Below are 72089 nucleotides of genomic sequence, written 5' to 3'. Positions count from 1 at the left end.
TTTGGAGCATGTTGTGTGATATAATTGTGATCTCTGGCCAGTAGATGTGTGTTGGTTTGGACTTCCACTGGAGATATCCTTTGGGGATTCAGGTCGGGTTTTGCCGTGGAACCGACTCTGGGAGCAGTACCAGGATAATCCAAACGTGGGACTTCCGCTGGATAGGGCTCATGAGGAGTTCCAGTTGGGTTTTTCCATGGGGTCGTCTCAACCATGGGAGAGGCACCAGGAAGATTCCGGGAGTTATATGATGGGGTCCTTTAAGGGAATCCTGATGTGGATGTCCTTGGATTTGTGCCCAGTTATTGTTGTGTGATATTTGTATGTTATGCATTTTATATGATGATCATTGTATGCACATTGAGTGAGCCATGAGGTGGAGTGATCCTCTGGTACCCTTGGTTTACTGAGCATGGTAGATCTCCGGGCAAGAGGCCCGCTTAGTGGAGGAGTAGAGCGTGAGGTGCATTTGGAGAGCATGACATATTGAAGGATTCCATTTGATGTACATAGCATAGTATTTAATATTTTGGACTTAGGTCATGAACTTGTTGCATGTGGATATTGCCATGCTCTTGTATATTTATGACTATATGTTAAGTCCTTTAAAATTTATGTATAGTTATGCCTCTTGTCATTTTGTATTTTGAGTGAGCATGGGACTTGTCCATGGCCACATATTTGTATTTTGAGGCATTGGAAGACTTGAGTTGTAAATAGACCATTGGTTGTGTAAAATGGCTATGATATTGCAAATGGTTGTAATGATGCATTAATTAATGTATATGCATGATGGAAGGGCTTAGAGCCTACATTAGGACATGTGAAAAGTGTATATGTAGTAGCAATGTGTTAAGAGTAGGTTAGACCACTCATTTTGGGTCTTAAAAGCTGTCATCTGTCATTTTTGCTGCATAGTAATCGATTACTTTTCACTGGTAATCGATTACCTACAACAGGGAACAAAAAATTGAGCTTCTGTCTTCAAAGTAATCGATTACCAGAGCATTGGTAATCGATTACCTAGTTCAGTAATCGATTACCAATATCTGGTAATCGATTACCAGAAAACAGGGGAGCCCAATTTGAGGTTCTGACTTCTATAGTAACCTTGGGTAATCGATTACCTCAAGCATGGTAATCGATTACCACGGTGTTAAATTTTAAAAATGTGTTTTCTAAAAGCTAAAATGAATGGTATTGCTTAGAGAGTTGATGTTGAGTATAATTTATGGTTCCGCGAGTTTTGCATTTACAATTATGGCATTGTTTTAATTGATTACGGAAATGGTTAAGGTTTAAAGAAAGGAATGTAATAAAAGAAAAAGTTTACTCGTAATTTAATTAACTCAATTACTATGATTGTAACTGCGCTTAATACCATATGCAATGATAACATTACCGGTACGTAACGGGCTGTTACAGCTACCAGCTCCTTTTACTTCAGATACTTTGGCCTTCTTGGCCTTACTGACCACTCAAACGTCTTCTATATCACGGCACTATTGAACCAATGTGTTAAAGTCTCGGGATGCTGCTCCAGCTATCTTGTCTGCAATCTCCTCACTAAGTTTCCTGCGAAACTTAGATACCAAGAATGCCGGTGTAGGCATCGCAATCCTAAAGTGTGCAAATTTGACCAGTTCATTGAACTTGGCCAAGTACTCGTCAACAGACATCGAGCCCTGTACCAACTGCTCGAACTCCCCCTGTTTTCTCTCCTGCGCATCATAAGGAAAGTACTTCCCTAGAAAACACTCCTCAAAGAATGGCCACGTGATCACATGGCCCTGCATCTCATAGACTTGAGAAGTGTTCATCCACCATTCATGAGCATCTCCCTCCAGCATATACGTAACAAAAATCAATTTCTGGGGGTCGGTACATTGCATCACCCTGAATATCTTGTCCAGGGCCTGGAGCCATCTAGCAGCAACAATGAGGTTATAGGATCCGTTGAAAGAAGGTGGCTTATGCTTATGGAAAGCATTCAGCCAACGGTCAATGGTCTCTCTATCCTCAGCGGGCTCAAAGTAGGGCTGCATCAATTCTGTGAGGTGACTCACGCCCTCCATACGATTTTGAGTATCGCCCTCAAGAGCATGTGCCCCACCTCCTCCATGCCCATCTTGGTGACTGGGTGGAGGCGGCGGTGGTGGTGGTGTTGGTGCCGGAGGTGGTGGCGGAGGATGTTGGCCACCAATATGACCAGTCCTCATCTCCTCCAACATGACCCTCATCATGGTCATGTTCGCCAGCCGATTCGCCTCGAGCACATCCTCTGTAGCTTTTCGATTCGCCTCTCTAACGGCATCCAGCATCGCCTGATTGACCACTCTAATGGCCTTCTGGTCGGCTTGTCTAGCCGCCTGCATCTCTGCTAATGCAGCCAGGACCGGGTCAGGCTGACCCTGATTAATCTCTCGAGTTCTCCGAGGTAGTACCATGACTCTGCACATGTTACACAAAGAATGAGTTGATCCGGCCCACACAATGTGGTCACGTATGCATTATCACAGCAAAACCCAAAAGAAACACAATAGACAATTCACACAACAAGGCATCCTAAGTTATTGCAATACATACAGGATTTTTCCCTAGAAAGTGCTCTGATACCATAAAATGTAACACCCCGTGTGCACCCGGTGTATTTAACATACATATGGTAATAGCGCAGCTAATTAAATGCGGAAGCTAACTTTTCTTTTTAACAATTATGACATCATTAATCATTAACCAAGTTGATTACTTATCCTTTTTCAAAATATCGCCTGTATGTACATTGCAATAAATAACTAACTGAATAACCTCATCTCATAAATAGTATCAAGTCACAGAACTACAAGACGTAGACCAGACCATATCTAGATACAATTATACAACTTAACAGAAATCAATGTGGCATGGACAACTCTCATGCTCACCAAATAACACAACATAATTATGTCTCAATACAATAGCCATAAAATGTAAATCAGGCATAATCATGCAGTACAGATAAACCACTAAGTATGCATAAGTCAGCTCAACTCTGGCCTCCTGCCGCTAGAGGTATCTACCTCGAGGTACCTGTACCTGAAAATGTGCCCCAACACGGGATGAGATCTCTAAAAAGAAATATCAGTAAGACAAGGGGTCCTCAAGGATCTCTCCACCCCAAGCTCACTTACATGTGCAATATAAGTTCAAAAGCATAATATCATCATCATTTCAAAATCTGTGCAATGCAGCATATATCCATGTCATGTGTGTATGCATCCTACTTGCCAGAGAATAAAAATAAGAATTGCATACATCTATGACCTACAGTACAAGGAACACCGCTTGCACCTCACCCACGAAGTTACCATCTTGTATGACGCCACATACTTAGGGCTTACCGTCTAGGTGGTACACCACATACATATCATATGGCACTTGCACTCAATAAACCAGCTCAATAACATGTCAAGAATCATCATTTATTTTCATTAAAACACATCATTCATAACTATCCCTCTAGGAGGTAAGGTGGAACCAACAACGGGCAAAACCGAGGACACGAAAACTTACCTCGCAAGCTAACAATCCAATCAAGAGTTCACCCCAGCCCAAGGTCACCAAACAGCACACTCACAGTTTGTTTATAACAAGAATATAGTCAATATTCATAGCCCCAAAGTTTCACTACGTGTTTATGACTTTCTTTCTTGTTTTAAGTGATTTTAGGCTAATTCTGCAGGAGGTATTCGAATACTCCTCGATGAGTATTCGAATACTCCATGTCTCCAGAAAGTATCTGAATACTTTCAATAAAAGTATTTGAATAACACAAAGTATCCGAATATTTTCCTCACAGTATCCGAATACCACAAGGTATCTGAATACTTTCACCACAGTATTCGAATACCACCAAGTATTCAAATACATTTACTAAGGTATCCGAATACTTTTCTTCCTAGAAAAGTATCCCAATACTTCTTCATGAGTATTCGACTACCTGCTGATAAGTATTCGAATACTCCACGAAAAGTATTCGAATACTTATCAGACAGAATGCAGAAACTCGTGCAGTTTTTGCATAATCTACATTTTAAAGGTCCTCTCACGATTTGGAGTCCAATAACTCCACAAACAGAAGTTCATTAATACATTTTAGGCATAGTTTATCATCCTGTAACTTGAGTGATCAAAGTTTCACTCTTTAATGGCTCAAACAAGCTCAAACCATGGAATTTCAAAGAGAGTGATACCTCAAGGCTCAAGAACTCAGAAAAGGGACTGACTTGGAGCTTCCCACACAACATTAGGGTTCAACCACTTCAAAACCACGAAAATGCACTACAAGCTTGGTCATTTCTCTATCAAAATGGCTTCTTGAAGCTACAAATGCCAAAGAAATGACCTCAACACCACTAACCAATGGAGTCATCCCTCCACCCCTCACCACACTCAGAAATGTGCAGCAACGCTCTCACACAAGGCTAGCTCTTACTCATAAATGTCATTTTGGAGAAGGAAGATTGAAGAAAGGTGGTAACTTGGGGCATCAATGGAGGGGGAAGGTGGAGCAAGGTGGCTGCACCCAAAGAGCCTCAAAAATTTCACGTAGAAGGGAGCAAAACTGACCTAGGGTTTTGTGCCCCCTTGTATTTACACACTTAAGTTTAATCCGTCGGTATTAGCATTAATAGCTCTGCTAATCATTTTAATCTCAAACTTTAGATTCTGAACCTAGCCATTTTTCTAGGATTTTTCGTATTTGTATTATAATTTTCGCAGCACTTTGCCGGTACGCATTTTTTTAACGTAGCCGGTATAAGTTCTGACGTCAGTTCTCATTATTTTGACTCCAAACTTGACATATCAGTCCTAAATATTATTCTAAGAATATATACTTACTCTTTGTAATTTTTCGGGATACTTCATCGATACTCACTTATACCGTGAAACAGAACCGATATCTTCACTTTTCGTAAGAAAAGCGACTTTCAACATGATTAAGCACTTACTATAATTATTTACGCCCTCTCGTAATCATTCAAAGTCAATTATTGAATTATTCTTTAATTTCATAATTAAGTTATTTAAATTCCTAAATTAACGGTGCAGGTTCTTACAGTAGCTAATGGTGCTGAGGCATCACACGGTAGGAGGTCGGGAAATGGATATTACTTGTCATGACATTCATGATTTTGACTGTCATTTTTATATGTACATGACATGTTTTATAAGTTTTACTATCTTTTGAGATATATATGTCATGTCATTCTTTTGGCGAGCATAAGGGATGTCTATGCCATGATAATAGTTTATCTATTTTATTAGTGATGTATGCTTAGGTCTATGTTACTTATTTAATTACATCTCTTTAGTTTATTTGATGTAATCATATAAGTAACATTATGGACATTATTTTGAAATCTAATAGTTATGAGATAGCCTAAGCCATGGTTGGCTAGGCAATATGTTTTACGCATATATGGTTATATGAGTTAATTGTGGGAGTTGCTATATATAAGGAAAAAGAAAAAGTTAATCATGTTTTTATGCTAGACTTGAAAGTGATTTTCTAAGAGAGCTTTCGCGTTTAATTAATTAAACATGATGCGATTAATATCATATATATGTAAATACACCGTATGCATATGGGGTGTTACAAATTGCTTACTTGGGAAGGCTTATATTTAGAATGTGATTTGATTTCTTTTCCTAATATTTTAATTGTTAGGTGTATTTGATTTTAATTATTTTCTTATTTTAGTATGTTTAATGTTGTTTGATTTGTAATAAGCTATACATAAAGTTTCCATTTTTTTAGCATAATCTAAATTCACTTTGGGGTTATTTGACACCTTATTAAAGGGTGTTAGGACTCCATTTGTAGGTTGTTAAATTTTGAATATTGATTGCTTTTACAAGGGTTTTCTTTTATCAATTCCCAAATTCTTTTGTTTAACCTATTTTCCATACGTTTTAGCATTAAAACTTGTATATGATTAAGATTAGATTACATTTTCATCATATCACTATTAAATTATAAATACTTATTTGAATATTTTATACAAAATACAACTTCGATATTGATCAATAACATTATTCTCTCTGTTTGTTCTTTATCCCTTATGCTATTTATAATTATTACTTCTATAACTTATTTTATTTATATAGTTCTAATTTTTTGTTGTTTGGTATATGATTACAAATATTAAAAAAATAATATTGTCACCATATATATAATTGGTTGGTTTGGTTAGTGTTAGAATTATATTGTAATTAAGGTTTCCTTATTTCATTAGGCTTTTTGTATTAGGTCTAATTATATTAGGTTTGGGCTTAGCCCATTAGTTTGTCTATATATTGTACATCTCTCACCAGATTAATACACACAGATTATTTCAATGTTCCTCTCTTTTCTTGTTATTTAACACGGTATCAACAACCTAACGAACTTTGAAATTTTTTTTCTAGTGAACCTACTGTTCATCGTCTTTTAAATTTTTTTCTGGAACTGTCTCGATGTCAGTTTCCGGTACGCTTTTTCTTCCGCTTTCACGTTCAGGCTGCTGTCTTCGTCAACCACCACCGTCCGGTGGAGTTTTCCGGCAAACCACATACCGACGTGCTCTTCTTGGAAGCACGATCCCAACCGCACTGGCTGCACCTCCATCGGAGCCCTCAAGCGCCCACACGCGCGCGTGCAAGCTCTGGTCATCCTCTCCCCAAGGCGGCGCGTGGGACCTCCTCTCCGGTCGCGGCTGGTGGCGTTCTCCTCATCTCCCTGTGACGGTTCTAGATCTGGTCCTGGTTCTGTGTTTGGACTTCGTTTTGTGTTGACGTCAGATCCCTCTTCTACCGGTTAGTTGTGTGATCTATCCTTTTTGATTATTTTTTCTCTTAATTATGGACCCTCCTCTCTCCAATGACTCTGGTACTCCGGCTGAGAAAAAGTCAGACTCTGCTATTTTTTCAAATTATATCCTTGCTCCGTTGAGTGTGGATAAATTGGATGGTTCCAACTATGATACTTGGTCTTCTAATCTGCGACTTTGGTTGGATGGGCAAAATTATACATCTCATCTCCCCACTAAGGATGAATCTGTGGCAGATAAGGAGCGCACACGGTGGAAAATGATTGATGCTCAGCTGCGTAGCCTCATTAAAGCTACTCTTCATCCGTCTATCAAGCAGATTTTTCGAGCTGCTGTTACTTGTGAAGCTATTTGGAGTCAGGCAAAAGCACTTTACACCAATGATACCCAGAGGCTCTATGGTGTGTGTCAGAAATTGATGACTACATTTTCTCCTTGGGACTTCAATTGTTCTATGACTGAATATTTGGGGAAAGCTCAGAGTCTACTTCATGATCTTAATGAGCTTCTACCTCTCACAGGTGATGTTAATAAGGAACAGAAACAACGTAATACACTGTTTATGCTGTTCATTTTATATGGTTTGCCTGACCATTTGTCTGCCAATCAGGTTCAAATTTTGGGATCTGCTACAGTTCCTACACTGGATTCCGTGATGTCTACCTTGCTTCGAGTTCCCTCTAAGACCTCTCTGTCATCAGCACCTCCTATGATGCATATACCCCCAGCAGATTCTGTTGACTCTTTCGCTTTTGCTGCTTAAGGGTATGGTCGTGGACGTAGAGCAAATTTTGTTGACTCTTCCGCTTTTGCTGATCAAGGATATGGTCGCGGACGTCGAGAAGATTCTATTGACCCTTCAGCTTTTGATGTTCAAGGGTATGGTCGTGGACGTCAATTCTCTAAAGGAAAGCTGTTATGCACTCATTGTCATCAGACCAATCATATTGTTGACCGCTGTTGGAAGCTTCATGGCAGGCCACCTCCACCTTCTCGGAATGCTCATGTTGCTCAGGCTTTCTCTAATACCTCTGCTCCAGAGTTACCTTCCAGTGCACAACCTCCAGCTGATCTTCTGAATGAATTTGTGACTTGGTGGTCCGAAAAGCAAACATCAGGTCCTACTGCATCCATTGCTCCATCTGGTAATTCTTTTGTTGGCATCTCTCAGTTGCACTCTATAGGCCCTTGGACTCTTGATTCTGGGGCTTCTGATCACATTTCTGGTAATAAGTCCTTATTCACTACCCTTTGTACTACTGGTTCTTTTTCCACTATTACTATGGCCAATGGGTCTCTGGTCCAATCAAAGGGAATTGGCACGGTTCTTCTTTTACCCAATTTATCTCTGGATCATGTTCTATATGTGCCCGATTTCCCTTTTAACTTACTTTTTGTTAGTCTTTTGACCAAATCCATTGACTGTGTTGTTTATTTTACTAAAACCTCTGTCATCTTTCAGGATCGGAGTTCGGGGAAGGAGATTACCAAAGGATGTGAGTCTCAGGGCCTCTATTAACTAGTTCCCTCTTCTTCAGCCTGCTCCACTGTGGATTCTCCTCTTACTATCCATGCTCGTCTGGGCTATCCTAGTCTTGCAAAGCTTCATAAGATGGTTCCCCATTTGGCGTCTCTTTCTACTTTAAATTGTGAGTCTTGCCAGTTTGGAAAACATACTCGTAGTACGTTTCTGAGTCGTCTTAGTCGTCAAGCTGATCATTCTCTCTTTTATCGTCATTCTGCTTCTGGATCTATTTATCTGGTGGTATATGTGGATGATATTGTCATCACAGGCAGTGATCGGCATGGGATCACTCGATTGAAACAACATTTATGTCATCATTTTCAGACTAAGGATCTTGGGAAACTTCGATACTTCTTGGGAATCGAGGTGGCCCAGTCTAAAGCTGGTGTTGTGATATCTCAGAGGAAATATACTCTGGATATTCTTGAAGAAACTGCTCTGTTGAATTCAAAGTCTGTTGATACTTCTATGGATCCAAGTATCAAGCTTCTACCAAATCAGAGGAGCCCTTTTCAGATCCTGAGCAGTATAGAAGATTGGTTGAAAAATTGAACTACCTCACAGTCACTCAGCCTGATATTTCCTTTGCAGTGAGTGTTGTCAGTCAATTTCTCAATTCTCCATGTCAAGAACATTGGAATGCAGTCATTCGTATTCTTAAGTATATCAAGGCGTCTCCAGAAAAATGCCTTGAATATGAAGATAAAGGTCATGATAAAGTTGTTGGGTACTGTGATGCTGATTGGGCTGGTTGTCCAGCTGATAGGAGTTCTACTTCTGGGTATTGTGTCTTTGTTGGAGGCAACTTGATTTCCTGGAAAAGTAAGAAACAAAGTGTGGTTGCCAGATCAAGTGCTGAAGCAGAATACCGCTCCATGGCGACTACTACTTGCGAGCTCATCTGGCTTAAACAGCTTCTCAAAGAGCTTAAGTTTGGAGACACTGGACAGACGACTCTCATTTGTGATAATCAAGCAGCTCTACACATTTCATCAAATCTAGTGTTTCATGAAAGAACCAAGCATGTAGAAATATATTGTCACTTTGTTCGAGAAAAGGTTCTTGCTGATGAAATTAAAACTAGTTTTGTACCCTATAATGAGCAATTAGCAGATGTGTTTACAAAATCTTTAAGGGGGCCTCGAATAGAGTTTATATGTAACAAGCTTGGTGCATATGACCTATACGCTCCAGCTTGAGGGAAAGTGTTAGAATTATATTGTAATTAGGGTTTCCTTATTTCATTAGGCTTTTTGTATTAGGTCTAATTATATTAGGTTTAGGCTTAGCCCATTAGTTTGTCTATATATTGTACATCTCTCATCAGATTAATACACACAGATTATTTCAATGTTCCTCTCTTTTCTTGTTATTTAACAGTTAGAATCCTGTTATGTGCTCATTCACTTTAAGAAAAAAGTAAAGACATGTTTTTTTTTTGCATGAGCAAGTAAAGACTTATTTTAATTTACGAACATTAAGTTGACATTAAGAGGATCCTCTTATTTTTAAGTTAGAAGCTACTTATAAGCTAAAGTTAAAAAAGAGCTTAAAAAAGCTAAAAGTTGTTTGGTAATTACATAAAAAATATAGTTTAAAAGCACATATTTCAAGAAAATTATCTCTCTCTATCTTTATAGCTCTTCATTTAAAAAAAAGCATGCAATTCAAAAAAACAAATAAGAGCTTAAAAAAAAGCTCCTTGTAGGAGGAGCGTTTAACTTTTAGCTTTTTTTTTTAATTATAAAATAAGAGTTTTTCTCAAAACCTGTTTAGCTTAGCTTATGCTTATAAGTAGCTTCTAGCTTAAAAAAGAGAGGATCCAAACAAGTACTAATTTATTTAATTTTTTTTAAAAAGGACATCAATTAAGTTTTTCAATCAAATATTTAATTGACACTGTCATACGTAGAAGGGTCATTTTATAACAATTTCTATGATTAAAGAATTGAAATGATATAAACTCTTTCTAAAAAAATTAAATTGATTCTATTTTATACGTTTGAGAAACTAAAATTGATATTTAATAACATTTAAATCTTAGTTAATTAATGGTATTGGTAATGACATCATAAATGGTGGTGGAAAAGATGAAAAATTAGTGATGGGAATTTTGGCAAAGATGTAGCAACATTGTTGCTGGTGATTGTTTACCAAGAAAAAAAAACATTGTTGGTGGTGATAACTCCGTAGCAACAAAAAGTGGTGATGGTAAAAGAGGTGATAGCTCAAATTGTAGCAACGTGGTCCGAGTGGTGACAAAAGTTGTTACATCAAAAGTCATAATTGTGAGCTATAAGATACATAATGCATATAATTTTCAATTCTTACTAGAATGAAAAAAAAATTATAGTTTGAATTTTATCAGCAGAATTTGATTTTAAAGTTTAGACTTTTCCACATAACAATACAATTTAGGTCTTTTTTTTCCTCTTGTTAGTATTAACACTTAAATCTATGCTCCTACGAAATTTTCAAATAGAAAGAAGAAATGTCAAGTTGAAAACTGTATTAAGCTAAAATATTTTAAAGTTTGAGTTCATGATGACTTCATATTGATAAAGAACCATCTCACTTAATAGCTGAAATATAAACACCAACTCTCATATTATGTTAGACAATGATGTTATTTAAAAGTGTAATCTGTTAAGTGAAAGCCGCTATAATAGTTTTATATATTATTTGCCTAATACTTATTATTTAAAATTGAATTTATGCAAAGTTTTTTGCCTACTATTTGTTCTTGTTAAAAGCTACTGTTATGAATCTGACACAAAACCCCGCATTTTAGAAGACCAAGAAGGGCAAACAACTAAAAGGGATATTAAATAAAGATTTTTTAATTATATTAATCCTGCTACAGTAATGGATCAAGCATTAGACTCCAAAAATTCACCAGAGATATGCATACGTAATAAATTGTAATAAACGTCTAAGAGAGTTACGCTCTACTTTGTGGCTCTTAGATATTCTTTCTCCAGTTTGGCCAACCATCACATTTCCCATCGGAAAATGTATAATACCTTACCAATGGCTATCTCACATAATGAAATTCCCCAGGATAGTATACTCCTAAGGGTTGTCCCGAAGGATCAATCCACAAAGAAGTGCTTTATCTAATATCTGTTCTTTCTGTCTATCTTTCTATCATGCATCATACAAGGCTTAATATCAAATGAACAACATAAAATCATTACTCCCAAGGGAGCATGGTGGAACATGTAACAGCCCCAAACCCTGTAGCATGATATTGTCCGCTTTGCCCCGCGCACAAGCACCGTCGAGCTCACGGTTTTGTTTTTTTGGGACACCCCACAAAAGGCCTCACACTAGAAGAGGTATCCACACCCTTATAAGGCATGCTTCGTTCCCTTCTCCAACCGATGTGGGACATTACATCCTCCCCCACTGGGAATACAGCGTCCCCGCTGTACACACCGGTCCAGGGCCAGCTCTGATACCAAATGTAACAGCCCCAAACCTTGTAGCATGATATTGTCCGCTTTGCCCCGCGCACAAGCACCTTCGAGCTCACGGTTTTGTTTTTTTGGGACACCCCACAAAAGGCCTCACACTAGAAGAGGTATCCACACCCTTATAAGGCATGCTTCGTTCCCCTCTCCAACCGATGTGGGACATTACAGAACACACCAGGGACTAATGCCCAAGGTCCAAAAGTTTACCTTAAAGTAGACTTTCATTTTCTACTTTCTTTATCTTTAAATGCCAACAATCATCACTTCTACACAACAACAACCTAGTGCAAATATGCAAAGATGATTATTAACACAAACATCACACGAAATACTAAGTCACGTGGCTAGGAAATCAATATCTACACTTGAACATCACTTACCTCTTTGATGACAATTCCAAGTGTTAAGTTTTCAATCTAATGGCTCAACCAATAAATCTCCTATCACCAAACCATCACTTGGTTCATCTCTGTACATTAAAACATGGAAATTAACCATCAAACTTCATCACCAAAAACTGATTTTTGCAGTCACTATTCATTCAAAAATCAATATTCATGAATCTTGGTAAAAACATGAAATAGATTGTAAAAACTCACTATGGATGGCTCTAGAATGCAGGGGGTTCAACTTCCTAAGCTTCTATACACTCTCAATATCACCAAAACACAAAATCACTCAAAACTTTCCATGGGAATATCTCTCACACCAAGGCTCCTCAGTGGTTTTGTTTGGAGAGTTTTGTTCTCCTTGAAAAACCAAGCAGCTTTGATTCAAACACCAAAGAGTTTCATGGATTGTAGGTGATTCTAGATTTCAAGCTTTCTTAACTCATTAAACATGGAGGCAACCGATTTTAAGAAGCAAAATATCGATGGAGACGATGAAATGAGATATTTTTATCTCACTAATCATGATTTGGCCACTTAACCATGGTTGACAAGAAAGTCAACAAAACAATCTAGTTATTTACCAACTCATCCTTTCTTGATCTAATTTCTAATCTTCCAGCCATAACTTAGTATTAAACATGTAATTAATTCATATAACTCATAAATTAGATTCTCACCAATTTATATCAAAGTTTTTGGTAATTTAACATAACCAAAATTTTACAGCAAAACTTGTTGTAATCTCACTTTTTTACTTAAATATGACTTGTTCTTATATTCTTTTTTCTTTCTAATTTCTCTCTATTAATTGTGATCAATTCGCATTTATCTCGTTATACAGGTATGTGTTATTATAATTGTAACATCCCACGAATTTAGGAAAATACATAAAAATATTATAAGGCATGAGGATGTCTATGTGAGAAATCGAACTACATGAGAGGTTTGTTGATATTCGAATTTTATGTTAACATATGTATTGTTTGCTAACTATGAAACTATTTTCCCTAGAGAGAAATTAAATTAATTTAGGGAGATATTTGAAGTACAACTATGGCAAGTATATATATATATATATATATATATATATATATATATATATATATATATATGTATATTTAGGCATTTGAACTTTTAGTAATAGTATGTTAATTATATTAATAATTTGATTGATATATATAGGATGCCTAAAAATATTTAAGAGTCAATGGAAATTAAGAAATTGTGGGCTGATTCATAAAACAATAGGACCCATGATTTTAGTACCCACAATGTTACTTGGCCGAACCATAGGGCCTTAGGGGGTGTCCATGATTCAGCCAAACCCTCTACATCTTGTTCAAACCTTATCTCCTCCTACCACTCCAACAAGGCCGCATTCTATTGGGAACTAATCACACATGGCAACTTCTATCCTATCCCATTCAGATTCACATGTGCGCCTAGATGAAGTCAAAAAGTGGGTTGATGACTTGCTGCAACACACCAACTCAATCAGCCTTTGAAAACATGCAACCATTAGGAGAGAAGTGGGCAGATTGCATGAGTTTCTATTGGACAAAAATCTCACCTCCTCTCATATCTTCCTTTGCGCATAAAGGGAGGAGAAAGCCTTGAAATTTTCTGATCCTTTAACCTTGATGGTCAGTCTTATAACCTCACTTCCCCTCACCCCAAGCGCTGAAGTAACAAGCATATAACAAACTCATCTCAGTTCTTTCACCACACCAAAAACCGTGATCCTGAGACACCAAGAAAAGAATGGTTAACCACCATCTCTACTTTTGCTAAACCGTGGCACCTCCTTAATAATATCACGAACATTAGTGGCTAGTTTCACATTGCTCTTCCCCTCTTGAAACCGAGGACTCCTTGAGGAAGGAACGCGGATAGACAACATCTTCTTCTCCTTTCCACTGCTGGCCGAAGGCTACTTATCAAGGAAGTGAGTTGCTAGTCCTCCCTCTCACCTCTTTCTATTTGCACAAGATTCTCATGAGACTATTCTTGGTTGCATGCGTAGATTTTATGTTGGTGAAGTCTCTTCCTCCTTATACGTAGTTAGGCTGGACATTTGGAGCATTGGGTAGCGGAAGCTTTCTTTATGTTCTGAGTTGAACTCTTAGTTGTGGACAAGAACCGTAAGTAACCTTCTACTCCCTTGTGTCCTTGTATTCGGTTTTCAAGTATCTTTGGAGGGCTGGATTATTCTGTTTCGTTGTACTTTAGCATACTTTGAGCTAGCATGATTTAAAATAAAATAAGATAGCATGTGGCGCACCATGTATGATGTATATGGGTTTTGGGATAAAATATCTTTTATGTTTGTTGAAAGAAAACCAATTCTGCCCAATAAATGTTGTTAGGTATTAGGTCCTTTTTCTAATTTAATTTACAGCATGTGGTTAGGTTGCTCTTCTTATTCTCCTTATCTTGTTGAGCAAAATCCAAATTGACATCATGAGACACTTGTGTGGTTAGGACCGATTCTGTTTAGTGAACCTTGATGAGTTGAACTTTGGAAAATTTTTCATGAATTCCTATGTGCCAAAACCGGTACTGCTTTGGTTGTGTCGTGGGAAATTTATGGTGAATGCAGAATCTAGTTAAGGGATGAAAGCATGGGGAAAACCGTGTAAATATGCATGAAGGGACGTAGGAAAAACATTGGATGTTGTTGCTGTATAACTTTAATTAAAATGAGATGAAGTCAGAAAATTGTTCTGTAAGAGAAGCCTTAAAACCGAACCTTGCATGTTAGGAACCTTAAGTTATCCTCTCTGTTAAATGTTGGTGAAGACTTATTTAAGGGCAAAAAAATAAATTAACATTAGAAGCCTTATAATTCGATGTAAGCACATGAGTTAGAAGCATGGAAATGTGTTGGAGAAGTTGTATAAAATTCTGACTTGGTACAATGGTATATAGGTGCGCATATTCCGTAAGTTTGTGGACTTTTCGCTGCTGCCCGGTAAATTAATTGTGACGCGTGAGGTAAGTGTCTGGTGGCATTACCTTTTGTGACTGCTAGCTAGTGCATGGATTATGAATTGTTGCTCTCATGTTTTGGATCTGGATTCTGTATACGATATTCGTATTCTGTTCATAGATATAATATGCTGGATATTCTGTTGAGGAGAATAATTGTTATACAGCATTCTGATATTGGAATCCATGAGATATATGTACCTTGATTATTATCTAGTCATGCATATACACCTCATAATGCATTTGTTTCTTTTGGTTGTGAAGCATATCATGGCATACATGCACAAATTTCATGCTGCACATGGACTAGAATTTTTATATAAATATGCATACGATTGAGCATGCATCATATAGGCATACCTCGGTACCAGGGCAGGGGACACTTGGCTTCCGTCCGCATAGGTTACAGTTGGAATCCTTCTGTTGGCGCCACCCAGGATTATTCACTGTATCTGTTAGTGTTACGTGCACAGTAGGGCTATGAACGTACACTTCTGGCGTTATATACGCACTATGATTATGATTCAGTGTTACGTGCACAGTAGTGCTATGAGCGAACACTTCTGGCGTTATATACGCACTATGAAAATGGTTAGTACTTGACGGATTTGAACTGATGATGCGACTGTTTTGTAATTATGTATTTAGTTAGTACTGTTGCATTACTGGTTTTGTTGCCACACTACTGAGATTTTTCTCACCCCTTTGGGGCTGCTATTTTTACAAAATGGCAGGAGGACGGAAGAGCATATGAAGTCATGATTGTATGGATATTTGTTGTTATTTTCTGCTATTGGGACTTTTGATGTTGCTGTTTATTTGATGGATGACTGTATTAAATTGAGGAATTTGGATAACTGTTGGATTATGATTTCATTGTTGTTTTAAGACTTTTATGATCAGCAAGCATTTTGGAAATAAATTCTAGAAACATTTTGGGAAAATAATTTTTGACGTTTTATTAAGTGCAGATTTTCGAACCGTGTTGCGAGCACTTTGCGAGTTATGTTACGAGGGGCAAACGAACTCCGATTTACTATTATTTTATATGCACGCGAAGCCCCAGACATGCTCTTTCTAGATTACATGGAATATTTTTTTGAATCGTTGAACTTGATTTGATACGAATTTTATAAGACAGCAACGTCTGCCAGAAAATTAATATTTTCAGCAAGTTAAGAAATTTTGAAAGTACACTCTGATTTTGTAAGGAAACTGATTTCAATTATAAGTTTTAATTAGCAACATATAAATGATTTTTCAGTACTTAAAATATGACAAAAGAACTCTAATTCCGCTTAGCAAACAACTCTCTTGGAGGCCTACTAGGGTGGGTGTTACACTAATGGGTATCAGAGCAGTTTTGATTCAAGGTGTCTGTATTTGATGAAATATTTGTTGTTGTTATGTGGTTGTTGAATTGTTGTTGCCTGGTTATATTGATTATTTGTATGTTCGTTGCATTGTTGCTGTTTTTACTTAGCGGTGAAGGGGCTACTGGTTAAAATCACCTGACATTTGGAGGTGTGATGATACTGGTAGTACACCGTATTAAGCATGGTTGTGCCCATTCCCTTGCTAGGTGGTGAGCCTGATCAACTCACCGTCGCGCAAGTTGTGTGTGCACAATCATGGTTATCACGGGGTACACTTGTGCCTGAGCACTATGTGTGAATTATGTTGAATTGCTACTTGCACTAATAGTTAATTATCAATTCTGCCCTCTAGGGACTATATAGAAGGTTATACGTGTGTATATGTTTGAGGTAACGTTTAATGAATAACGTCCTGAGCTGTAAATAATTGTTGGTACATAATTATTTTTGAGATTCATGACATTTTCTTGGATGATGGGAATGTGTCACATTGCTGTATAATGGAAACAGTTTTTTTTCTTACAAATCCTATCAGGTTTCATAACTAAGTAAGAGTAGCAGTAATATAAGACTGATAAGTGATGTAGTTAACTAGCATTAATGAAAACTTATGTCCTACCCTTAAAACTGTGTGGGAACGCGCCATGCGTAGGGATAGATCAATTAGTTCAGGGAAGATGAAGTAAATGCCTCTGTGAAGTATAACTGGGGTTAGATAAGACTCAAAACTGTGGACCCTAAACCTTACAAATCTTCTAATGGTGAATTGGTACTAGACATCATTCTTGAGAAAGAAACTGTCCAACAAAGGGGTGATGCAAGGGGAGTTGTATTTGACTCCTGCCTCCTGGTTCTTCTTTAACGGACACTTGACGTTTCAACCTTTATACTATTAAGCAAATTCAGGAATTACTAGGGAGATCATGTAAATTTTGATTAAGAAATCCAAGTAAGATTATTAAGATTAGAGTGCTTACAATTCTCTTACAGTTAGAATTTAGTCTAGCACCATAATTGTTCGGGTGTGATGTAAGAACTATGGAATAACGTCGAACTTCACCACCTCACCTAGTTCATGGATTCGACTATAACTTTATTCCCCTAACACCGTCGAACCCGATTCGTCTTTCAGCTTACCCAAACCCAGATTGACTTCCTTAATGAAAGATATTGAACAATGCTGAAAGAAAAGTATAAACTGAATAATTCTTGTATTGAATTGAATGAGTATTCTGATTACATAGGGATGCTATTTATACTAATACTGACTTAACAGAATACCAAAAACAACTAACTATTAATATCTAACTGGGCTTATGGGCTTGACTGCTGACGGCCCACTATTTAATATTTGTATCCTTTCATCCCCCCACAAGCTGAGTGGGTTGAAAATCGAAGACACGAAGCTTGTATCTGAAATCCAAGAATTTGGTGGAGGCAATAGCTTTGGTAAGCCCATCTGCTATTTGCTCAGTAGCTGGTATGTGATGAACAGAAACAGTATTGTTATGAACTTTCTCTCGGATAAAATGAAGATTGAGCTCAAAGTGTTTAGTCCTGGAGTGGAAGACAAGTTTTGCAGATAGCATGACAGTAGAAAGATTGTCACAGTACAGTGTTGGAGATCGAGGAATCTGTACATGGAGTTCAGTGAGCAAGGATTGAAGCCATTTAAGCTCAGCTATGGTGGCAGCTCAGCACCTGTACTCAGCTTCTGTGCTGGATCTACTGACAACAGGTTGTTTCTTTGAAGACCAGGATATCAGATTATTGCCAAAGAAAATGCAGAATCCACTTGTGGAGCGACGATCATCAACATCAGACCCCCAATCCGAGTCACAATATGCAGAAAGATGAAAATGTTTCGAAGGCTGAATGGTGAGCCCGTGTGTTGCAGTACCACTAAGATAGCGAAGGATTCTTTTGACAGCTTTCCAGTGAGTGTCTAGAGGGTGATGCATGAATTGGCAAACTTTGTTAATAGCGAAGGTGATGTCTGGTCTGGTTATAGTTGCATATCGGAGGGCACCTACCACAGACCGATACTGGCTGGGATCAGGATGTGGTTGGCCATTGTGTGCAGAGAGTTTGCAAGTGGACACCATGGGTGTTGGCATAGGCTTGCATCCAGTCATATTAGCTTTTTGAAGAAGATCCTGAATGTATTTGGGTTGGCTGAGGTGATAGCCACCAGTGGAGGTTTTCTGAGCCTCAATTCCAAGAAAGTAATGGAGATGGCCAAGGTCTTTGAGAGGGAACACATGATTGAGACTGCGAATAAGATTAGTGACAGCAGATGTAGATGATCCAGTGACCAAAATGTCATCCACATAGACTAATACATAGACAGTGGTAGTACTGGTGGTGTGAATGAACAAGGAGCTGTCACATTTGGCAGATTGAAAACCAAGAGTATGAAGAGTGGTGGACAGTTTATCAAACCATGCACGAGGTGCCTGCTTGAGGCCATAGATTGCTTTATTGAGATGACAGACTAGAGCTTTGTCCGGATGGAGGAACCCTGGAGGTTGTTGCATGAAGACTTCCTCAGTGAGATCACCATTTAAGAAGGCATTATTGATGTCTAGTTGGTGTATAGGCCAATGTCTGGAAAGTGCAAGGGTAAGGACGACTTTGATGGTGGCAGACTTGACTACAGGGCTGAAGGTCTCTTGATAGTCAAAGCCCTCTTGTTGATGATATCCCTTAGCAACAAGACGAGCCTTGTGTTTGAGAATGGTGCCATCTGGGTTATACTTGGTGCGATAGACCCATTTGCAACCTATTGGAGTCCTTCCTGGAGGTAAAGGTACAAGCTGCCAGGTCTTGTTGTTGATCAATGCCTGATACTCTTCTTGCATGGCCTTGAACCAATGAGGTTGAGTGAGAGCTGTGGATACACTGCTTGGTTCCACTGAGGTTAGAAAAAGTTTTGGTTTGTGAATGCCTGCTTTGCCTCATGTAACCATAGGATGTGCATTTTGTACATGTGTGGCCAGAAGAGAGGAGGATGTGCTGTCAGCAGTATGGATAGGAGTAGAGAACCTGCAATCTGTATCAGAGGAACTAGCAATAGAAACATCAGTAGAAACAGGCATAGTGTTGCTAGGTGTAGTGTGACTAGGAAGAGAGAAGGTGGATAAAAGAGGAATAGTGGGAGGTGGTGCAGGACTGGTATCAGTAGGAGTAGATGGTAGTTTATTGTGATAAGGAAAAAGTGTTTCATCAAAAAGCACATGTCGAGCTAGAATGACTTGATTGGTAGAGGTAAGACATTTGTAACCTTTGTGTCTTGGGCTGTATCCAATAAAGGTGCATTGAGATGAACGAAAGTTAATTTTGTGTCTATTATAGGGTCTAAGGTAGGGGTAGCAAGCACATCCAAAGGTTTTGAGAAAGGAGTAATCAGGAATAGTATGAAAAAGGACCTCAAAGGGAGATTTGTTGAGAAGTGTAGGGGTAGGAAGTTGATTAATGACATAGGCTGCTGTGTGAAAGACATTGTCCCAAAATTGTGTTGGAAGGTGAGAACTAGCTAAGAGAGCTAATCCACATTCTACAATATGTCGATGCTTTCTTTCAGGTTTGCCATTTTGTTGGTGTGTGTAAGGACAAGTTAATCTATGGATGATGCCATGTTCCTGCAGATAGCTAGTGAATTTAAGAAATTCCTTGGCATTGTCAGTTTGTAAGGCTTTAATTTTGGTATTTAGTTGAAGTTCTGCCATAGATTTAAAAGAGAGAAATATATCAAAGGCTTGAGACTTTGCTGTCATAGGATAAAACCAAGTAAAATTGGAGAAGGCATTAACAAAAATGATATAATATTTAGATCCAGTGTGACTGTCAATGGGTGCTGGTCCCCAAATATCAGTGAGAACAAGTTCAAGAGGAAAATGATAAACAGTGTTAGATGCAGGTAAGTGTAACTGATGCATTTTTGACATACAACAAGCACTACACAAACTTTGATTATTTTTATTGAGAAAAGGAATATTGCATTGTCGAAGGACCTTTGCAACAGTAGGAAAGGAAGCATGAGCAAGTCTAGAATGCCATAAATGTAAATTGTTATTTGTAGAGACATTGTTACATGAAATAGAATTGCCAGAATTAACAGATACAGTGTGAAATTGTGAGGGAGCTAGCTTAGGATCGAGAGACAAAGAAGTGCTTCTGTTTGGTCTTGATGATCCATCAAAAACATATAAGCCATTCTTAAGTGTCCCTTGGAGAAGGATCTCCTTGGTAACCTGAGATTTTATATAGCAAGCATTAGCCTTAAACTCAAAAAGGACATTATGTTCTCTAGAAAATTGGGAAACACTTAGCAAATTCTTTGATAAACCTGGAACATGTAAAATGTCAGAGAGAGTAAAGGATAATGAAGATAAGGATGAGTGTAAAATGGATTGTCCTGTATGAGCAATTTTGAGGTTAGTACCATTACCAACTTGGACTGCTGTGTGACCATAATATGGTGTTTTCTGTGACAGATTGCTTAAGTCTGGAGTAAAATGATGAGTTGCCCCTGAATCTGGATACCAGCTTGAATCAGTTGTGGAGAGATAGTCACCTGCTGCATCTAAAGATGGTGATGAGGCTTGAGTGTTGGAACTTCGAATTGCCAGGTTCATTTGTGGGAGAGGTGCAGAAGAAGGTGCAGTATTGCTGGAATTATAGGGACTTTGGAAGTTTTGATTGAACCTATGGTAACACTCCCAGCCCATGTGGCCAAATTTCCCACAGACTTGACATTGGAGTCTGCTGCCATTGTTTCTGCCTCCTCCTCTTTGAGATCTTCCTCCCCTATAGGTGTTGGTTCTGCCTCTGGAGTAATTGAAACTGCCTCTGTTGGAATTCGAGGGATTGGTATTCTGCCTTCTGAAGTTGGATTGTGTGAAATTGGCTTGCATAGCTAAGGATTCAGTGGTCTTTTTGTGTTTATCAAATCTTTGTTCTTGAGCCATAAGCAAGGCCTCTATTTCTCCAACTGTGTAGGGATCAGTTCTGGAGATGACAGATGTGACAAAGGAATCATAGTCTTCATTGAGACCATCTAAGATTGCATCTATGTGATCTTCAGAGGTGATTGGAGAACCTGATGCAACCAAAGAATCCACTATTTTCTTGATATTCAACAGGTATTGTGAGACATTTGTGTCTTTCTTGATGTTCTTGAGTTGTATCTTCAACTGTTTAATTTTTGTTCTTGTTTGGGAGGCAAAAAATTCTTCAAGTTTTTGCCAAACTTGGAAAGAGGTGGAGCAACCTACCATGCGGGTATAGATTGTTTCTGACATGGAAGAGAGCAGCCATGAGAGGAGAAGTTGATCTTGTTGAATGTCAATGGAATCCTGTTCTGGTGATGGTTGTTTGCCTGTTTTGGCAGAAGTGCCAGCTTTGGCTGCCTCTATGGTTGTCTTGTCAGCTTCTTCTTGAGAATCTTTATGTGCTTCGTGTGAAGACTTGTCAGTGAAAACGGGAAACTCTTGATCGATGAATCGGGTCAGATTGTAACCTTTGATTGTTGCCAGTGCTTGCTGTTTCCATGGCAAGAAATTGTTTTCATCGAGCTTGAAGGAAACGGGGTTGGCAAAAGATTGGATTGAGTTACGCTTTTCAGGCTCCATGGATCAGAAGCTCTTGATACCATGAAAGATATTGAACAATGCTGAAAGAAAAGTATAAACTGAATAATTCTTGTATTGAATTGAATGAGTATTCTGATTACATAGGGATGCTATTTATACTAATACTGACTTAACAGAATACCAGAAACAACTAACTATTAATATCTAACTGGGCTTATGGGCTTGACTGCTGACGGCCCACTATTTAATATTTGTATCCTTTCACTTAAGTAATGGCCTTTAGTCTTAATTTGCGCAGATATATATATACACCTAATACCTCTCTGGTTCAACCCCAATAAGGGTTATGAAGTGATGTAATGAATAAACTTTGGTAAGAGTGATTAAATTCTGGTTATTCAGTGGTTAAGAGCTCGTAAGTTAATAGTGTCGATAGTAAGCAGTACTCTCTGAATAAATTTTGTAATGCCTTTGAATGTATTATCCTGTCTGGTTGTGTGGGTGAGTAAATCTTTGCTTTGCACTAGTCAATTACTTTCAATGGTTTTCTCTCTTTCTTTTATTAAATGGAGAATTACTATTTTTTTATAATAGCCTAGTTGTCCTATTTTATGAAGGCATAATTGATTCTGGTGAATCACTATTGATAGCTATTTCAAAACTTTAATGGTTGTCGATGATTGGAAAGTGCATGTCATAGTAATGGATCCTCCGATCAGTGGAGTCAAGTACATCCGAGGTACCTAGGACAGCGAAAAGCTCGAGGGAGTTTCCTCGTTGGAATGTTTTGATGAACTGTATCAGAGGTACCACTTAACATGACATGCGAGAAAAGCGTGATGGAAGGGATTAGCTAAATACATGATTGGTTAGTTGTGTGTGGGTAGGTGTATTTAAGGTGCTTTTCTATGTGTGGATACGGATTGTTTTATGTGCTCAACTTGATATTCATAAATGCCTACATTTCAGCGATTAGATGAATAATTGTTGACGCATCAGACCTTTTAGGAATTCCCCTAAGTACTCTGGAAGAAGGTGATAACGTTTTGAGTCTCCTAGTTATATTTGAAATTGAGTTTATGTTTCTGCTCTCTGTTATATCTTGGTGTGGTGGACGTGCATTTGATTCAGAAATGCCATAATTAAAATTTTGTATATCTCAGTTAACCCTACTTAGGATCTCTGTCACTTTAGGTCTGACTCAGGTTTGAAAAGACTATTACTGAAACTCAAATAAATTAATTTCTTGATCACTCAGGTATTTTGCAAACTTACATATAGATTAATTATTGCTAGTTAAATGCTTAGTAGACTTGGTGCCATCACTAGTTAATTTTGGTCGTGACACCGAATTTTGTTATTCCCAAGTGCAGTGTCATGATAATTATGCAACTGAAAACTTTTGTTTCGATATGAGGAGTTATTAGGAACACCTTGGCAAAGTCCTGAAAATTATGAATAGTGTTACAGTCGAAGTAGTTTTTTGTTATTACTTGCATTCTGTAATGCATTTCTCCACTATAAGCTGATTGCATGAGAAATACCCCATTAATATTTTTCTGTATGTGAATAAATTGATGTTTCATTTCTTGGGATCTCAATTGCATTTGGGCAGTAGGTGAATGTTCCAGGATTTAGTTGCTTAAGGGTTAATGGTTCCAGAAAAGTGTTTTTAAGGTATCTGGTAATTTTGATTAGTGCCAATTTTATTTTTTGCACTATACATTTCCTATTAAATTTCGGTTAAAATATCTGAGCAGGGAGATTGTTCATTAAAGTGTATGTTCTTCTTAGATTATTGGTACTAGTGATGTATCTATCAGTTGTTTTTTTTTTAAAATTCGGGTGGAGCTTTGTTTTCATTTATGTGATTTGAGCTCAAGTTTTACTCATTTTTGATATTCAATGGCTGGGTATATGTTTTGGGAAATTAAATTTGTTGTTATCTTCTATATCATCAGTATATGGCCGTGTTATACGTAGTCTACTGTTGTCAATTATTACATTCTTAGTTTCCTTTTGATGAAATATGTGAATGTTAATGGTTATGAATATTCACTAAAAAAACCTCTATTAATAGGCATACTTTGATTTCACTTGTCATAATAAATCCATTCCATTGTTTCCTATATCACGATGGTCTTCGGTAATACTATAGTTATATCCAATTGATGTATTTGTGGATAGAATCTGTTATGCTTGACGAAATGCACTCTAAATCTGTGTTCTTTTCATTGGACTCCTAATCAATTCCTGGTTTATTTAACTCATCAAGGATTATTGACGAGAATTTTTAACCAACATTGTGTTGAGTATATGAGTCATCTTTGGAACATTGTTATGGGATATACTGTATCTTCTGTGTGAAACTTATGTAACCCTAAAGTGGAAGAAACTTTAACGAGTAAACAAGTAAGGTTCTTAATTGTAAAATATGTCTTGATTTAATGAAAAGAGATAGGATGATGATGGTTAATTGTTATAAATTGATACAGCTCCTCTCATTAAGCTAGGTCCCTTTATTACTTTATTCATCAAGTCTTAGACCTTATAACTAGGGTAAGTGTTCCATTGGAGTTTTCCAAGCTACGTATTCCGAATTAACCTTATGGGTATGTGAATTGAAGTTTGGGGACAAACTTCCAATTTTGGTGGGGAGAGTGTAACATCCCACGAATTTAGGAAAATACATAAAAATATTATAAGGCATGAGGATGTCTATGTGAGAAGTCGAACTACATGAGAGGTTTGTTGATATTTGAATTCTATCTTAACATATGTATTGTTTGCTAACTATGTAACTATTTTCCCTAGAGAGGAATTAAATTAATTTAGGGAGATATTTGAAGTACAACTATGGCAAGTATATATATATATATATATATATATATATATATATATATATATATATATTTGAACTTTTAGTAATAGTATGTTGATTATATTAATAATTTGATTGATATATATAGGATGCCTAAAAATATTTAAGAGTCAATGGAAATTAAGAAATTGTGGGTTGATTCATAAAACAATAGGACCCATGATTTTAGTACCCACAATGTTACTTGGCCGAACCATAGGGCCTTAGGGGGTGTCCATGATTCAGCCAAACCCTCTACATCTTGTTCAAACCTTATCTCCTCCTACCACTCCAACAAGGCCGCATTCTATTGGGAAGTAATCACACATGGCAACTTCTATCCTATCCCATTCAGATTCTCATGTGCGCCTAGATGAAGTCAAAAAGTGGGCTGATGACTTGCTACAACACACCAACTCAATCAGCCTTTGAAAACATGCAACCATTAGGAGAGAGGTAGGCAGATTGCATGAGTTTCTATTGGACAAAAATCTCACCTCCTCTCATATCTTCCTTTGCGCATAAAGGGAGGAGAAAGCCTTGAAATTTTCTGATCCTTTAACCTTGATGGTCAGTCTTATAACCTCACTTCCCCTCACCCCAAGCGCTGAAGTAACAAGCAAATAACAAACTCATCTCAGTTTTTTCACCACACCAAAAACTGTGATCTTGAGACACCAAGAAAAGAATGGTTAACCACCATCTCCACTTTTGCTAAACCGTGGCACCTCCTTAATAATATCACGAGCATTAGTGGCTAGTTTCACATTGCTCTTCCCCTCTTGAAACCGAGGACTCCTTGAGGAAGGAACGCGGATAGACAACATCTTCTTCTCCTTTCCACTGCTGGTCGAAGGCTACTTATCAAGGAAGTGAGTTGCTAGTCCTCCCTCTCAACTCTTTCTATTCGCACAAGATTCTCATGAGACTATTCTTGGTTGCATGCGTAGATTTTATGTTGGTGAAGTCTCTACCTCCTTATACGTAGTTAGGCTGGACATTTGGAGCATTGGGTAGCGGAAGCTTTCTTTATGTTCTGAGTTGAACTCTTAGTTGTAGACAAGAACCGTAAGTAACCTTCTACTCCCTTGTGTCCTTGTATTCAATTTTCAAGTATCTTTGGAGGGCTGGATTATTCTGTTTCGTTGTACTTTAGCATACTTTGAGCTAGCATGAATTAAAATAAAATAAGATAGCATGTGGCGCACCATGTATGAAGTATATGGGTTTTGGGATAAAATATCTTTTATGTTTGTTGAAAGAAAACCAATTCTGCCCAATAAATGTTGTTAGGTATTAGGTCTTTTTTCTAATTTAATTTACAGCATGTGGTTAGGTTGCTCTTCTTATTCTCCTTATCTTGTTGAGCAAAATCCAAATTGACATCATGAGACCCTTGTGTGGTTAGGACCGATTCTGTTTAGTGAACCTTGATGAGTTGAACTTTGGAAAAATGGTCATGAATTCCTTTGTGCCAAAACCGGTACTGCTTTAGGTGTGTCGTGGGAAATTTATGGTGAATGCAGAATCTTGTTAAGGAATGAAAGCATGGGGAAAACCGTGTAAATATGCATGAAGGGATGTAGGAAAAACATTGGATGCTGTTGCTGTATAACTTTAATTAAAATGAGATGAAGTCAGAAAATTGTTCCGTAAGAGAAGCCTTAAAACCGAACCTTGCATGTTAGGAACCTTAAGTTATCCTCTCTGTTAAATGTTGAAGAAGACTGATTTAAGGGCAAAAAAATAAATTAACATTAGAAGCCTTATAATTCGATGTAAGCACATGAGTTAGAAGCATGGAAATGTGTTGGAGAAGTTGTATAAAATTCTGACTTGGTACAATGGTATATAGGTGCGCATATTCCATAAGTTTGTGGACTTTTCGCTGCTGCCCGGTAAATTAATTGTGACGCGTGAGGTAAGTGTATGGTGGCATTACCTTTTGTGACTGCTAGCTAGTGCATGGATTATGAATTGTTGCTCTCATGTTTTGGATCTGGATTCTGTATACGATATTCGTATTCTGTTCATGGATATAATATGTTGGATATTCTGTTGAGGAGAATAATTGTTATACAGCATCCTGATATTGGAATCCATGAGATATATGTACCTTGATTATTATCTAGTCATGCATATACACCTCATAATGCATTTGTTTCTTTTGGGTGTGAAGCATAACATGGCATACATGCACAAATTTCATGCTGCACATGGACTAGAATATTTTTATAAATATGCATACGATTGAGCACGCATCATATAGGCATACCTCGGTACCAGGGCAGGGGACACATGGCTTCCGTCCGCATAGGTTACAGTTGGAATCCTTCTGTTGGAGCCACCCAGGATTATCCACTGTATCTGTTAGTGTTACGTGCACAGTAGTGCTATGAACGTACACTTTAGGCGTTATATACGCACTATGATTATGATTCAGTGTTACGTGCACAGTAGTGCTATGAGCGAACACTTCTGGCGTTATATACGCACTATGAAAATGGTTAGTACTTGACGGATTTGAACTGATGATGCGACTGTTTTGTAATTATGTATTTAGTTAGTACTGTTGCATTACTGGTTTTGTTGCCACACTACTGGGATTTTTCTCACCCCTTTGAGGCTGCTATTTTTACAAAATGGCAGGAGGACGGAAGAGCATATGAAGTCATGATTGTATGGATATTTGTTGTTATGTGCTGCTATTGGGACTTTTGCTGTTGTTGTTCATTTGATGGATGACTGTATTAAATTGAGGAATTTGGATAACTGTTGGATTATAATTTTATTGTTGTTTTAAGACTTTTATGATCAGCAAGCATTTTGGAAATAAATTCTAGAAACATTTTGCGAAAATAATTTCTGACGTTTTATTAAGTGCAGATTTTTGAACCGTGTTGCGAGCACTTTGTGAGTTATATTACGAGGGCAAACGAACTCCGATTTACTATTATTTTATATACACGCGAAGCCCCAGACGTTCTCTTTCTAGATTACATGGAATATTTTTTTGAATCGTTGAACTTGATTTGATACGAATTTTATAAGACAGCAACGTCTGCCAGAAAATTAATATTTTCAGCATGTTAAGAAATTTTGAAAGTACACTCTGATTTTGTAAGGAAACTGATTTCAATTATAAGTTTTAATTAGAAACATATAAATGATTTTTCAGTACTTAAAATATGACAAAAGAACTCTAATTCCGCTTAGCAAACAACTCTCTTGGAGGCCTACAAGGGAGGGTGTTACACTAATGACACTCATCTGTATGGAAATTGAAGATACTTTTGATTGTGACAACACATAATGGAGATAACCCATGTTCTGCTAATTGCCTTTGTTGTTGTACCTCTAGGTGAGAAGTTGGATAATTGGTCATGATTTTTTGCCAATCTACGTATCCATGTGACACAAAGATTGATTTTTTTCAAACTAAATTTTCGTCCAAATGCATACCTAAATCAAAGACCAATCGAATGAAAAAGAAGAGATTGATGACTCCAAGCAACCCAACACATGTTTGGGGAATTTGTATAGCCTTGGACACATTTGGTAGGCTTTGGAAAAGAGCGGGACTCAAGTTCTAGGGTTAAAAATAACCCCTTTTGATGAATATGAGTTTTTAAAAATGAAAACCCTTGGTTCGTTAGTTATTTGAGTAATTGGTTTAGTTCCTCGAGTAACAAATTACTCGAGTATTAGGGCCTTGTACTTGAGTAACTAGGTCGGTCAACGGTCAGACATGAGCAGTTGGTAAATAATTTTGGAATGAGGGCAAAATTTTAATTTTTTAAGAAAATCAAGGTAAAAGGGTCAATCACCCCACTAAATCCTATCTTATATCTCCATATAGGTGGTGTTTTGATTTATTTTGAAACTTTAAACCTTTTGTGTCTACAATTAGTTGCTGAAAAGATCTTAGATTGTATTAAATTTTTAATGATTGAAAGATATATTTTATTTTTTATTGTTGTTGGTAAGTGATATATATATATATATGAAGAAGGTTATAATTATTACTTTTTTTCTTACTACCTCTTACTACCAAATCTTGATCGTTGATTTTCGTCAATCTAACAGTTATAATTTATTGGGTCACACTTATTAATTAATTATTAAATTCCAATAAATTATAACCGTTAGATTGGCAGAAATCAACTGTTAAGATTTCGTATTAAGAGGTAGTAAGTATAACTTTTCCCTATATATATATATAAGAGAATTAAATTGTAAACTATACATCGTTTTGGAATATTATTGTACTAATTATATTATATATTGTGATAGATGTGATTTGTGAAGCTAAATAATAATGTAGTAAACTTAACATGTTGGCGGTCATGATTCAAGTTTTGGTCAAGGAAAAGTACATTAATTGATCTAGAACTAGCCCATGTGGGATTAAAGTTCTAACCAATAATTATCCCCCCCCCCCCCCCCAAAAAAAAGTCTTAACCAATAAAAGATCCAAGAAGCCCAATGCTATGAATTCCAAGAGAAGAAAATGCAGTTATCTGCATACAATGGCTATCTTGCAAACGAATAAATCTTTGATGCTACTATTGCACCAAAGATTCAGTACATACCATCAATGAAAATATTACATGCTAGCCAAAATTCTTTTTCCTTTGCCAAATTCTTTCTCTCTCCTCTGATGTGTAATGCTTTCATTGGTGAGATGCACTGAATCTAGATGCATCAGATGCACCTAAGATTTATTCCTTGCAAACACTCTCACACACGACATTAGTTGCTCAACTAATTGTGGCGGCACAACATCAATGGCTCAAGACTCTACAACCTCCTTAATAGCTAATGGATAAAGGAGATACATATGCTTATAGATGCACTTATGTAGCTCGACAATAAGCATCCCGCCCACGGATCACCTGCAAAAGTTACTCCTACCTACTAATAAGAATGAATATCGTTATACTAAGGTGACAGGAAATTCAACTATTATATAAACAGAGGCTCTTAGCCAAGATATGATCATTTATCCATTCATATTTAACTACACAAGATATCTGCAGACTTGAGTATTAGAATGTCTTGCAAGTACCTCCTGTTAGGAAATTACATTTTCTAATAATCATTGTGGGTTACATATTATATTAATAATTATATTGTGCTATTTATATATATATTGGGTAAATTAAAGTGATCAGTTAAATATTCCCAAATAGATTCTTAAGTGAGTATGGGCTGAATGAGTGGATACCGGTGTTGGGCCAACTAGGTATAATGGGAGCTTATTGGCCCAACAATAAAGATAAAAACACTATAAGGGTTATGGTCCCCAAGACGTCAAATATAACCCTAGTTTCTCTTCCCCATCAAGAGAGAGACGACACACTAAGGAATTCAGTTTTAGGGTGATTTGACTGAGGAAGACTACAAACCCCAAGAGACAAGATCAAAGTTATTCCGCTGCAATGGAGACATGTATGCCTCCACCTTTATGTTCTTATTTTTTTTATGATTTGGTATGATAGAGTTTGGCTTGTAGGTGATAGTTATCACCAAAAGGTTTAGAGGAATTAAAAAATCCAACAATTGGTATCAGAGCCATCGTCATATTGAATTATGAGGGAATTAAGTTTTGTGATTTTTATATATGATGAATCATGAAAAGTTTTGCTTTATTGTCTTTTGGCATAAAGTTTATTATTTTTTGAACGTGGGTTCCATCTTATGTATTTTGTATTAGCTATGTAGTGTTACTTTTGTTCCCTGACGGTGATTTTTTGGTTTTGGAACAACAGCTACATTTAAAAAAAAAAACTAGGGTTCGCAGTTTAATAAGGGTTTATTATTTAAATTTTGAATCTGTGAATAGATGGAATGTTTGGATGAATTTTGGCTTTATAATCGATGAGGTTTTGTTGTTTGAATTTTTTGAATAAACAATGAATTCTCTTAGAAAATTTTGGACTTACGGTTTGAAAGAAATCAAATGTTTAAGGTCTTTGGTTTTGGGTTTTTCCTTATATTTGATATTCTTTGTTAAAACCTAAATATAATTATTTTTTTGGGTATTATGCATCATTTTCAAGCTTTCATTTGAAAAGGCTTACATGTGCGTCGATTGTGCATTAATTTTTAAGCCTTATAATGAAAAGATATTTATTGTGTGCATCATTTTCAAGCTTTCATTTGAAAAGGTATTTATTGTTATTGATATAATGATATAATGATACAATATGTATATATATATATATATATATACATTGAGAATTGATAAAGAATAATTTTCTTTATTGTTGTTATTTTATTTTTAAATGTGTTTATTATCCCTAAAGGTTTCTATTTGAAATTGAATATGATTGATTTGTTAGCCGCCAAAGTGGCCAAATTTATAAAGGTTAATTTGATTTCAAATAGGTTGGTCATATAAATATATTTTATTTATGCAAATAATAATCCACAGGAAGGTTATTGTTTGGCCAAATAACATATGTTGTGTGATCATGTGTGTGTTTATTGCTTATGCGGATAGTGATCAGCCCACAGGAAGGTTATTATTTGGCCAAGTAACAAACATACATGTGGTAATAAATATGTGACAATTATCAAGAATTCTCCATATAATTCATAGTCGGCCCACAGGAAGGCTATGATTTGACAGGACTTATTGTCAATGTTTGATTACTACATTAAGAGTACCACTTACAAGTTGATATTTTTGTCCACAGACTAAATATTAATGTTGTGCTAGGTATCTTATAATAAACTCATTTTACTTCGGATTATTTGTCTATATCGTGTATGAATATATATGATATGACATGTTATTAGTATGTTATCTTTTTTGGTTCTCTGTATAGTTTCTGCTACCGCTGCCAATTATGTTGCTCAAATGAATATGCTTCCAATGCTTAATGGGGCAAATTTCAAGCTGTGGAAAGAGAATGTGGAAATTGTTCTCGGCTGCATGGATCTCGACAATGCGCTAAGGACTGAGAAACCCACTTCCACTCAGGAAAATCCAAACACGGATAAAATTGAGAAGTGGGAACGCTCAAATCGCATGTGTCTGATGATCATGAAACGTTGCGTTCCGGAGGCGTTTAGGGGCTCGATTGTTGAGACTACTGATGCCAAGTTGTTTCTGAAGGAACTCGAGCAATACTTTGCTCGAAATGAAAAGGCTGAAATTGGTCAAACCTTGTCCAAACTCATAAATATGAGGTATAAAGGAAAGAAAACATAAGGGAGTACATTATGGAAATGTCTAATCTTGCTGGAAAACTAAAGGCATTAAAGTTAGAGCTGCCCTTTGAGTTGCTCATGTACTTAGTTATTATCACTCTTCCTGCACAATACGGTCAATTTGTGGTGAGTTATAACACTCAAAAGGAAAAATGGCTCTTAATGAGCTCATTTCTCACTGCGTGCAAGAGGAAGAAAGGTTACAGCGAGAGAAGACTGATAGTGCTAACTTGACATCAACCTCTCAAGACAAGAAAAGAAAGAGAGCTAAGGATAATGCGGATGCTTTGCCAAAGAAGCAAAAGAAGCAGGACCAGGAATTCACCTGCTTCTTTCGTAAGAAATCTGGACACATGAAGAAAGAGTGTTCCAAATACAAGGCATGGCGCGAAAAGAAGGGTATGACTCTCACTTTAGTTTGTTGGTACTGGTTCTATGGCACAAGCGTTTAGGTCATATCTCTAAACAGAGAATTCAGAGGCTTGTGACTGATGGAATTCTTGAACCCCTTGATCTGGATGATTTTGAGGTGTGCATTGAATGCATAAAGGGGAAACAGACAAACATAAGGAAAATAGGTTCCAACAGAGCTTCAGACGTCTTAGAATTGATTCATACGGATATTTGTGGACCATTTCCTATAGCCTCTTGGAATGGTCAACAGTACTTTATCACATTCATAGACGACTATTCAAGATTTGGATACCTATATTTGATTAGAGAGAAGTCACAATCATTGGATGTGTTCAAAGAATTTAAAGCTGAAGTTGAACTTCAATTAGGCAAGAAAATTAAGGCCATTAGATCTGATCGTGGTGGTGAATACTATGGTAGATCTGATGGATCAGGTGAACAACGTCCAGGGCCCTTTGCGATCTTCCTAAAGGAGTGTGGAATCGTCCTACAATACACAATGCCAGGTAAACCTAGCATGAATGGTGTTGCGGAAAGGCGAAACCGGACTCTTAAAGACATGATGAGGAGTATGCTTAGTCATTCTTCATTTCCAGAATCACTTTGGGGAGAAGCACTAAAGACTGCAGTTTATATCCTTAATAGGGTTCCCAGCAAAGCAGTGACAAAAACCCTTATGAGCTATGGAATGGAAAGAAACCTAGCATAAGGCATTTACACATTTGGGGTTGTCCAGCAGAAGCGAGGCCTTATAGGCCAAATGAAAGAAAGTTGGACTCAAGAACAATCAGCTGCTATTTTGTTGGATATGCTGAACGCTCTCGAGACTTTAAGTTTTATAATCCCACTACAATATCCTTTTTTTGAGACGGGAAATTCCAGATTCCTTGAGGATGTTGAGTTTGAGGGGGAAGATAAAATAAGGAATGTTGTCTTTGATGAGGAAGAAATTATATTTCTCTTCCTAATATTGTCATCATACAAGATGCAATTACGGAACAAGCAATTAATGATCAGGTCCCTGTTCATGACATTGTTATGGATCAGGCTTTGGTCCCTGACATTGCTTTGGGTCAAGACAATAATGAACCACCCCCTATGCCACCTATAGAACAAACTCAAGAAGTGCCATTAAGGAGATCCACCTGAGAAAGGAGAATTGCAATTCCGGATGATTATATTGTGTTTCTTCAAGAGCATGAAAATATTTTAAGCTTGAAGTAAGATGATCCAATCAACTTCCAACAAGTCTTAGAAAGCTTTAATGCTCATAAATGGATTGATGCCATGAAAGATGACATGCAATCTATGAAAGACAACGACGTTTGGGATCTTATTGAGTTGCCTAAAGGTGCGAAACCCATTGGTTGTAAATGGATATTTAAAACCAAAAGGGATTCAAATGGCAACATTGAAAGATATAAGGCATGTCTAGTTGCTAGAGGTTTCACTCAGAAAGAAGGCATAGACTATAAAGAGACTTTCTCTCCGGTTTCTACGAAGGATTCTTTTAGGACAATAATGGCGCTTGTGGCTCATTTGGATTTGGAGCTACATCGGATGGACGTAAAGACAGCGTTTTTCAATGGTAACATTGATGAGACAATTTATATGGTGCAACCAGAAAACTTTGTATTGGGAGATTCAAAGTCTATGGTTTGCAAATTGAAAAAGTCCATATATGGCCTTAAGCAAGCTTCTCGTCTATGGTACCACAAATTCCATCAGGTTATTATCTCCTATGGCTTTGAGGTGAACTTAGTGGAAGATTGTGTGTATCACAAGTTCAGTGGGAGTAAATTCATATTCCTGATACTATATGTTGATGATATCTTACTTGCCAGTGCGATATAGGCTTATTGCATGAAACCAAGAATCTTCTCACTAAAAATTTTGAGATGAAGGACCTTGGTGATGCACCTTTTGTCTTAGGAATACAGATACTTCGAGATCGCGCTCAAGGTATCCTACGGTTATCACAAAAGGCCTACATTGAAAAGATTTTGGATAGATTTGGCATGAAGGATTGTACGTCAGGAGACACACCCATATCTAGGGGAGAAGAGTTTAGTCTCGCCCAATGCCCTGAAGGTAAGCTTGAGATGATAGGAATGACAAAGGTACCTTAATCTTTCGGGTATTATTGTTGACATAAATTAGGATCTCTACTTTGTAGTTTGTCTTTGCCTAATTCCTTTACCTTATACAAAAAATGTAATATGTGTCGTAATGTATTAAAACTTGTTTTTAGTTCAAAAATATATTTAATATTAAGTTTGTACTCAAGGTGGTACATAGAATGTGTCCCATGGAGAGTGAAGTATCTTGATATAAGGGGTGTCTATATTGGTAGAGACCAAGCCACAAGTGAAATTTCTTATGTATGTGCTCAAAGGGGGAGTGTGTGTGAGGGCTCTGCATAGAGGTAGAGTGACAGCATATGAGAGTGGGGAAGAAGATCCCCTCTCCACGTGTGAGAGAGGTATTTAGGGAGGAGCCTCTTCTGTCTCCTTGGGGCTTGAGCTGGTCAGCCCATGAGCTGTCTCATCAAGCTGCCCACTGTCAGTATACAGGGGTAGCAGTGCAGGGATGGGGAATGCCTCAGTGGTGAGCCTCTATGGCTTGCCATGGGTGACCTCTAGAAAGTTCTAGATATGAACTTTAAGAGATTGAGCCCATCTAATGGGCCTAGTAAGTACTATCCGGAACAAAGTTATTATGAATCACTTAGTTATTATTAGTCATAAAGTTAATATTAAGTTATCAAGTCTCGTTAATAGTTCAATCTTAAAGTGAGTGAATCAAACTATTATTATTAAAAGAGCTATTATTTTCATAATCATTCCCTGAAGACAATATGATTATGGGTTTAAACTATCTCATATTATAGGAGATAATTTTATTTTTTATACACGTAGAAAAGTATATGAGTCTATATTTTCTTCTTCTTTTTTTTTTCTCTTTACATAACCTCACATGGACCTAATATACTTTTATATAGATATAAGATGTAAAATTATCTCATATAACATAAATATCAAACCTATCATTATACCCAAGTGTGATGGCTTAGTTGGTAGCATGAGGACTGAGTGGTGGAAGAGGACCTCAGTTCGAATCCCACCAATACCGTATGGGGAGAGGCATAAGTATCGTAATCCTTGGACTCGCACCCGAACTCTGGAATAGTCTCATAAGCGGCTCAAAGAGTCGAACCCGTGGGGATACCAGAGGTTCTGATTCGCCTCAAAAAGACAATTAGGATCAGTTTCCAAAAAAAAAACCTATCATTATATAATAAAGGGAAAAAGGTGTGTCATTTTAAATAACACACCTTACATTCTTTCACTCTCACAAAAAGGTAGAATTCATATCTTTAAAAAATTCCCCCCTCTCTCTTATGATTTATCTTTTTCTATCACTTAAAATAACACAACTTTATATCTTTTAAAATAATACACATTTTCCCGTGTAATAAAACAATAAATCGAATACCAAATAATAACATTTAAAGTCAATAGGCGCCGACACCTTCAATGCAAGAATTACAAATAGTACTTGTTTCTACATTTTTTCTTTGTGCATTTCTCTTTTCACTTTCTTTCTCAGAAAATATTAAAAAATTAATTTGTACAACCTGTGTATTTGCTGTTTCTTTTACCTATGAAGCTTTGAAGCTATGATCTTGTTCCATAAGCTAGTTGTCACAATCTCACTAGCATTTTCATTGTCTCTAATGTCTTGTGTTACAAGGACAACGTCCAAAGTCATAGGATAAGGGTATTTACTCCAATCTCTTCCACTTTTTTTTTAACATTACTTCTCTCTCCTTCATTTTGCTTCTAGAAAACTGCACATACTTGCCAGTTACCCATGATCTTGGAACTGAGATGCTACATTGATTAGATCCAAAGTTCAAGTTTTTGAAGATACCCATTACTCCTCTAAATGGGTGGTCTCAGAGAATCATGGTGTTTCTGCAAAGGGGTGAGCAAGTCAGAGAGAATGAAAGTTGCTATTTGCTCAGGGAAAGGCCCTGCCATGGCCACAATCACCAACACTGCTTCTAATGGGGTCCCTGCCACCGGATTCTTGATCCACCGGAACCTCCTCTTGACCACACATGCCAATCTCCCCTCCGTGGTCGCCGCCGACAGCTCCGAGATCCGGCTGCATAACGGTGTTCCTGCAACTCTTGTTCCTCAGAGGTACCCCATTTGAGGATATTGCCATGATTTCATTTTGCTTGCTGAAATTGTTATCATATATTTATAAAAAGCAATGAAAAAAGAAAATGTAGTGAAACTGTGATTATCTTCTCTACTTTTTATTTTTATTTTCAACCCACCCTAAGGTTACTCATTGGAACGGGAAAATCACGGGTTCAAATCTAGGAAATAACTTTGCAAAAAATGTATGGATAAGGTAAAGAAAAAGTGGGTTCTTATCTAGGAAATAAATTCTTTGCAAAAATGTATAGCATAGAATTGACCCTCACCCTCGTAGAGTTAGGGATTTTTGCACCGGGGTTTACCCTTTTATTTTATTTATTTATTTATTTTGGGGTGGTTAAATTTTTGTGTGTTTGGTACATTTGGGATGTAAACAGCTAGGTAGAAGAGGGAGATAGGATAGGTAGTCTAGTAGAGGATTAAACCTCGGATATCAATATTGTAGTGTTGCCAATTGAGGTAGAAGCTGGCTAGCTTTTGTGTTAGATTTTGTTTCTAGAAGCTGGTAAGGAATGCAGTTAAAGTGGCAAAGTTGGATTGAAATTCGTTTCTAAATGTTTGGAACATTTTAATGTTAAAATTGAAATGAAATATTAATGCATCTTAGTCTTTTAGTTTATCTATGGATGCACAATACCCATCTTGCTAGCTGTATCACTGTACAACATGTTCTCCAACACACGCTTCTTGTCTCTAACTTGAATTTCATTTGACGATTTACTCTTCCCTTGTTGACTTTTTGGATACCTGCAACTATGAAGTTTCTTTTTATAGCAGTTGTACCTAATATTATTTCACTTTATCTGGGATATTCGTGTAGAATAGGAATGGTGGTTGATACTTTAGTTTATTTCTTTCAGAAGATTATTTTGATACATGTGATGTGAAACTGTATCATGTGATTCCATTTCCATTTGGTAATGTATATTACATTGTTCTTTTGTGTTCACATATTTATATCCTCTACTACATAGTTTTCAGCACAGCCTGGCATACCTTCACCAACTTGGCCCACTACTAGCACAAGGATAGAACTACCAACTGCAAAGTATGAAGTTTTAGATATTTATTTTGGAGCTTTGAATGTATATAATTTACGGTCAAAGCTAGCTGTTTTTATCAGACCAAAATAGTAATTAAGGATTGCTGTAAATCTTGCCTAGTGTGTATTGAAGTCAATAATCTTATAGTTATTATAATTTGTTTTACTTATGATTCTTTGTAGCATAATTTATGTAGATGTGTGAATATGTATTCCTACCGGATCATCAACAACATCTTTATCCCAAACTAATTGGGTCGGTGGTAGATGAACCCAAATAAAAGATACAAAGGGATTGAAAAACGATAAAATAAATAAATAAAATAATATATATATATATATATATATATATATGTATATATGGAGAGAGATCATTTGACTCCAGAGTAAGAAAATAAAGATGAGAAAATAAAAGGGGTGTAGGAAAATAAATAAATAAATAAATAAGAGAAAAAAAAAGATGGGGAAGGGGAAAAGAGCTAAAGGAAAAGAAGAAAATAGGGGAGATGAAGAGGAAGAATAACAACGGGTCTAACCCTTCATCATCTATATTCCTACCAGATGCTAAAATTTATTTTGACTATAATTCATGTTGGTGTGGCACATGTACATCAAACTGCAGAGTGATATGATTCTATAGTCAGTTACAGGTTATCTGCATTTGCACGTGAGCTATAGTGTGTATATGCTTTATGTAGTGTATGGTAGTGCAAGTCTTGTTCTTTAAAAATAGTGTATGGTATTCAATATGCAATGAAAGTTTGCTCCAGTTTGTGTACTTTATTTCTGACCTAATGTATCCAATATTTTAGCATCTTAGTTCAGACTCAGCATTCTGAAACTTTCAATCAACACTTACTAGTAGCATGTTTGAAGTTGCTAGAGCTCCTTTTGTTATGTTGATATACTACATTTTCTTTTGTAGACCAGCACAATTTGTCTTTATTTGATTCTGTTTTTAATTCAATTGTTCCATAATTTGTTATTTTATGGTTGTGTTTATTTTGTACGTTTAGCATTTCTTTTATTTGCTAAAATTAGGGACAGCACAACAAAAAATAAAATTGTACTTTGTTTGATTTTTAAAATAGTCTAAGCACTACACAAATAGCAGTCCAAGAGACAACGCAAAACTATTAATTTTTGTTACCCACTAGACCAAGTGACAAAATTTGTCCAAAGCACAAAAAAAGAAAAACCCCAATAATCCCCGTCCCTATACTTTTCTACCTCTATTGCATGCATATCAAATACAAAGGATATTACAATAATTTATGTTATTTTGTCCAGTACTTATGCATATAAAACAGAGGATAGCACAATATTTGTAGTCCTATGCATTGGTCATCAAATAACTAATAACACAAGAATTGTTCTGTGACTCGACCACTTGTGTTTTGTGTTCTGTTTATGTTGCTCTTCTTCATTATGCCTAAAACACACCCTTAGATTGGTTTATTTCATATTCTAGCAATCCATTTGGATTAAATTATGCTCTACATACTTTTTTATGACTTAATTTACATAATGGTCTTACATTTTTAATGATTTGTCATATATGTTATTTCTTTAAAAAAATGACTGCCTCAATTCACTACATCAATGTGATGTGGATTTTGGGTTTGCTAACACAGCCTAGATCACTGCTTCAAAGGAGTGTCTTAGGTGGATATACAAAGAGATTGGAGAGCTCTACATAAATGAAGTGTTTTCTCCTCAGCTGTTGCTTTTTTATTTTTACACTTTAGGAGGAAGAGGGCGAGTCTTGGAGTAGCGGTAAGGTTGCAACTTGTGACCGGAAGGCCACGGGTTCGAGTCTAGGAAATAACCTCTTTGCAAAAATGCAAGGGTATAGCTGCGTACAATCGACCCTCACCCCTACCCTCGCAAGTCGAGGAACCTTGTGCACCAGGGTTTTCCCTTTTTACTTTAGGAGGATATATGTCATTTTCTTCTTTAATAAAATTTCTTCTTTTATTAAAAAAAGAGAAATCTGTAGCAGGCACCATTACTTTTGAGTCCTTAAAGTGGTTATTTTGTATAGCAGTGAGTTAATTTTTTATTTGGTTTCAGGTTTTTCATTACAAGTACTGTATTAGATCTTACAATTGTGGGTTTAGATGATGCGGATGGAGAATCAAATGCACAGGGTCATTGCCCTCACTACTTGAAGACATGTTGTAAAACCAATCTGGATCTGGGAAGTGTAGTTTACCTTTTAGGCTACACAGAGAAACAGGAGCTCACTGTTGGTGAAGGAAAGGTGGTCATAGCCACAGACAATCTCATAAAACTATCAACTGATGGGATTCTATGGAGTCCAGGTTCTGCAGGTTTTGATGTGCATGGCAATCTAGCTTTTATGATTTGTGATCCTATGAAGTTAGCCACATCACCAAACACCAAATCGCCTTCAACTTCTTCGTCGTCCTCCTCCTCTTGCAAGAAGGATCTCCCCATGCAATTTGGCATACCAATTCCTGTCATATGTGATTGGTTAAATCAGCATTGGGAAGGTAACCTTGATGAACTTAACAAGCCAAAATTACCGCTCATTCGATTAATGTCGACCGGCACGAAAAGTGAGCATTCATGTGCTTCCTTTACAATTAGGCAAGTTTTCAAGTCAACAGAGGCTGATAATGATGGCACCCCGTCTTCATCAAACAATGTCTCAAAGATAAGGGATCAAGGACCAAGTTCTTCTGCTATTACCAACACTGTTGAAGAAGAAAGCTTGATCACTAATCCGAATGCTGCACATATACAGGGAATTCCCACTCCAGAAATATACGAATCACCAAGAGTCACGGCTGCGCCGCTCAGAAGAAAAGCAAGTACACAAATTCAGCTGTTGGACATCAATTTTCCTCCAAGGATTGTCAAACCTGCAGTTTTGCCACAATCATCTAAAGAACTGCATCCAAACTCTGCTGAAAATTTTGCCAAAGAAACTTTGCTTGAAAATCAACAACTAGAAGGAGAACAAAACTGGGACAGAAGGTCATCAATTCCTAGTGCAGAAGTTTCTTCAACAGGTTCTGTTAATGGAGCTCAAAGTGAGATTCAGTCTAGTTCATCCCCTGTTGAAGTACCCGAGATGCACAATGGATATAGCAGTGAAGGAGAGACAATGTATTCCGCAGAAACCGCAGAGAGTCGCAATTATACAAGCCCCAGAGAGATGAAGTTTCAACAAGTTGGAAGGAGCCATAGTTGTGTTAGTTACAATAGATGGGGTGCTACACATAGAAGCCAAGTTGCTCGTGGGATGATGGTAGAAAATCAGAGAAGCTTCATGCATGTGAAGAAGGTGTATTCACAAGGTGCAACTTCTCATAGAAGCAATGACTATTTCAGCCCCACTGTTTCCTCAATCATGAAACGTAATAACAGCTCAGAGAACCCAACCAGACCAAAACAAAGTGCTGTTCATTCTCCTTCACCTAGATGGTTGTTTTGATTGATACTTTATATAATGGTCTACTCTATAAAGTAAAAAACTAAAAAAAGAGAGAGAGAGAGTATAGTAGCATTGTATTTTTCTTCTTTTGTTTTCCATATTTATATGTTTTTTTTATTTTTTATGGAACATTTGCAGAGACCAGTTACGGTGAATAAGAAATTTAAGGCAAAATGTAGATTTCTTTCAAAATGACTCCGAGAGCCTGTTTGTATCCTCTTATTTTTAAGCTAGAAGCTATTTATAAGCTTTTTTTTTGGAAATTAAGCTACTTATAAGCTAAAGCTAAAAATAAGAGCTTAAAAAAAGAAGCTAAAAGCTGTTTGGTAATTACAGAACAAATTTAGCTTAAAAATTACTTAAAAGCACATGTTTCAAGAAAATTATTTCTCTCTCTATTTTTATAACTCTTCATTTAAAAAAAAAGCACACAATTCAAAAAAAAAAGATAAGAGCTTAAAAAAAACTCCTCCTAGGAGCTTTTAGTTTTCAGCTTTTTTCTTCATTATAAAAAAAAGAGCTTTTCATTATAAGAGCTTTTCTCAAAACCTGTTTGGCTTAGCTTATGCTTATAAGTAGCTTCTAGCTTAAAAAAGAGAGGATCCAAATAGGCACTCAAGGTGATTACTAATTCCATGTTGAGTACAATGGTCTGTCCAAAAATTATGCTAGAAGTAGTGAGGAACATATAGAACACATTTTATTTTATATATTCACCAGTTCATTAATTATCCGAGTAGTTCTCTTAGAGCACCATCGTCTTTGCTTTTCTCTCTCGAAGTAAAGCTAAATAATAGTGCTGAATGAATTTTATGTTCCACTTCCACCTTGGATTATAAATTTATTAAAGTTATCTCACTCTATAAAATAACTTGGATGGAAAGCCTAGAAGTGAAAAATCCTATTATGCATAACTTCTTTTACTTCACAGATTCTCGGGTTAATGTCACATATATTAAATATTAAGAACATTTTTTTTGGTAAAAAGATTGAATTAAATTTAAACATTAAATTATTCAACTTAATTTAATCAATTAAGTGGATCTTCATTAACAGTTACAATCCAATAAAATTAAATTATGCTATTCATTTTTTAATTTGAAAAAAAAAAATTAAATTAAGCAATACATTTATTAAGAAAATAATTTCATAAGTGATATAGCAAAAATATTGTTGTTGAAGAAAGTGGGTGAATGATCACCAAAAGACTTGAATCCGAATGTAACAGAGAAATTAAAACAAAATTATGAAATACAGTGCAATTAAAAAAATAAGACAGACTCACAGTACATGAATAATATGAACACAATATGCAGAATGGAATCCGAGCCCAACACAGTTGCCTCCTTAAGACAATTTATTCCTTCATTATTGCCGAAGGTAGATGAACAAATGTCTCCCAGGATAGAACGGATTGCGTCTCAAGGATGATGGCAACAACCAACCAAGAGCCCAAACAAAACACAACAGATGTCTGAGGAACTACAGGGATGGAGGATATCTGCACGGGTGGAGCAAAAAACTGGCAGAATAACGATGCAAAAAAATTGTGAGGGAACAAATTTTTTGAAGGGAGGAGCGTCTATATATAGACACCGGAAAGTCACGATGAAACGCCGCCGGCGAATCGGTTCTGTTCAAAAATGGCAGGTATTGATAAAAAATTATTTTTATTTCACACACACGTACAAACTGAACCGAACCGAACCGAACCGAGCCGGGGACGGTGGTGGCAGACCAAAGGCCACCTAGCTCCTCTCCCCTCCACAAAATGTGCAGTGCCCCAACGAAAAATTTAGGAGTGTGAGGTGAGAGCTTATATACTCTCTCACCTCTTATTGGTTGTCTAATGTAGAACTCTTTAAAACCCACACACCATTTGATTTTCCCTCTTTTTCTTTTTCTTTCCAAACCTCTACTTATCCATCACCAATGAAGAGTTTTATACTTAAAATTCTAACAAATATTTGATTAAATTATTAAATATGTGCATAAAAGTGGATCTTTATTTTATTGTTGGAATCGTAAGTTTAAAATAGACATATAAATAATAGAAAAATATAAAATGTGATTAAAATTATGAGTTATAGACTTTTATCAAACTTTGTTACACAAACTGATCTGAAATAAAAAAAAATTGAAAAATAAAATAAAACTAAATTTGATTTTTAGATGAACAAATGTCTCCCAGGATAGAACGGATTGCGTCTCAAGGATGATGGCAACAACCAACCAAGAGCCCAAACAAAACACAACAGATGTCTGAGGAACTACAGGGATGGAGGATATCTGCACGGGTGGAGCAAAAAACTGGCAGAATAACGATGCAAAAAAATTGTGAGGGAACAAATTTTTTGAAGGGAGGAGCGTCTATATATAGACACCGGAAAGTCACGATGAAACGCCGCCGGCGAATCGGTTCTGTTCAAAAATGGCAGGTATTGATAAAAAATTATTTTTATTTCACACACACGTACAAACTGAACCGAACCGAACCGAACCGAGCCGGTCGGACGGTGGTGGCAGACCAAAGGCCACCTAGCTCCTCTCCCCTCCACAAAATGTGCAGTGCCCCAACGAAAAATTTAGGAGTGTGAGGTGAGAGCTTATATACTCTCTCACCTCTTATTGGTTGTCTAATGTAGAACTCTTTAAAACCCACACACCATTTCATTTTCCCTCTTTTTCTTTTTCTTTCCAAACCTCTACTTATCCATCACCAATGAAGAGTTTTATACTTAAAATTCTAACAAATATTTGATTAAATTATTAAATATGTGCATAAAAGTGGATCTTTATTTTATTGTTGGAATCGTAAGTTTAAAATAGACATATAAATAATAGAAAAATATAAAATGTGATTAAAATTATGAGTTATAGACTTTTATCAAACTTTGTTACACAAACTGATCTGAAATAAAAAAAAATTGAAAAATAAAATAAAACTAAATTTGATTTTTAGATGAACAAATGTCTCCCAGGATAGAACGGATTGCGTCTCAAGGATGATGGCAACAACCAACCAAGAGCCCAAACAAAACACAACAGATGTCTGAGGAACTACAGGGATGGAGGATATCTGCACGGGTGGAGCAAAAAACTGGCAGAATAACGATGCAAAAAAATTGTGAGGGAACAAATTTTTTGAAGGGAGGAGCGTCTATATATAGACACCGGAAAGTCACGATGAAACGCCGCCGGCGAATCGGTTCTGTTCAAAAATGGCAGGTATTGATAAAAAATTATTTTTATTTCACACACACGTACAAACTGAACCGAACCGAACCGAACCGAGCCGGTCGGACGGTGGTGGCAGACCAAAGGCCACCTAGCTCCTCTCCCCTCCACAAAATGTGCAGTGCCCCAACGAAAAATTTAGGAGTGTGAGGTGAGAGCTTATATACTCTCTCACCTCTTATTGGTTGTCTAATGTAGAACTCTTTAAAACCCACACACCATTTGATTTTCCCTCTTTTTCTTTTTCTTTCCAAACCTCTACTTATCCATCACCAATGAAGAGTTTTATACTTAAAATTCTAACAAATATTTGATTAAATTATTAAATATGTGCATAAAAGTGGATCTTTATTTTATTGTTGGAATCGTAAGTTTAAAATAGACATATAAATAATAGAAAAATATAAAATGTGATTAAAATTATGAGTTATAGACTTTTATCAAACTTTGTTACACAAACTGATCTGAAATAAAAAAAAATTGAAAAATAAAATAAAACTAAATTTGATTTTTCTTTTCGCTTTCTTTTGATTTAAAAAATTCTAATAAATATACTTACACGAAAATGCTTTTAAGGATTATTACCTTATATAGGTAAATGTTTTAGTTACAAAAAGATAAAAAGAACACAAAATACAAATGCACATTATGATTGAATGATAATTACTACCCACAGCAAAAAGTAAGCAATTCAAGAAAGCTTAATCCCTTTTTATTTAACACATTCTCACGATCAATATTAGATGAGCAAACGCTTAGGGCATGTTTGGTGTGATGTATAAGGCCTGATAGTATAAGCTTATACTATACATTAATGAATTTTCAGTTGTTTGGTGTAACCATTGTATAGTATAAGCTTATACAGCAGACCCCCTAATACATCAAAATGATGTATAACTTACTCAAGCCTAGAGAGGTGGGATTAGACCTGATAAGGAATTGATGTATTAGCCTAATCCCATCCCATTCTTCTCTTTCCCATCATAACTTTTTACCCTTAACCCCCCTTCTTCCCCACCCCGCTGTAACCTCATTTCTTCTTTTTCCCCATTTCTTCTTCTTCTCAAATCACATCAGTGTAGAAAGTTGTAACAAAATTGAATTCTGATTTTTCAAATTGTTACAATAATAACAACGAAACCTTGATGCTAGTGCCAGCTTGGGAGGGAAACATTGTCCCCATTTTAACACATTGTGTTTGTATTGACGGAGATCCCAAAACTTGCCTCCCATTCTAATTTATGCATTTATCTTCTACAATCTGCAATCAAATCCAGAGACGCATTCATCGTAAGATCTATTCATGCTCGAATCATCAAATAGGGCTTTCGCATGGGTGTTTTCTTGATGAACAACCTCCTCAATTTCTATGCTAAAATTGGTTCCTTCTCTCATGTTCACCGCGTGTTCGGTGAAATGCCCCTTAAGACCTCATTATCTTGGAACACCATTTTCTCCGATTATGCTAAAGGGGCGACATGGAAGCTGCACACTGTGTGTTTGATGAAATTCCTCAACCTGATTCAGTCTCCCAATAATAGTTTTTTTGTTAAAATATTAATTTTTATTTCTACAAAATTTATTTATTTTTTAGACATACTAAATTAATATCATATGACATATATAGAAGAATTATATAAAAAAATTATTAAAGGGTATCTTTGTCAAAAATATTTTTTTTTATCCTATCTAGTATTATACAATGTCATGCCAAACGTTGGATAGTATTAAAATCTAATCAGGGCTTATACTATCAGGCCTTATACTATCAGGTCTTATACTATCAGGTCTAATCTTATACTATGCACCAAACATGCCCTTAATATTTGTATAGGACTAAGTCCATCAATTGAGGTCTTGTTGATTACCTTATTGAGTAAACTCTTTGTCTTTAACAAAGCATGACATATGAAAAATCATATAGGTAGAGCGAAATGATGATTGCAAGACATGATTTTATGAGAAAAAGGTGAAGGACCATAATTAAGATTGAACGCAAGCATCAGAGGGTAAAATTGAAAGAAAAGAGCAATGAAAAATGAAAAATTAAAAGAAAAAATGATTAATTAATTAAGATTAAATAAATCTAAACAAAAAGTTAATTGGAGAGGAATCAATTTACACAACGTAAAAATAAGAACTTCTACACTTATTATTAACGGTTGATTTGGGATTCTAATTTGTAGGAGATAAAAGTTCATGTGAAGCGATAAATATAAATAAAATCAACAGAGTTTTTATTCTTATGTGTGAGTTTAACCTGCCCCATTTTAATTATTTGTTATATGACATTGATACTTTGTAAAGCACCTTACATAATTTAAATTGGCTAAAAACAAGATAGCGTATTATACATTTTGAAGCGGGATATTTATTTCATCTAGCAAATTATTATTTAAAGCCAAATGACAAGCTTCCATTATAGGTTTTTTTTTTTTTTTGGAGGTAATATTCTTACTATCAAAAAATTTCACTACCAACCCACTACCTATCTAATTACCATTGGATCAACATTTTTTCTCTTTTCAGAAACTTTTTAGCATTCTCTCTTTGATCCAATGGTGATTAGATATGTAGTGGGTTGGTAGTGAGTTTTTTTTTTTTTTTTTTTTTGAATACAAAGTAGTGAGTTTTTTTAGTAGTAAGAATATCATCCTTTTTTTTCTTTCCTTTATCCCCCTTGTGTTACCGAAAAAGTGAAAAAGAAACTAATACCTAAAAATTGAACACCCAACGGTATCAGCAAGAGATCACTCACGCCCAAAGGAGGGATATTCCAAGTAAAGATTTATATATTAGTTTGCGTCACCTTAAAGAGAAGAATTTTAATGATCCTGAATCACCATTAATTCAGTGGTTCGAACCAATCAAAATTAGATAACTACTAATAAGAGAGGAGAAATGAAAAAAAAAATAAAAATTATCCAAATATCACCCCCTAAATAGAAGGAACACATGGACCACCAAAAAATTTTCCCACCTCAGAAGTCCCCTAATACCCCAATTTTTCAGCTGCAATCCAACTGCCCTTCTAACTAGCCAAAAAAATAAAGGTGACAATCCTCAATAATAGTCCCACCACGCGCTAAGAAATCCACACAAACATTACCCTCAAGATGGACATTCTGCTTTTGAATCTTGCAGCTGATATCCACAAGGATAGAAAATAATGGTGGAAAGATGATTGCCTCCTCAAGCGAATCTGTCTTTCAAACAAAATGCTGAAACCCAATACTCTTAGCAAGGTTCATTCAATAGTTTACTGCCTCAAGCTCAGCCAGAATATTAGTGGAAGAGAATATTACCAGAGAAGCCAAAGATGTTCCATTATTGCATCTCTGTTACAACTTTCCAGCATTTCTACCCTCGAAGTAAATATTACGGATGAACCTCAGAGAGCGTTTGGTAGAGGAAATTTTTTTTTTTTATCCAGGAATCTCGATAATATGATTTTTACATTCAGTTTACGATAATATTCGAAAATACAAAATTTAAAAAAATTCAGTTTCCCGAAAATTCTGAAGAATTCTACGTACCAAATGCCGAGTCAACATAGAACAGGGAAGGATACAGCTATTGATTCCACAATCAATGATATAAGCATTAGGATACAATAAAATGCTTCATGGCGCATACAGTTGACAGAGACGCAGACATCATCAATAAAGGTCAAACAATAAATTTTCAGCTCTTTGTAGGTTGCAGAGGCTACAATTAATTTCTAACAACTGTTCATATAAAAATCATTGCAAACTCGGAAAAGTAATTTTTAATTTTGATCCACTTGTACTAATATCCAAACATGTTATGTTGCTAATGAGTTTAATTCTTCAGTTCTTATCTTTTTCACATTTCCATGATATTTCGATGATAGTGCACGTTTAGGCACTAAAGTTAACATGTTTTATAATGATAACGAATCAGGATTAAATCTTTAGAGTAATGCTCCAAACTAGGTCAAAACAATCAACATCAACAACACTTTTATCTCAAATTAATTGAAGTAGGTGATAAATGAATCCAAATGAAAGAAAACAGGGGTCAAAACAATAAATCATAAAAATCAAGTTGATAGGTTTACTGAAAGTCTAACTTGCCAACAACTTTATAAGATTGTTACATCGAAACCATTCCCCAACATGGCTATCGAGCCTCGGTGAGCTATTGTTGTTTAATATCAGTTTCATGTGTTCCCAAAGAATATAAACTTGCAACCAAAATATTAATAAACATTACCTGGGAAAAAAAGGCAATCAATTGATCGTAATAAAAAGAGTTCATGTACATTTGCCAAAATCCAAAGGAGTTACACATTAGTATTTTTGTGTACAGTGTAAAAAGCCAAAAATCCTTCACACCTCCCAATCAGGAAATTGTCGGCAGCTAATTCTGAACTTTAATGGAAGATCTAGAAACCACATCAGCTGGGACTAACATCGACTCCTCTTTGCTTTAGATATTCCTTGGCCTCAACAATGTCCTGAAAAGAAGCAAAATAAGCAACATTCTTAGGCAAATGCCAACGGCAGGACCATACCTAAATTTTAACAATGAATCAATAGCTTCAATTTTGCCCCAACATCATGAATCCAGCACTAAGCTATAATAATCTGGTCATAATGACCTGCTGTGTGTAACTGCTTTTAGGAAGATAAAGCTGGTAACTCCGTAATTGCCAGAATAACAATTAAGAATTAGGGAATCAAATCTTAAATGGTATCAGCTATTCGAAAGGCGTTAAGATTTAGAGAATCAAATCATATAGTAGATTCAGTGCAAATTTGGCATACGAACAGCAGTAAAGCACTCATACATCATGATGGTAAAATTAAATTTCCATTTAGCTGATACCATTTAGTTTTTACCAACACAAGGAAAGAGGGCATACTAAAATGCACAAACATATCCTGAGCAATAAAAGGGCCGTCATTGATGAATGTATGCGATGGAGATACAAAAACTTTCATTTCCTCTACCTAATAAACTTTTTGGTGAGTTTGTTCCTTGATGATTTACATTAAATGCAGTTCTTTTGGGATAGAATAAAGGGTTCGCTTTTTCTACAGTCAATGTAGATAATTTATCTATATTGAGCCCAAAACGACATCGTTTTGAGGCGGAAATCAAGGTATTTTTATAATTATAATTTATTTCAGGGTTATAATAGTCTTTTTCATTATAATTTTTTTATTTTAAAACCCAAAACGACGTCGTTTTGAGAGCGAATGTAGATAACTTATCTACATTCAGTTTAGAAACATTAAAGCCTAGAATAAAATGCAGTTATTATACTCCTAGTATTCACATGAATAATTCCGATTTTTACTCCATTCCTGCAGTAGATTGGAGCTTGACATTGAACAAGTTACAGACTGCATGCAGGTTATAAGTTGTATTCAATGCCACCGAGGATTATGATCCATTACAGGATGCGACTGACATTTTTATACAATAAAGCAAAAGGGATATGAATCCTAATCTAGGTCTGCAGCATGCAAGACGTGAAATAATTAATGTATTAAAAGTTCCTTGTGGTGATTATATTGGATTTGCAAAAATACCCTCCAATGTCCAGTACAGATTCAGCACCTACATTTTCTGATCAAAATGGTTAATGTGAGGAAAGGATCTCTGTAATAGAATCATACCAACTCCAGTGATACATATTATAGCCACTAACTACTCGGGTAACAGTCAAGACTCACCCCATGCTTCAAACTATGACTATTAATCTCCCCCCCCCCCCCCCCCCCCCCCCCCACAACAAGTGGCGTAGACTGGATTTACTCTTGTAGAGTCTCTGATTCCTTATGTTCATGGAAAACATTACAAAATGATTAAAAAAAAAAGATTAGAAAATATTTTGATAGAGAAAATACAGTGAATAATATAGGACCAAAATAGAGAACCCAAAGAAGGGATTTGCTACATGTTTTGTGGTCTTTAATTATTGGTAAGGTCTTTTTTTTAGGAGACTTCTTTGATATGGTGTTTTGGGAAATTTGTAATTGGTTTGTTTTAGTGGTAACTCATTTTAAGACTTTCTTTTTCTATTATCTTTCATTTTTAAAGTTCTGCTTCGTAAAATTGAAAGGATATATTGCACCTTCCCATTTCTTCCATTTTTTAAGTTCTGTTTAGTAAAATTGTAAAGATATATTGTCCTTTCTCTTTTAACTTTTTTTAACCTCAATAATAGCTAATTTTTCATCCAAAATAAGCATGTAGGAATTAAACATAATCATCTTTTCAGTCCTGAAATTATTTAAATGCATATAGACACTACTGTGCAAGAGAGTAAAATCCACACGTGCATGCATCTAGGAACATCCATACGCCACAGGCACTATAAAGCACAAACCATTGAATTAATTATATATCAATGCAATCTGTAACGAACAGAAGGAATAGAAGTATACCTTTTGCAACAACAGGGCTTCTTGAGGACAGGTTGGAAAATTCATCAAACCAACTCCAACCATTAGTAGACCATAACATCCTAAAGACACAACAAAATAGATAGGCAGCTGCACAGAGGACGGAAACAAGGCATAGTCAGCATTATGCAGATTAGAATTCTATCAAATAAATAAAGAATCCCCAATGGGGTTCGTTCAGCTGAAAAAGATCAAAGCACTTTGCTTAATGCCTGTTTGGGAGCTCTTATTTTTAGCTTATCTTCTCCTTTTAAGTAGAAACTTAGCCAAACATAATTTTACAAAAGAGCTTATCCTAAAAAGAGCTTTTTTTTATAATGAAGAAAAAAGCTAAAAGCTCCCAAGAGGAGCATTTTTTAAGATATATATCAATTATTTGGAATTCTTATATTTATTTTCCAATTATACCCTTATTTTAAACTTTTATTTATAAATTTTATCATTTACCCTTATAATTTATCCTAATAATAAATCATTTCATCTTTTTCCCTTCAAAACCCTAAGAACAACTTTATACAATTATCAAACAGCTTTTAGTTTTATGTTTTAAGCTCTTTTTTTTTAACTTTAACTTAAAATAGCTTTTAGCTTAAAAAAAGAGGTGTCAAACAGGCTCTTAGGCTTAAATTTGAATCCAGCTGGCAGTAATCCCCCTAGATAGGCAATCTATATTCACCAGTGTACCTATTGCATGTGTTAGCCTTCGAGCAGAAAGCCTCCCCTTCCCAAAACTAATTTGTAACAAAAATAGAAAATAAAAAAGTCGAATGCATAATGAGATGAATACCTACCAACCAAGTATGACTGCGCCGAATCATAGAAGTTTGTAGAAGGCCAACCCATAAAGCAGTGATGGCCATTACCAACGTCAAAATCTTCACAATATGCTTCATTAATCAATCTGAAATTAGATCAATTATATAATGTGTGCGTAAATTTGTATGTACAAAAAGTGGTTACACTGTAAATGCTTCATGACAAACATAACATATGTGGGGGTGCATGCAAGTTAAATAGACGAGAAGAGAGAGAGAGAGAGAGAAGAAGAGAAGAGGGGGGGGGGGGGGGGGGATGTGAATCAGAAAAAGTTGACAAAGGAAAGAAACAGAGACAAAAACTGCAAACTCAAAAGTTGAAGCAAGCAACAACTGTCACAATTATTTACAAGAAAGTAAGACCTATGATATGAGCAAAACCAATTCTTGATATCGAATGCACATAAAATAGCTAAAGATGCAAACAAATTTAAGTCATTAGAGTTCTTCTCTAGAAACTACCCTCCCTAAAAAATGTCAAAAATCCAACAACAACCACAAATAACTATCCCTTAATGGTGGCGGCATCGAGCCTATAATTAGTGCAATAGAAATGAAAGGAAAAGAATGAAAGAGCACAATGTACCAAAACAGGGCTTCGCCCAAGTACAGCACATACTTCCCTTATCTTCCTTCAATTTCCTCTTTGCCACTTATAGCATGATTTCAGCAATGGTCCCAAATCTTGTACCGATATTGTTTATTTTATTTGCTAGAAGAACATATCCATGCTTGCCATCAAAATTGTGGCAATTTATACAGCACAGACACACCAGTTTGGTGCCATGTTAGAGTCAGACACACATCTGTATGAGTCCAATTTTTTATGAAAATTTTGGGCTCTAACATGGCATGGACATGATCATCCCTTTATTAACCGTTTATTCTACTTGCATCTAACAGTTCCAATTTATGGGAGAGAAGAACCATTAGTTGAAAGTAGAATCGACGATGAATCAAGGGTGTAGGAGTTTGTAGACATACGCTGATGTAAGTTGATTCTCCCCTATATATATGTGTGTGTTGTGTCCCTGTCCTACAATTTCTATAAATTAGTGTGTCCCCCTGGTGTTTGTACTTCATATGTGGCAAATGTGTTCAATTCTTGTATGGCATCTTGGTATTTTTCTTGGATGCAATTACTAGTAAAATTTTATCCTATTTCTTTCAAATCTTCAGCCAAGAACCAGAATTACAAATCTACTTGAACAAGAAAAATCCTCATGACCACTTAATTTAAGGAAACAACTATTGCTGCCACCGCTATCAATAAGATATACATGAAAATATGGCAATCAAATACAAACAGAAGTCATTGCTCAATCTTCGAACAACATTAGGCAGATAAGGATGAAAATCCCACCAGTTAGATCCACATTTCTATATCAACGCATAAAATATTCAAAGTCAATATTTAAAATAGAGCTGTATAAACAGTAAGGAGCAAAAATGGTACCCTACGTCAATCTCTTAAATAAAAAAGAAATATCCCAAAATGGCAAACCCATTGAGCATGATCACAGATTTCTAGATTCCAGTCATAACATAGTTGTCACACATACATCAAACATCAAACATATTCAGAATGCTCATATAGCCTTAAACATGATTTTAAAGAAATTGTTTTGGGTGTTCTACATTCGGAAATTTTCCCTTCTATAATATAATTACTCACAAATCTTTCCTACATCCAACAATGAATTGAATTATGATCTAACAGAACTAAAATCATGAAGGAAATATAAATTAAGTAAAAGACGCTTGTAGCCACTGCCATCAGATGGGATTTCCATGAAATTCATTTCATTGTTAATAACAACTATGATAGTTAAATGACTCAAAGCCCTTGCGCAGTCTCCCAGCATCATTTGGCAGTTACAAGCAGAAATTCCCACTAATAAGGTTCATATTGCTCAAATAATCCAGTCAAAAGTATAAACGGTTGCCACAAATCAAAGACATTGAAGATTATCCATCTTAACCTGCTATGAATTAAAAATGAAAATGCAAAATACATAAATAACAAAAAAGGACTTCATGTATTGCTTGCTGTACCACAAAAAAAAAAAAATACAAAAAGACTTCTTGAAAATCAGGAGCAGAAAGGTAGATATTCCTAAACAGAAAACAATTATCAGAATAAAACGAAAAAACTCACTGAATTTGATCATGGAATCCAATTCATAACATACAGCTATCACATATCAAATGCATTCAAAATGCTTATATATCCTTAAAAATTAAAATTAATTAATAACCAGCAAATCCTGGCAATTCCAATCTCTGTCCATGCTATATCAATAATTTCAAAATCATTTCCCATCTCCGGGCAAGAGTCAAAATAAATAATCAATTGAGACTAAATTCATTAAGAAACCACATGCAGCATGACTTATGAACTGAAGTAAACTCTTTGCAACTTCCATCAGGTGGGATCTCCATGAAATTCATTTCATAGTTTAACAAACTCAAAGCCCTTGCGCAATTTCCCAGCATCACTTGGAAGTTTCAGGCACAAACCCTATCAAGTAAAAAACTAGAGCTATCAAAACAAACCAACCTCACTCTAGAAGCGAGTCAAAAAAATGGACAACCTAGCTCAACCCACTCGAATTGGTGAATTAAATTACTGTGATCATAAAATCATCATACATCAAAGAAAATCAAAACAGAAGTTTCATCAAATTCAGAATCACGCCAACTCCAAAATTAATATAGCAAATACCACAACAAAATATGGCACGAGAAATGTCGATATCTTCTGATTTAGCCAATTACCGAAAGTAAATTGCCCTATAATCGGTTGCCAACGACGATGTGTTCGGGGGTGAGTGTGACGAAACGCAGACAGAATGAAAAGCCGAACCCTAACACAAAGGAGGAAGGAGTGTCTTCAAATTACCGAAAGAGTAAAGACATTTTGTCGTTGGGTTATTATCAATAAATTAATTTTATCGTAAGATAGATTATATTAATCCAAGTGACAGTTATATTCTTTATATGATTATATGATTATGATTTGATTCTTCATAAGTTAAAATATAAGTTACCCTCTTAAACTTTAACCATATTTCAAATTAGCTTATTGTATTTTTAATTGTATCAATTAACCCGTGTATTTTATAATTGTTTCAAATCTGTTAAAATTTTTACAAATTCTGTTAAACCTCCTCACATGCCCTAAACTCCAAATCTCACAAAAAAAATTCTCTTTTTTTCTACGTTCTCTCATCTCTTATTACAATATAGTTTGGGATGATTTCGATTTGAATCTTTCTTTATAGTGAAGTAATTTCGTTCATGAATATATTGTTACGAAATATGAGTTCATATTATGAAAGTTTCAATCTTTATTTAAATTGATATTGTTTCATTGATGTAAAATGAAAATTGATTTGAGGATTTTAGTTCCCCTATTATTTTTTCACTGTTTTTTATTGTTTTTAATACAAAGATCACACATTTTTGTGCCAAGAAAAACTGCCACCCAAAGCTTGAAAAATCACTTTTTAAACTTCCAAAATTTCTCAAAAATGGCTCAAAAATATGTTATTTTTGATATAGATTATATTAAAATCTCGTTGGTTTGTTGTTTCTGGATTGTTTTGTGATGAAAATCGCTCAAAAATATGTTTTGTTTTTTTGTTGTGACAAAGCTCTCATGACAGAACCCAATTTCAAGCGGTCAATATGCCAAAGAAAGAAGAAAACATTGCAATAGAAGAATCTCAAGAAATTCTAGGGGTTAGGGTGAGATCTTGAGAGAGACATGTTATTTATATTTTTCACTAAAAAATCTCACGAAATTCACACCAATAGAAAATCTATTAAAATCGTCGAATTTTTGAATACCACGATATTGTGATTCTATTGTTTAAAATCCTGATTGAATACCAACGGATTTGGACGGATTCTAAAATAATCCTTTAAAATCCTAATCGAATATCACGTGACTTTTTTTCAATCCATTAAAATCCTAATCGAATATCAACGGATTTTTTTGTCCAAAAATAATTCATTAAAATCTTTTAAAATCTTAATCAATACACCTTTTTAGTGTATGTATATATGATGAAGTTAAGTACATAGAAATATTTTTGTGAGTCAGGATGTCGATCTTTATTAAAGTAAAAATAGTTCTTATTTTTTTAGTTAATATCATGTTTTAACCAAAAAATATCCTTCATTTATTTAGATTAAAAGGTTGTTAAAATTATATAAAATAATAATGAATCAGCAATGATCTACATGTTAAATCTCAAATTATGAATCATGCAATGATTATAAAATACCAAATGTTAATAAATCAGAGTTGTAATTATGTGTACCTTGTTGGGCCATCACAAAGTCGGAGAAGAACGGTTGGAAATATGGGAACAAGATGCTAGAGTCTTCCTCTCTATTGCCTATTCAGAAATTGGCAGCCTTCAGCAGATGGGAGCATGATGGCTAATGGAGCTTAGCTCCAATATAAATAGGCTAGAGAGGGGACCTAGCCAATAACCCAGAAAAGAGTCTGTGCCCACTGGGTCCACCCATCATGGAAAACCAGGATCACACTAAAGCCTACACTGCTGCCCAACTAGGCCCAATAACAACAGATGCCAGAAGCCCAATTCAATGTGATCACAATGGGCTAGTTATAATAATAATATTGGAATATCCATTAACCCGATTAATTTTAAAAGACAAAACTTATTAATTAATATTGCCCATAAAATAATAATTCTAACATTCTCCCACTTGGGCTATATTAATTAATTTAATATTATTTTGAAAATCTTTTTATTTCGAAAACGACTCTATCGGGTTAATAACTAGAAAATAATTTTACGTGGCCACGATTTCGAAAAGTAATATTCCAATTCCAGCATCTCAACACAATTCAATCCAACATAACCTCATCATAGGAATATGGCGATCAATATACCGAAAATATCATGGCATACGACCTTCCATACTCACATACAATGAGTATTACATCTTCGTGAATCAGGGCCTAGTAGTGTAGTAAGAATTAGTGCCAAAATGTGATCAACAGTGTAACACACTAATTCTTATCGGTCCTCAATGTAACTTCTCAACAACATGAAATTACATTAGTGCAATTTCCAAGCAACATGAAATTACACTCTGTAATGCAACTTCTCAACAACATGAAATTGCATTACCACAATTTCTAAACAACATGAAATTGCTTTGCTTAAATAAGCCAGTATGTCACAATACAACATGAGATCTCAACAGTGACAATTATATATCTTTAAACTTTACAACATGTTTAAAGACAATTATACTTCTCAGTCGACAATAGAATCATAATAACAAAATTATGATGATCATCAATAATAAAACATCAATAATTCTCAAGAAATATCAGTCTGCAAGCAAAATAACTGAAAGCAAGGTAAAAAATAAACATGACTCCCACTAATCAAGGGAATGAAAAGAGTCAAAGATACCCATATTCTTCACATGTTCCTTGAACAATACGGGTCGCAAACCCTTTGTCAATGGATCTGCCAACATGAAATCGGTTCTGATATTTTGAATAGCAATGTCACATTTTTTAACCAAGTCCTTCACTGTGTAGTATTTGATTTCCATATGTTTAGATGCATTGTTAACCTTGTCATTCTTGGAATAGAACACAACTGCAGTATTATCACAATAGATCACCATAGGTTTGGATATAGAGTTCACTATGCGCAAATCAGAGATCAAATTTCTCAGCCAGACTGCCTGAATAGAAGCACCATAACAAGCTACAAACTCAGCATACATGGTAGAACTCGTGATAAGAGTTTGCTTTGTGCTTTTCCATGAGATAGCACCACCAGCCAACATAAAAATGTATCCAGAAGTCGATTTTCTATCATCTGAGCAACCAGCAAAATCAGCATCCGAATAACCAATTACCTTGAGATCTTCTACTCTCTTATATACAAGCATGAAATCTTTCGTGCGCTGTAGATATCTCATTACTTTCTTGGCTGCAACCCAGTGATCATGACCTGCATTTGACAAATATCTCCCGAGAGTATTTACAGCAAAAGCAATATCAGGTCTGGTGCATACTTGTGCGTACATAAGGCTTCCAATTGCACTATCATAGGGAATATTTTTCATCGCTTCCTTTTCAACATCATTTTTAGGACACTGCTCTTTACTTAATTTGTCTCCCTTTACAACTGGAGCATCACCAGGTCTGCAAGATTGCATATTAAATCTCTTTAGCACACGATTAATATAGCTTTTTTGTGATAACCCCAGAACTTTTTTAGATCTGTCACGGTGAATCTCAATGCCCAGAACAAAAGAAGCATCACCAAGGTCTTTCATCTCAAAATTTCTGGAGAGAATAGCTTTCGTCTCATTCAATAAATCAACATTATTACTAGCAAGCAAAATGTCATCTACATAAAGTACTAAGAAGATATATCTACTCCCACTTACTTTCATGTAGATGCATTGGTCAAATTTATTCTCCTCAAAACCGTGTGATCTTACAACCTTGTCAAATTTCAAGTACCACTGACGTGACGCTTGTTTAAGACCATAGATGGACCGCTGAAGTTTACACACCATGCCTTCCTTGCCAGCTTCTTTAAAACCTTCGGGCTGCAACATATATACTTCCTCTTCAAGGATTCCATTAAGAAAAGCTGTTTTCACATCCATTTGATGAAGCTCTAGATCAAAATGAGCCACTAATGCCATGATTATCCTGAAGGAATCTTTAGTAGATACCGGAGAAAAAGTTTCAGTGAAGTCAATGCCCTCTCTCTGTGTGTAGCCTTTTGCAACTAATCTTGCCTTGAATCTTTCTATCTGACCCTTATTATCTTTCTTTGTTTTGAATACCCATTTACAGCCAATAGGTCTGTGCCCGTCAGGTAAATCAACAAGTTCCCATACCTGATTTGCAGATAAGGAATTCATCTCATCTTTCATAGCTTTCAACCATTCATCTGCTTGGTCACTTTCAAGAGCCTCTTTATAGGTCACAGGATCAAATATCACCTCAATCATAGAATCATTTTCACCAAGATAGACTATGAAATCATTAGTGATAGTAGGTCTTCTTTCTCTTTGCGACCTTCTCAATGGTACAATTGGAACCTCTTCAGGTAATTGAGTAGTTTCAAGTTCTACAGCGGGAGCTGGTTCATTAACAACAGGAGCTTCCATTCTCTGAGTTTCCCAAGTCAAAGCATCATTCGAAGAAAGCACAGGTATAGATATAGTTTCAGATGATTCTCCACTTTCATAAGAGTGAGAAGAAGTCATTTCAGCAACATCAAACTCTAGAAATTTTGCAACTTGTGATTCAACAATTCTGGTGCCACGAGAAGGACAATAAAATTTATACCCTTTAGAGTGATTAGGGTATCCAATAAAGTAACATCTGGTGGTTCTTGGTTCCGACTTCTTTTGAAAAGGATCATAAATCTTTACTTCTGCTGGACAACCCCAAACTCGAAGATGATTTAAGCTGGGCTTTCTACCAGTCCATAACTCAAAAGGTGTCTTTGGAACAGACTTACTAGGCACACGATTCAGAATATACGCCGCTGTTTTAATTGCTTCACCCCATAAAAACTCAGGTAAATTAGATCTGCTCATCATACTTCTTTTCATCTCCATAAGGGTACGATTTCGTCTTTCAGATACACCATTCTGTTCAGGACTACCAGGCATCGTATATTGAGCGATAATACCACAATCTTGCAAGTATTTAGCAAAAGGCCCCATGTGCTGCCCAGTTTCAGTATATCTCCCATAGTACTCACCACCACGATCAGATCTAACAACTTTGATGACTTTTCCCAATTGTTTTTCAACTTCAGTGCGGAATACTTTAAACACATCAAGAGCCTCAGTCTTCTCCTTAATTAAAAACACATGACCATAGCGAGAGAAATCATCAATGAAGGTGATGAAATATTTCTGGCCATACAAAGTGGTGGCATATGGCCCACTAATATCTGTGTGAATAATCTCCAGTAATTCTTGACTACGAGTAGCACATTTTTTCTTAGTTTTAGTTAATTTTCCTCTCACGCAATCAACACAAATCTCAACATCGTCTAATTCAAGAGGAGGAAGGATTTCAGATGTGATGAGTCTATTAACCCTTTCTTTAGAGATATGCCCTAGACGCTTATGCCAAAGCAAAGAAGATTTTTCTTTGATTAAACACCTTTTACTCACACCAGATTCAACATTCAACGAGCAATATGGGTCATCAGAAGACAAAGACAATTTATATAAACCATCATCCATAACACAATTTCCAATAATCTTAGAATCAAAAAACACATCCACTTTTTTATTAGCAAAATGAAAACAATATCCAACATTGTCCAAGGATGAAAGGGAAACTAAGTTCCTTCTAAAGTCTGGAACATAGAAAACATTATTTAAAACTAGTCTATAGCCAGAATCTAGTTGCAGAAAAATAGTGCCAACAAGCTGCACGTCTACGCCCACATCATTTCCAACTATAAGCTTTGACTCCCTCAGACTTGGTTTCCTCAGGTTTGTTAGACCCTGCAAAGTAGATGTTACATGGACAGAAGCACCAGAATCCAGCCACCAAGAGTTTAAAGGGACATCAATTATATTTGATTCAAAACATACCAATAACTCATTGTAATCACTCAATTTTTGTCCTCCCACAATAAAATAAAAATAAATATATATATAAATTAAAATTTATTTAGTAAATAAATTTTAATTTATTTCATCTAGTCTCCTAGTTTTTATTATTATTATTATTATTATTATTATTATTATTGTATCTATTTTTATTTTTATTTTTTTAGTTGCAAACCCCAAAATAAAAGTAAAAAAAGAAGTTACCAGTTTCTTGGGTTGTTACAAGTTACAACAACAACCCTCTTATGTGGGTTTCATCAACCGCCTTCTCTCACCGCCTGTGTCAATCAAGAAGTATTATTTTCAAGTAATCCCACGTGAATAGTGGTCAGGAAGTAAGGTTTGGGATAAGAAAGAGCAGGGGAGGCGTGTTACAAGAAAAGAAGGAGAATATATAAAAAAAATCAGCCCTTCCTCTATAAATATGAAAGACCTCGATTGTGAAAGGGGTTGGTTTTTGAAGGATCGAAAAAGAGAGGACAGAACTCAGAGGGGGATTTTATTGTGGTTTTTTGGGAAAAGTTTCAAGAAAGAAAAAATACTAAAACAGAGTTTCTAAAAACAATAGATTTCTGAGAGAGAAAAATGAGAGAGTTTAAGGAGACAACAGTTTTGTAAAACCATAAAAGTTTCTTTAAGAGAAGGGAATTTCTTGAGTTTTTAGGGGAAGTGGGAACTGAATGAAAAAGGAAGGAACTTAGAAACAAATAACATGTTGAAGTCGCTACTGCTGCCGCTGTTCCAGTCATGCGCGCCACTCCGCGATGCTTTCCTTTGTGATTGTTTGTGATATTTTCCACAGTGAATAGCCATTCCTGCAAGCATATTGGCTTTCGATACCCCCGCTCAGGTTCTCTTTTCGTTTGGGTTCAATGTTTTCTTTAAACCCATATTATTATTTTAAAAGAATGATAGACCAATATAGGGATATGTTGTTTGTCATGATTCCATTAGCTTTTTCGATGTGCTGTTTGAAAATAAGCATGACCATTTGATTCTTTTATCTAATATGTCATAGACGTAGCTTTTTAGATGTACTAGAGGAAATATTCTAATACTTGGCATTAGCAAACATTGATCTTTTGGTCTACACCGTACGAAACAACTCTGCCATTTTTTCCTTCAATTCACATCTTTTCAAATTATATTAATAATGTTAGCATGGTACTTTGTCCTCTTATAACATGATTTGAATATTTTAATAATATATAGATTACGTCACTTTAGTTTTGGTACATGCTCCTGCACATTCTCAAGTCAGGATGTTTATTTTTTTCCTTCTTTCTTTCAATTAATTTTTACCTTTGCTTATTATAAAAAACGAGATTAACATAACATTTTTTTGTTTTTTTGTTTATTTTGTTTTAACATGAAGAAAGAAATATTATAATATTATAGATTAGTGAACTTTAGCTTTATGGTCTGCATATTCAAAATGAGGTTGCCATCTTTCAATTAAATATCTCTTTACATTATATTGACGGTGACTAAAATTTAATTAGATTTTATTAATATTTATAAATAAAGAATTTATAATATTAAGATCATGGGGATTAATTTAAGCGTGACGCTTTGTTAATCTTATAATTCTTTGGATCATTTTAGCCGTGACGGCTTGGTGATTTCAAATTTATCTAAAATTTGTTATTGAAACTTAAAACATTAAGATTTTCAACAAAGGGGTAATTTAACCGTGACGGTTTGTTAACCCCGTGTATTTTATTTTGACTCATTTTAGCCGTGACGGCTTGGTGATTCAAAATTTCATTCAAAATTATCTTAAAATTCACAATAATGAAAATAATAAACATGAAATTTAATTTATTAAAAAGGGATTAGCTGAGTTGAGACAGCTTGTTAATCCTACAATTACCGTTTCAGATTATTTTAGCTGCGACAGCTTGGTAATTCGAAACCTTCAAGCCCAGAACCTTCCAATGAACTTTCTTTAAAATTACTTTCAAAAACTAAAATCAATCAGCACACAAATATTTTTTACAGAACGACGTAGCTTTGAGTTCCCTATTGTACCGAGGGATACGTCGGAGCGGGACTCTTCCCGTCAAGCACAAAAATAAAATTTCAAAATTAGTTTTCTTTTCCAAATGATCAATTTTATTTATTTAGGGTGAAATAAATATTTAAAATATTATCAATAATTTGCATAATTAATATAAGGTAACCGTTTTTTAACGGACGGTGTAGGGTGCTAATACCTTCCCTACTCGTAATCGACTCCCGAATCCATTTCTTTTGTTTTTCAAAGACCAGTTGTCTTTAAAAAAAAGGTTTTTCCAATGTTTTCCTAAATAAACCTTGGTGGCGACTCCATTGTTTTAAACATTTAATTTCTTTCGCCGTCACGTCGCGATACGGTTGCGACACTCACCTTGGCCCTTTTGTTTCTTAGCTAACCAAGCCTTAGACTTGTAGCAATTGGTCCTCTTGTGACCCTTTACCTTGCAATGAAAACATTTTATAACCGCTCCTCAATATTTATCATCATTGCCCTTCCTTTTGAAATTCTGAGATTGCTTAGGAGCAAGAGAGTTGTGCCTTTTAAACTTTCCTTTATTCTTGTTGAAGAATTTTGTTTTATCCTTGATGGATAAAAGAGCAAAAGCAGACTCATTCTTTTCTTTCTTTAACTTGTCTTCTTCAGCAACACATTTCCCAATGAGATCGTTAACACCCCAAGTTTCATTCTGCGCAGTATAAGCAGTTTTAATCTGGCTAAAATCAGCAGGCAAAACATTCAGAACATGATGCACAATAAAATCATCCTGAAAAACGATATTATGGCCCTTCAACTTGGTTTGAATGTGGACCATCCTCAGAATAAATTCTCGTATCCCGATTGAAGCGTTATATTTCATATTAGTCAGTTCATTCACCAGATACCCAGCCTCAGCTTTGTTTGAAATTTTAAATCTCTCACCAACAGCATCAAGAAAGGCTTTAGCAGTCAAATTTTCAGGCAAACCACTGAGCAGATGCTCAGCAATCGACCTCTTCATAGCAATAAGGCTCAAACGATTGGATTTCTCCCATCTCGCATAATGGGCTCTCTGACTGTCAGTGCTCTCATCAGTGGGTCTACGCGGTTCATTTTGACGTAAGGCAAAGTCTAAATCAACAATTCCCAGCGCAAATTCAATGTCTTGTTTCCACTTCTTGTAATTCGATCCAGTCAGCATTTCGACAGTGGCATTATTATTGTTAAGAGCGAAGTTAACTGATTGACACATATAATGCAATAAATTAGTCATGAGCAATAACAAAAATAATTAAATATCATAGACTCCCCTTTGGGCAGAGTATATAATACATAATTATTTTTCATCACATGAAGATTTAACAATGGAGAGAATTATACATAATTGTCTAAAACTTATCCCCTTTGGGCAGATAAATTTTATAAATTATATATCTCCTTAATTCCAAAAATCGTCATATGTAATTTTCAAAAAATTTACTCCCTTTGGGCAGATAAATAATTTTCAATTACATATTCCCATCAATAACATTTATCTTCATGTAATTTATTATTATATATTAAAAACCCCCTTTGGGCAGGTAATTAACATATAATAATTATTAAACAACAATAATAACTCATGAATCAAACATGCTCAAACAACACGAAACACTTTTCCAACATGTGTTTCTTGAAAAAAAAAATATTGCATTTGTCAACCAAAAGAATTCACTCATTGTCAATCACAATTATTATAATTGTGTATCAAAATAATATTTAAGTTATATCATTATGGGGTGTATTAAGCTATTCTGAAATATATATAAAATTCGAATAACGGCAGCATGTACAGCGAAATAATAAAAAGCACAAACTGATAATGCATCCACAAGGATAAGACTTCAGATTTAATGGAAACAAGGATAAGACTTTTATTTTGAATAAATATTCAAAATTCAATGAGTTATTATACATGCTGTGCAACCAGGATAATTATCTAATATCTTATAAAACTCGATGAGTCATAAAACTGACAATGATTTTGAATAAATACTGGAGAATATTTACGTGTTGTTTTGCAAATATAGATTATCGCAAACGATATATATATATATGTGCTGAGTTATTATACGTGTTGTAAATATATATATATGATATATATATATATATATATATATATATATATATATATATATTATATACCGAAAAACAAGTACACAGAAAATCATGCCCACGATATATCTCACTTGAATAGTTGTTATATGTTACTTGAATAATAAATCTTACGTGGGATATATCTTGATAAAACGGTAAAAAAAAGAATTACGTGGGACCTAATAAAGTTGTCAAGGTCATTGTGGGGTGGGGTTTTAGAAATTCAGAAACCCATTCAACGAATCAGTCTTCTCTGCTAACAATGGCGAATTGTTGAACAAAAGTAAAAAAAAAAATTCTAATGATCTTCCCGTTCACGATTCACCTTACAATTATTGAAAAAAATAAAATAAAAATAATACAGACTAGTATTGTCCTCTACACATGAAACATTCAAAACATATAATACTGTACATTCAAAACATCTATGTACGCTAGCTAGAAATCATAAAAAAAATGCAAGATAGAATTGCACAGAAAACAATGATAAATAAAGATAACGCTACACGTGAATTCTCAACCGAACAAATAAAGTTATATTGGATTCTATAATCATATACATGTGGCTCTGATACCAAATGTTAAATCTCAAATTATGAATCATGCAATGATTATAAAATACCAAATGTTAATAAATCAGAGTTGTAATTATGTGTACCTTGTTGGGCCATCACAAAGTCGGAGAAGAACGGTTGGAAATATGGGAACAAGATGCTAGAGTCTTCCTCTCTATTGCCTATTCAGAAATTGGCAGCCTTCAGCAGATGGGAGCATGATGGCTAATGGAGCTTAGCTCCAATATAAATAGGCTAGAGAGGGGACCTAGCCAATAACCCAGAAAAGAGTCTGTGTCCACTGGGTCCACCCATCATGGAAAACCAGGGTCACACTAAAGCCTACACTGCTGCCCAACTAGGCCCAATAACAACAGATGCCAGAAGCCCAATTCAATGTGATCACAATGGGCTAGTTATAATAATAATATTGGAATATCCATTAACCCGATTAATTTTAAAAGACAAAACTTATTAATTAATATTGCCCATAAAATAATAATTCTAACACTACAATGTTGTTATATGTTTATCATTCTCAAATGTTGTATAATCGTAAGTGTCTTCGTATAACAATGTTATCTTAAACTCCATGCGGTGGTGGATTAATTTTCATTTTTTTAATATTTGCAAATTACTTTTTTTTTTGGTAAACATATTTCCAAATTACTTTATTGAAATAATAACAATCATTTTTTTTTGCTAAAAAATAACAATCATTTTTAACTTTACAAATTTATATTCATCGTATTTTACATTTGATTTTATCCTTTAATTTGAGTTTTTTTCATGTCATAATTATTTAGTTTAGGATTTATGCAAATATTTATGAAATTATTAATCATTTGTACAATTAAGTTAAGGTAACCAATTCAAATAAATATATCATGGGTGCAATGGGATTAAGTTCCACTTTTTTCTGTGTATAATAAAACTCCCTAACCTAGTTTTAAAATTTTAAAAGACCAATTTTGCTAAATAATTTTGTTTTCACTTTTTTTCAAATTAAACAAAATTGGTGGCAACTTTCATGTTTTATTTATATATTTTTTGGATATTACATTTTCAATTGTATATTTGTGTTCATATATTACTTTATTAAAAATTAATTGTGAAAATTTTATTTTCGTATAAAAATATTTTATAAATATTTATTTGTAAAAAATAAAAAAAGTTAACGTTATAATTTTGGAAGATCAGCAAGTTGGCCTTAATTAGCTTATAGGGTTTTTGGCCTGTGGCAAACCTTTTATTATTGAGGGACATTCGGCCCTAGCTCATGCCTAATGGTACAAATGAACCCATTTTGACTGTTCTTTGGGACCGTTCTTTTTAGCTTCACATTATCACATATGAGGAAGACGATAAAGTAGTGAAGGCAAGCTTACATGTGGACGTACCAGTATTGTTGGTGGACAAAGCCATGAAAGCTTACATGTGGAACAACAAATATGATTCTGGAGAGGTAACATTTAATAACATTTTGGAGGGGGTTCCACATTATTAATTAAAAATAAGAAGAAAAATACTAATTAGCAAAATTTAATATAAATGTTACATTTCTTCCGGCAAATGTCACAAAAGATATTATTCAATAAGATTTAGTGTAAAATTTCCTCATGCATGCTTATAATTAAGTGTTACACAATATTATATATGTAGTAGTGTTAAATTCTTAATCAGGTTTGAAGTAACACAAAACATAAAAGAATTGGCATGAAATTGCCACCTTTTATATGTCATGGCCTAACAAAACTGTAAGAACTATCTTGGAGAGATAGGCTCTATTTGAATTCGGTTTCTAAAAACAGTTTTTTAACTTTTAGAATTGAAAAATAAAAATAAAACCTGTTTGATAATGATTGTTTTGTAAAAATAGTTCTAAAAATTATATTTATTTTTTAGTTTTTAGTAACAAATTTTGAGAACTGTTTTTGTTTTGTGTTTTCACTTTTAATTTTTAAAATAAAAAAGAGTGAATACCCTTTTTGGTCCTCAGCAAATTTCACGATGCCCGTTTTAGTCCCTAGCAAGTAAAAATGCCCATCGTGGTCCCTAAGAAATTCAAAATGGACTAATTTTTAGTCCTTTTAGGGACTAATATGGGTCTTTTTTAAATTTGTGAAGGACCACGATTTCAACTAAATGGGTCCATTTTAAATTTCTTAGGGACCACGATGGGCCTTTTTATTTGCTAGGGACTAAAACGAACATCGTAAAATTTGCTAAGGACCAAAAAAGGTATTTACTCTAAAAAAAATACAAAAACACTCATTTCTTTAACTATTTTACAAAATAATTTCAAGAAAATAATAAAATAAAAAGCAGAACATAGTCAAACAAACCCATAATTTGTATTTCAAAGATTGTGCACATGGCACTCGTTGAAGTCAATGAACAACAACTAAACAGAAACTTAATACTTGTTTGTGCCAAGCCAAGCTATGGCCCTACTTATTTGTTGCGTCTGCAGGAAAATAATGTTACATCCTGTAATATTATTTTTCTTTAACCCTTAATTAATATGTCATAATAATGTTTTCTTTTTTCTTTTCTTAAGAAGGTTAGAAATGGCAAAAAAATTAAAATATTACTATTTTAATAAATAATTATGAATATATAGCTGTTTTGAAATTATTTATGAATCTATTGCAGTCATTCACGCCCAAATTAGGCATGACTATTCACGCCCAAATTAGGTGTGACTCCCAAGGCATTCACGCCTAATTTAGGCGTGAATCATCTGGTGTTGACACGTGGCAAAAAAAGTCAACTTACGAACCGTAAAACTTTGGAAAGTCATAACTTTTGACTCGGATATCCGAATGAGGTAATTCTTTTTTTGATTTCACATAACTTTTCGAGATCTACGCAATGACATCTCATTTGATATATTTTATCTCTCAAAAACTTAATTCAAATTGTATTACCAAAAAAAATTAAAAAATTATTATTAATAAGAAAAACAAAATAAAGATTTAATTTGTGATTTAAACTCAATAATCAATTTGAAAAATCTCTATTAATAAATAAAATATTTAAATAAATATTCTAAACACTTGGTAGAATATTATATAAATTTGTATATATTTTAATAATTAATTACGAATAAGTTACTGTTTTGAACCTAATTACGAATATATTGCACTCATTCACGCCCAATAATGTTATTATAGCATTAAATTCAAAATTCAAATAACCTCAATAAGTTGATTGCATTTTGTATTTATAGCAGTTGATTGTGTTTTGTATTTAATAGGAGCGGATTGCGTTGTAATTTTATGAGTTGGTTACAGATTATCGCCAATTCAAATAAATTTGCTGGAGGTTATTTGAATTTTGAATTTAAGTTATAAGAGTTGATTTCGTTTTGTATTTAATAAGAAATTTGGTGACATCTTATTTATAGATGAGTTAATCCACTTTGGTGCCATCTTTATTGTATCATTGTTGCAAATTTGAATTGTGTTTGTGAGAGATAAAATATATCAAATGAGATGTCATTGCGTAGATCTGGAAAAGTTATGTGGAATCAAAAAAAGAATTACCTCATTCGGATACTCGAGTCAAAAGTTATGACCTTATAAAGTTATACGATTAAACTATTAATTTTTTGTGTCACGTGTCAACACCAGACGAGTCACGCTTAATTTAGGCGTGAATGCCTTGGGAGTCACGCCTAATTTGGACGTGAATGACTACAATAGATTCGTAGATAGTTTCCAAACTGCAACCTATTCGTAATTAATTATTAATAATGTAATATTTTAATTTTTTTGCCTGTTAGAAATATTAAGAATCAATTATCATATTAAAAGGATTTTATTATAATTATAATATTAAGATTCTTGATATTATCCATTAAACGTTATATGCCCAATTAATTACTGATACACTTAATCTCAATCATTGATTTGATTTGGTATATGATGGACTTATCAGATTATGAGTTATGGAATATATATATTAGGAATGGTCCTCTCTCCCCTTCAACCCTAATGTCATTCTCTCCATCAGAATGTATATCAAAGGTAAAGAAGGCTTAGAGAGAGAAACTACCGTAACACAATTGCTCACAAGAAGATGACTGTTGTTGATCTTTCATCATTGTTTCCAGGTATGTCTTTATCTCTTATGTGTATGTAAAAATCATGTATTCCCAAGATCTTTTATCATGTTCTTATTTTATGATTTATAAACATGATATATTATGCAAACTAACATGTGGTATCAGAGCCAAAGTCAGGGAATTCATGTTTCTCCATATATGGTTATAAATTAATTCTTGGAAAATTAGGTTTTTTTAAAATTTTAAATTAAGAATCCACGATTAAAAGTTTTCAATTTGATTTCAATTAAAGTTATTTCGAAGTTTTATGTTGATTCCCTGAAGATTACGTTGATTAGACATATTTCGAAGTTTTCAATTAAAAGTTTTATGTTGATTTCAATTTGATTTCAAACAAATAGTGTTGCGGTTTTGATATTGTTGAATATGTCGACACCGGTATTCAATTCGTTCATAAAGTTTGACAAATGTAAATCAAATGGAATTATATATTGTTGATGGATCGCATTCTGACATCTATACGATTTTCAAACAAATTGTATATATATTTACCGATTCAATTTGTATTCACATAAAAGTTAATCGGTAGTTTTCGTTGAAGTTAATATATGTATTCTGATATATTAATTTGAAAAATCAATATGCATTGATTTCGTGACCCAATATGTATTGTTTCCAGAAGGAATTACATGGATAAATATGCATTGATTTGGTGACACTGTATGCATTGTTTCCAGAATCAATTATAAAAGGCTTACGTATTATTGTCTTTTATATATATATTCGAACTCTTGCTGCTATGATGTTTTATATGTAAACCGAATGCAATTTTTGGGAATGATTACGAGGACTGAAATAATTGAAGTTCCCGTGAAATTTTAATTCTATAATTGTTAAAATAAATAAATAAATAAATGTATTATTTATATTATGAATAATGCGGTATGTATATATGGGTATGATTTCCGCTGCTGATGAATGAATTTTTTATTTATTTATTTATTTATTTATATATATTATTATATACATACAGTAATGAATTTGAAATGTGTTAGTGATTGGATTAAAATTGAATATTAAATTTTAATCCTATAATTGTTAAAATAAATAAATGCATTGTTTATGTTATGAATAATGCCATGATTTTTCGCTGCTACTGAATGAATTTATTTATTTATTTATTTATTTATTTTTATATTACATTAGTATGAAGATTTGCATCCTTTATGTTTATAAAAAAAAATTACAATATGTATATTTGAAGTATGAATTGTATGGTCTTATATATACTTATTGTTAATTTTTATTGATGCAACATATTGTGATTATGAAATGATCAAACCCAGCAACGAGCGAGACTGAAATGAGTGTTTTCTTTTCTTGCGAACAAAGCATTAAAGGAAACAGCTAAACAAGAACCGGGTTTGTTTGGTTAACGTAGTTTCTTGTTGTTCTTTGATAGGTTTCATCGTTCTTGATCGTTTTCTTGGCTTTTTGTCATACGGGTATAATACAGCGGTCTGAACTGTGGTTGAAGATCTTACACTGTACTGAGGTTGTCGTGTCCTAGAATCAGTCTCCAATGACGGTTGAAGATGTTAAGCGTTACAGGAACAGGAAAAGAAAGCTTCTTGTCAATGAGAGAGTCGAGGTAAGGCTATATAGTTTTTTTTAATGAATATATGATCTTTTTTGTTTATGAATTTCTTGGGTCGTGATTTTCGTTGTATGTTTTGTACTTTTCTGTTTTCCTTGTAATGCTATACAATTTTTTTTTTAAATAAAGATATGGTATTTTTTTGGTCATGAATTTTTGGGGTCGTGATTTCGTTGTATGTTTTGTACTTTTCTGTTATCTTTTTAATGCTATGTAGCTTTTTCTTTAAAAAAAAAAAATAAAGATACGATCTTTTTTATTTATGAATTTCTTGGGTCAATTTCGTCGTATGTTTTGTACTTTCCTGTTTTCTTTTAGGTAATTTTTTGGGTTCTTTGTTTTCTTGGATTAGACAATTGGTTTATTGTTGTTACACCAGTAATCTATAAATCTTTTAAAGTTTTTATGGGCTCTGTTATTGTGTTTGTATCTTTGTTTACAACTATTCGATGTCCAGTTGTCAATTTATGGTTACAATATGTTTCCACGATGAAAACCCTTCTGATTTTTGGCTTCATGGTTGAATTCCCATTCACGGTTTACTTTGCTTGTCTCAAGCCTTGTGTGGCCGTTCATGCAAGTATTGAATTTTGGCACTGTTTATGATAAAACATTACGTGGATTCAATGTTATTTTCATGTCTCAGTATTTCCCTTATTATCATTTGCATTTCTTTTACTACTACTTTATTTATAACATGAATGCGGTGATCTTTTCATCTGAAATTTCCAGTTAAAGAAATTGAAACATTAATTTTTTTTTTATTTACTTTATTTTCAGATTAGGAGTATGGAAGATGGTTTTTTGGGCTCAAGGCACCAAGGGATAGTTATCAACTGTGCGAAGCAGAAGCGTCGTGTTAGATATGACAACTTTTTAGATGAAGCTGGATCAAATCATCTTGTGGACGTGGTAGAGGTTTCACCCATTTTGGATGGTGGTGGTTCTTATTCTTTTTCTTCTGCAGATGGTTGCAATGAACGTGGGCTCATTAGACCACTGCCTCCTCTGATTGAATTCGGGGTATGGGACCTTCCATTTGGTCTATGTGTTGATGCGTGTTATGAGGAAGCTTGGTGGGAAGGTGTTATATTTG

The 72089-nt window shown here is 35.0% G+C and overlaps 3 protein-coding genes and 1 long non-coding RNA gene across 6 annotated transcripts; 1 reads left to right on the top strand and 3 right to left on the bottom strand.

Moving 5' to 3' along the window:
- Positions 1-2801: 2801 nt before the first annotated feature.
- Positions 2802-12682, bottom strand: LOC133302533 (uncharacterized). The gene is made up of 3 exons (XR_009750362.1): positions 12452-12682; positions 12233-12321; positions 2802-3075 (listed from the first exon to the last, which is right to left on the bottom strand). It is a non-coding gene; the product is annotated as an uncharacterized LOC133302533 (long non-coding RNA).
- A 23524-nt stretch (positions 12683-36206) lies between these two features.
- LOC133302546 (uncharacterized) lies at positions 36207-41496 on the top strand. Its single transcript, XM_061502338.1, has 2 exons — positions 36207-36902; positions 40042-41496. The coding sequence occupies exons 1-2, from the start codon at positions 36643-36645 to the stop codon at positions 41429-41431; spliced, it is 1650 nt and encodes a 549-aa protein (XP_061358322.1). The 5' UTR covers positions 36207-36642; the 3' UTR covers positions 41432-41496.
- A 7309-nt stretch (positions 41497-48805) lies between these two features.
- LOC133302542 (dolichol-phosphate mannose synthase subunit 3) lies at positions 48806-54834 on the bottom strand. 3 transcript variants are annotated; one of them, XM_061502334.1, is made up of 4 exons: positions 54646-54810; positions 51897-52006; positions 51088-51195; positions 48806-49148 (listed from the first exon to the last, which is right to left on the bottom strand). In XM_061502334.1, exons 2-4 carry the CDS (start codon positions 51996-51998, stop codon positions 49089-49091), a joined length of 270 nt encoding a protein of 89 aa, XP_061358318.1. In that variant the 5' UTR covers positions 51999-52006; positions 54646-54810; the 3' UTR covers positions 48806-49088. The 3 variants fall into 3 exon arrangements, with proteins under 3 accessions (XP_061358318.1, XP_061358317.1, XP_061358316.1); XM_061502333.1 differs by lacking the exon at positions 54646-54810 and adding an exon at positions 54313-54370; XM_061502332.1 differs by having other exon boundaries at positions 48807-49148; positions 54699-54834.
- An 8236-nt stretch (positions 54835-63070) lies between these two features.
- On the bottom strand, positions 63071-63829 carry LOC133302537 (uncharacterized). Its single transcript, XM_061502326.1, has one exon. The coding sequence runs from the start codon at positions 63827-63829 to the stop codon at positions 63071-63073; it is 759 nt and encodes a 252-aa protein (XP_061358310.1).
- Between the last annotated feature and the right edge of the window lie 8260 nt (positions 63830-72089).

The sequence above is a fragment of the Gastrolobium bilobum genome, unplaced genomic scaffold (assembly GCF_033153095.1).
Source record: "Gastrolobium bilobum isolate Gb01-03AN ecotype WA unplaced genomic scaffold, APGP_CSIRO_Gbil_v1 utg460, whole genome shotgun sequence".
NCBI classification, from domain to species: Eukaryota; Viridiplantae; Streptophyta; class Magnoliopsida; order Fabales; family Fabaceae; genus Gastrolobium; species Gastrolobium bilobum.
The sequence above is the reverse complement of the archived record's forward strand: the minus strand, read 5'-3'. Positions and strand labels throughout refer to the sequence as shown.

Excerpts from the sequence above, each read along its gene's own strand:
- LOC133302537 (XM_061502326.1), bottom strand. The coding sequence starts at position 63,829 with ATGTGTCAATCAGTTAACTTCGCTCTTAACAATAATAATGCCACTGTC.
- LOC133302546 (XM_061502338.1), top strand. The coding sequence starts at position 36,643 with ATGGGTGGTCTCAGAGAATCATGGTGTTTCTGCAAAGGGGTGAGCAAG. Across the intron at positions 36,903-40,041 it reads GCAACTCTTGTTCCTCAGAG|GTTTTTCATTACAAGTACTG; the intron begins GTACCCCATTTG and ends ATTTGGTTTCAG.
- LOC133302542 (XM_061502332.1), bottom strand. The coding sequence starts at position 51,998 with ATGAAGCATATTGTGAAGATTTTGACGTTGGTAATGGCCATCACTGCT. Across the intron at positions 51,196-51,896 it reads GGCGCAGTCATACTTGGTTG|CTGCCTATCTATTTTGTTGT; the intron begins GTAGGTATTCAT and ends TCCTCTGTGCAG. Across the intron at positions 49,149-51,087 it reads AAGCCCTGTTGTTGCAAAAG|GACATTGTTGAGGCCAAGGA; the intron begins GTATACTTCTAT and ends GCTTCTTTTCAG.